The sequence below is a fragment of the Grus americana genome, chromosome 3 (genome assembly GCF_028858705.1).
Source record: "Grus americana isolate bGruAme1 chromosome 3, bGruAme1.mat, whole genome shotgun sequence".
Classification (NCBI taxonomy): Eukaryota; Metazoa; Chordata; class Aves; order Gruiformes; family Gruidae; genus Grus; species Grus americana.
In genome coordinates, this window is record NC_072854.1 from 37,998,908 (window position 1) to 38,070,996 (window position 72,089).

The 72,089-nt window shown below is 41.9% G+C and overlaps 1 protein-coding gene across 2 annotated transcripts; it reads left to right on the plus strand.

Annotated features, from left to right (window-relative positions):
- Positions 1 to 290: 290 nt before the first annotated feature.
- Positions 291 to 37,003, plus strand: TPBG (trophoblast glycoprotein). Of its 2 annotated transcripts, XR_008576699.1 has the most exons (4): positions 336 to 414; positions 6,021 to 6,081; positions 34,486 to 34,577; positions 36,864 to 37,003. XR_008576699.1 is itself a non-coding variant. In XM_054822705.1 (2 exons), exon 2 carries the CDS (start codon positions 994 to 996, stop codon positions 2,119 to 2,121), a length of 1,128 nt encoding a protein of 375 aa, XP_054678680.1. In that variant the 5' UTR covers positions 291 to 414; positions 823 to 993; the 3' UTR covers positions 2,122 to 5,118. The 2 variants fall into 2 exon arrangements, 1 of the variants encoding a protein (XP_054678680.1); XM_054822705.1 differs by lacking the exons at positions 6,021 to 6,081; positions 34,486 to 34,577; positions 36,864 to 37,003 and adding an exon at positions 823 to 5,118 and having other exon boundaries at positions 291 to 414.
- The last annotated feature ends 35,086 nt before the right edge of the window (positions 37,004 to 72,089 follow it).

The following is a 72,089-nucleotide window of genomic DNA, read 5'->3' on the forward strand; positions in this document are numbered from 1 at the left end:
AGCACAGGTACGGCGCTGCCAAGGCAGGGAGGGGGGCAGGGGGCTCTGGCAGCGCTCACCGCCGCCGCCAGCGCTCCCCTCGCGGGAGGGGAGCTCCGCACGGAGTGGTCCCGCTCGGCGGCAAGGTGAGCCTCCGGCAGCACCACCTGGGCCAGGGGGCGACGGGAGCCGGGGCGGGCTGAGGGGACTCGCCCGGCGGCAGCAGAGCGGGGGCGGCGGGCGGAAGCCGGGCGGGGCGCGGGCGGTGGTGGGGCCGCCCCTCGGGGCAGGCGCGGCCGGCGGCTCCCCCCGGCCGGGGCGGCGGTTGGTTTCTCCTGTCAGCGGAGGCAGGGCCAGGCGCGGCGAGGGTGGGCGCGGAGTTGGCGGCGGTGGTGCATCGCTCCGGCGGAGTTTGCTCCGGACGCGGGGCGGGAGGTGAGGCACCGGGACCGGACGGGGCTCGGCTCCGCGCTGGGTTTTGCGGGCGGGAGTTTTCACCGGTCGTGGCGCGGAACGGAGGGGAGAGCCCCGGGGCGGGGGCGGCAGGTGGGGAGCTGCGCGGGCAGGGGGTGTGTGAGGGCGGCGGGTTAGACCCTTCCCTCTCTTCCGTACTCCGCCAGCGGGGCCGCCGGCCGGGTGGGGAGGAGGCGGCGTGAGGTGGAAGCGGGGCAAAACTTGTTCCTCGGCGGGTTCCCCCGCGCTGCCTCGGGGCCGGGGCCGCCCGGGCGAGCCACGTGTCGGGGGCGGGGGGCGAGGCACGGCGCCGGGGGCAGGCGAGTGGGCGCGGGCTAGCGGAGCCGCGCCGCCCCGCCGCTGCCCTCTCCCTTTCCTCCCCTGCCGCAGGTCTCGCTGCGGGAAGCAGAGCGGAGCCAGCCCCGGAGGGAAAGCGCCTGGCCCCGGAGAAGGGGTTGCCCGGAGCGGGCAGCGCCCCGGCGGGAACCGCCCCCCCGCCTCGCCGCCCAGAGCCGAAGGTGCTCGGAGGGGAAAGTTGTGTGCGGAGCAGGGCCGGGCGCGATGCCGGGGTGCGGCGCGCTGTGCCTGGGGCTGCTGCTGCACGTCCTGCTGGGCTGCGGCTCGGCGCAGCAGCCCGGCAGCTGCCCGGCCCTCTGTGAGTGCTTGGAGGCGGCCAAGACGGTGAAGTGCGTGAACAGGAACCTGACGGCCGTGCCGCCCGACCTGCCGTCCTACGTGCGGAACCTCTTCATTACCGGCAACCGCCTGGCCCGCCTGCCGGCCGGCGCCTTCCCCGCCCAGCGCCTGCCCGACCTCCGCGCCCTCAACCTCAGCGGCAACCACCTGCGGGCCGTGGAGGCCGGCGCCCTGGCGGCCCTGCCCGCCCTGCGGCAGCTGGACCTCAGCGGCAACCCCCTGGTCTCCCTCAGCCCGCAGGTCTTCGGGGAGGGCGGCAGCCCGCTGGAGGAGCTGGCCCTCCGTGGGGCCCTGCGCGACCACAGCGTCCTCCTAAGCCTGGCCGCCATGCTGCAGTCCGGGGCCCTGCGCAACCTCAGCCGTCTGGAGCTGGCCGACAACGGGCTGCTGCTGCTGCCCGCCGGCATGTTCACAGCCCTGCCTGCCCTGCGGCAACTGGACCTCAGCAACAACTCCCTGGTGGGCCTGCGAAATGTCTCCTTCCAGGGGCTGGGCCAGCTGCAGAGCCTCAACCTCAGCAACAACTCCCTGGGCGTGCTGAGGAACGGCACTCTAGCCCAGTTCCGTGGCCTGCCTGCCCTCCGGCACATCGGCCTGGGCCGTAATACCTGGGTCTGCGACTGCGCCATCGAGGACCTGGTGGCCTGGCTCAAGGAGAGCGACCAGGTGGAGGGCAAAGAAGCCCTGACCTGCGCCTACCCCGACAAGATGCTGGGCAAAGCCCTGCTGAAGATCAATGGCTCAGACCTGAACTGCTCCATGCCCGTAGACCTGCCTTCCCAGCTACAGACTTCATACGTCTTCCTAGGGATAGTCTTGGCTCTCATTGGAGCCATTTTCCTCCTGGTTTTGTACTTGAACCGAAAAGGAATCAAAAAGTGGATGCACAACATCCGAGATGCCTGTAGGGATCACATGGAGGGCTACCATTACAGATATGAGATCAATGCAGACCCCAGGTTAACAAACCTCAGCTCCAACTCAGATGTCTGACAAAGCGCCATGGATGTGGGGCAGCACACAGTAGCTATGCATGAAAAATAGACTTACGCTTTACCCTCGTGCTTGCTTCCCTTTCCCTGGAGAAATCTCAGATGTGCTTGTAACATGAGGGGGATATTCCTCCCTGTGACGTCAAGTTCAATTTTGTTTTGAGATGCTGGGCAGCTGCGCATGGCGTTGGGCTGTATGTAGGAAACAAGCTGCTACTTCTTTTCTTCCTTACCTGTCTATACTTGTGGGAATTTTTTTTTTCAAGATCTCGAAAGGAAAAAAAGATTCTCTCTGATGCTCCAAAGCCACCAGAGTTTATAAAAAATTACTGATGCAGACACCATTCAACAAAAGCTGCCTCAACTTTTTGGGAAAAAAATATTATGTTCCTCTGTGCCAGTTTTGATCTTGTATATCCAAATTGTGATGACAAGGATTCAATTTCATAGATTACCTTGAGATTTAAAAAAAACAAACAAACTCCTTTTAACAACTCCTCTGTTACAAAGAAGGAAATCAAATAGTGAGCATGCACAAATACTTTATAGTTTTACATGTTAGGAAACTTACGATCTCAGTAAGTCTCTTACTATTTTGTAAAGTTATTTTTGATTGCAGTTTACATGAAAAGAGAGGGTTTTTATACAAACTGCATCTAAACTCCATCTGAACTGTTAAATTCAATAAACAGTCTTACAAGAACTGCTGTGTTGAAGTTTGCTGCTCGATGAGAAATGAATGGACGTTAAGAATGTGGATAGCTTTATAGTTGCTGAAGTAATAGCCCTGCAGTAGTAATCTGAATAAAATTTTATACAAATGTGTAGCTTAGAGACATAAATGTTTGACATTTTTGTGAAATATGCTAGGAGAATTACACCAGTCAACGATGAGAGCAGTTTCACTGGGCACAAAACCCCCGGTCTGCTCTCTCGAAACAACTGCAAAATGTCAAGACAGATGCTAGGGTCCACCTTGCTGGGAAGGTACATGGTGATAGAATTTACCTAAGGTCTTCTCTACTAAATTAAAAAAAAAAAATTCAAATTAAGTTGTGGAGATTGTAGGCTAAAGAAAATTTTACCTGAATGGAATTGTTTATTATAAAAACCCATACTTTCATGTCCTGAACTAAATTAAATGCAGCTCAGTCGTGTAGTCGGCGAGCTTCAGGCTTGTAAATCAATGCAGCACGTAATGAATTAAGTGCTTACTGTTTCATTTTAAGCTCTTGGTACTCGTGAAGTTCTGTAGAGATCTACATTGAGTAACTTGGTGGAACTTTACATTTATCTTAAAGCTTTATATCAGGTGCATTTCAGTATTGTGTGTTATTCATGCTTATTACTTGCTTGGGAATGCATTTTCTTGTAAATAGATAAAGCATGCAAAGAAAAACTTAAAAAATGCGTCATTTAATATGCAACTCTGATGACATTGAAAAGGTTAGCAAGAACCTTCTAATGGTCACCAATAATTAATGCACTTTTTCTAATCCATTTATAGATTCTTAATGAAAAAATACACCAACTGTAAAAATGTGATGTGAATTGGTATCTATCAGTATGTATCTGTGGAGCTTTTTTTCCATGGTTGCCGTTACTTGAAGCTCTTGAGCATCTCTAAATTTTTATGAATTACTGGCAAATGCCCTTCGCTTTCAAAAGTGGCAGTTTTGTCACAGATATACACCTTTGATAAGAGCTCATAAATATCAAATAGTCCTTAAAGTATCAGAAGAAATATAATCTATTTTGGGCATCAGTAGTATTGAAATGCATTTTTCTCTCCTTGCAACTTCAGACAAAGCAAGTAGCACAAGTTGGTTCAGGCTAATTTTCTGTTGCTTTAAATTGGCTTTATTTAATAGCAGTGATTTCTTTTTAATGTAGTTTTATACATTTGCCCTCAGAAGTAAAAAAAAAAAAAGTACAATGAATGTTTTGATAAATCAGTGTATTTTACAATTAATGTAAATTAAGTGATAGCCTATTTCTCCTGCTGTAATTTCAATGTATGAGCAATATGTGGTTAACTACATATGAATTAAGTTTGTGGATTCTTAAAAAGCAGTCTGCTGGTCTGAATGTTAGCTGCCCATATTTTAGGAATAGTGTAAAAACCCCAGTGTGAATAACTATTACTGTGCAACTATGCAAACCGTTCCTACTTGGTATACATAAGATAGTTTATGTTAGAAGCTAGAATTTACAATAGCTATGCAGTGTGCTTTGTTGTATTGGCCATTTCGGAGATTATCAACTTACACTTATTTGTACGGTGCCAAGAGGAGTAGAGTGTCATCCTTGCTTAAGATGCTCCTATAATATAATGGATAAAATATGTACAAACCAAGCCATTTCTTGGGCAATTTCTTGGGTTTTGTTAACAGATACTTTAAAGTAACTACAGTAAAAGCAATTACCCGTGATGTGTTAACGTAGCAGCCGTGCATTTATAGAGCTGTGTAAGGATAGGCGCCGACTTTAATCTCAATCTCTCACCAATGGACTGAGTATTTGTATAGTGAGCAAGCGTAACTGTTGTATTATACCTATTATTGTAAAGATTATTATTATTTTTGTATCATAGAAAGTCATTGTAATAGAATTTTATTAGAGACCTGGTGATGGCTACTTTAGAATAACTTTTGCCATTTGCTTACATGTGTATTTATTAGGATGTAACAGCATGTGTCAGTATTGTGTTGGATAATGTTCTCCTACAGTGTTTGACCAACAGTGAATGCTTTGGTGTTTTGTACGATGCATTTGATCTTAAATCCCTTTCCGTAAACAGTGCTTGAATTTTGTTTTCCTTTCTTATTATGAAATAGTTCCAGTGGTACTCAGAAGACACTTAAACAGTAGCTCCCAAAGTGCTTCAGAACTTAGTTGAAAACATTAAAACATTAGTTTAAGGGTTCTTCTGAAGCACATTTTATAATCTTCTCTGCTTTGACACCTTGAATTTCAATTGATTACCATTTCCAGAGCAGCTTAATTAGCAAGGCTGTTTTATTCATTCATTCTTCAATAAAACATGTGCAGTACTAAATGCCTCTAAAATGTGTTTTGTATACATAAACCCCAAAGTTCTGCATGACATAGTTGTCACTGGTGTTTCATAGAAAACATTTAGACTAGAGTAGCAGGCAAATCTTCAGGGAAGGCTGTGCAGCTAAGAAGCAGAAAGGATAGTTTGTCCAAGGTTCAACTGCTTGCTTAAAACTAATTTTAGTTGTAATAAGCGTAAAACTTTCTTAGAAGAATAGCACAAGGAATTGACATAATTTTACTATTATTTTCCTGAAGTACTCTGGATAAGCACTGTTGCCAGATAAGAAACAGAAAATTCCCCAAAGCTTTCTTTATCCAAGGCAGCTTTATATTAGATCATCCGACTTTTTTTTTAATTCTCAGCAAGCCATAATATTACCAATAATTTTGACATCCAGAAAGTGATTTGAAGTTTTGCACTACTGCTTTAAATCTTTTCCTTCAGGGTAATTTACCTTTTAAGCACTGGTGACGATCCCCAGTGACATAACAGCTAGTAAAGCAGTATTCAGTTGTTGACTGAGATGTTACTGAAGATAGGCATGGCAAAATATTCAAAATATGACTGCGCTAGGATTCCAACTCTCATTATTCTACCAGCATTTTCCCTGTGGTATACTCTGCTCTTTATGCATCTGCATAATTTCTTCTTCGCCTCATTTTCTCAAGAAAGCCATTAAAAGGAGTATCATGAATCTGCACAGGTAGAGAAATCAGTCTGACTGCACCTCTATTTTGAGGTTTAGCGTCTTCATTTCCCTTTAAGCCTTAACATGAAAAAGAGCCTTTGTCAAAGTGGACAGAATGAAAATTTGATATGCACTTTTTCTTTCTCTTTAGCAGCTGAATGTTCAAGAAGAACCATTCATTCTCAGCGTATGATGAAGGAAAATAGCATTTGGTAAGAAAAACATTTCGGTTTCAAGCTTCTGAATGGCATTTATATTCTATAAGAGAAGGTTAAAGGGAGAGGCTTATAAAGGAAACGGAGATATCCCTTCGTAATGGGTCAGCACTGGAAATCACAACGCTAGCAATAGGAACAATTGCTGATTGATTCTGTCTATTATGTTCTGGTCACGTTTTAGGGATACAGCTCTAATTTCTTCCTGTTGCTATAAATAGAAACATTTTGCTAACAAGTGGAGTCACGTCCTGTAATACGTGTAATACAGGTGTTTCGACTGTGAGAGTTTTGTGGGACATAGTAGAAGATTGAATTTAATTCATTGCCTGCTGATTTAATAGTGACAACTAGATCAGGCCCATAACTTAATGCTCCTTTTTTTGCAAATGTGCTGCTTACTAGTTGCAAAGACCTTGGCTTGAAATCAAACAATGAAAGCCCACCAAGGAAGAGAGAAATCAGTCCGTTTGGGGACCGTAACATTTATTAGATATTTCACACGTGCTTAAAAAAAAGAGACATAAACCATGTGGGAGCAGAGGATCCTTTGCTGATACAGAATTCAGCGTCCTCTGCTAGCTTCCTCAGTCAATACAGAGTAGCAGAAAAGTGATGCTTTGTACTGATACAATAAACCTATTGGCACTCCTCTCCCACCTTGAAAAAAACCCCACCAAGCTTTTAGAAGGAAGAATCCAGGTTTGCAGTAAAAGTATGTCCTTAAAAAGGAAGGGCTTTTGCTTTCTCAGAGGTGTTACAATTTATGTGTTGTCACATCCTTGGAAATCCTTGCTATGCTAGAAGTCATCTGTTGCGTAGGCAAGGCTTGAAATCAGGCTTCGCATTCCCAACGTTAGCCGAAATAGAGAAAGGGAACTATTAAGAACATTAGAATGGGACTTTAATCAGTGTATTCATGTTGCAGTTCATTTAATACTGGCAAATAGTTGTATTTTTCAAAGTATTCACTAGATAGCTTTTCCTTTCTGATGATAGACTAACAGAATAATAGATTTGTGTTTTCTAGTAATTATACACGAAAGCATCTGAATAAATTAGCAATGTTTGAATACATACGGTGAGATGTTCAAAATCTCGTGTTCTAGAATGTTTCACTATTCTGGAGATTTTAGATGTGCAAGAAACTGCTGTAACTTTTTCAGATTGAAGTTTTATTTCTTAATTAAAAATTGCTCTTGAGGAAAAATACAATAAACTATTTACCAGATTGCTTATAAGTGTTATATGTTCACCCTATTGATTTAATTACTGTAAATCCTTACAGTAATTAAGCCTTGAGGTCTTGGCTAAAGGTGTAGTTGTATTCTGTATAGCTCAAATTGATGATTATGCTGTGAATTTGCATGATAGAATAGTGAAAAAGCAGCTTCCATCTAGATAGCTTGATTAATTTCTTTAGAAAGAAATTTGGTCAGTGAACATAAAGGATTGTGTTTTAATTGTTCCTGTTATTTTGGACATAATTTGATAGCTTTTGGGGTTTTAATATATGCATGGTTTAATGACTAGATCAAACCGCGTTTTAAAGTCTTCAAATACATATTTACTTAGTGAAATATAGAGGCATTGTTATTACTGACGGTGTGAGTTTTCTTACTGTGAAGGAACTATTAAAGAAAAGTACTGCTGAAACAGAGAATGAAGGGTGAACTCCAGAGAAAAAAGCATTCCTATGGCAAACTCTTTTATTCTTACAACTTATATAATGCAAATATTTTGACTGGAAATTCAAAGGGAAGGATGACATTTCATCTTCTCATAGATAGCCAGTGCAGACATCTGAAATTTTAATAGGATGGAGTCATTTTGGGGGGCTGTCCCAGGACCACAGCTGATAACTTGGTTAATCTTGTGTCTAAGTTGTTTGTTGTTATTGTTTTTTTCACATTCTTAGGACACCTAACATGGAAGGATGTTTGGCTTTACGCGTGACTGATAGATCTGTCCTAGATTTTATTGTAGGACTGATCTGTCTTAGTATCTGTCCACAGTCTACTTCACATGTTCCAGTTGTTCTAGTAGAAATTTTATCTATGGCATAGCCCAGGGTAGCTTTACATGAAATCATGGGCATTTATGCAATAGAGAACTCATTTGTCAAATTGACATTATCAAATATCAGACATTTTAACAGAATGCAGTGTATACTTCATGCTGGCAATGTAAAAGCATCAAGTAATGATAGTGAAATACTAAAATAAGAAATAATGCCATTTATTGCAAGAACGTTGTAAGCAGTCATGAACTGACACGACTTTGGGGCATTTAAGCTTGTTTTGAAGAAGGACGAAGTAATTACTACGTTGACAATTTCCGTCTTCAGGTAGGTGTCTTCATTCTCCTTAACAGCTTATGAACAAACGGTAGCTGAATCCTGCAGGTACACACAGATTTTAATTCATTCAAGTCAGTGGCTTTCCCCAGTGCTTTTATGTTTTCCTGTTTTCAGGGGCGGGTGCTTTTGTTAGCCTGGAGGTGACTAAGCAAAAGCTCTTACATGTCAGAAAACAAGAATTTTTATTTTATATATACAGATATGCATTTTACACACAAATATATATAATGTAAAACTAGGAGATTGAAGAGTAGAGTCCGAGGCACACCAGTCTCTCCAGTGCATTCTGTTGGCTACCTTAGGGGCCTGTTTTTTCCCCACACACTGGAAAGGGGACCTAAGTTCCTAAATGGAGTAGGTGTGCCTCTGAGAAGTGCTCAGGATGTGCAGCCATCAGCCACAAGTTAACAGAAAGTGGTGCTGAATGGTCCAAGATTTTACAAAGCTGCCACAATTTAGGGTTCTGCTTTCAATCTAGCTTAAAGGGGCTTAATTTTCAAAGTTGTTGAACACCTTTTGGAAAATCACACTGTTTTAAGATTAATTGAACTAAATGTGGAAAAAAACAATTTTCAGTGTGAAAAGGCATGTGTCCAGTATATACTTGAGAGAGAATATAAATACTTATAAGAGCTTTTGAAATTCCCCAGTCTTCGCTCTCTCTGTTGTTTCTCAGATTCATTGAGATCTCTGTAACACCTTCTATGCAGAATATCCTTCCTCTTCCCCAGCTCACTTATTTAATCATCCGTAATCCAGATACCTTTTTTCCATCACCTTTCTATTGTGCCCAAGCTTGATTACTTCACATTGGTAAGCAAAGGTAGAATTCCTATGAAACTAGTCATGCATAAAATCAAATCTTGAATGTTTATCACTAAGCAGATTAACTAATCAATCAGGTTTTATCTGTTAAGACTTTCATTCAGGTTTTCTCTTTTACTGTTTTCCCCTTTCTGTTTAGGTTTCCAGCATACCAGAACACTTCTGTGATAGACCAGAGAAACTCTCTGATTCCGATTTCTAGTAATGAAAAGGAGATCTTACTTTGAGATGCTTGTCTAGAAAAAAACCTTGCAGAAACAGTGCTCGAACTTTTCTGACAGGATAGTAAAATGTCACTGAAAATAGCTTTGCTAACACAGTCTTCATTTGTCAGAAACGCTACATATGCAGAAAGAACTAAGATGCTGAATTTGTGATACTGATACATACGCTGTTTAATGAGATCAGGAGATTTCTATTACAATAGCTAATGGTACCCCTGCTCCGATTTTTCCTCCCTGCAGCCCTGCAAACCCCCCAATATGATTGAAGAGATGAGTTTAGGACATGCATTCAGCAGATTGTGGTAATTTGTTTAGATTATTAATCAGATACGAAGGCCCTTATTTTCAGGCACATGAAGAAATATGTTCTAGTACTTGTAATTTTTAACACAGAAACAGACTAGCTGGCATAAGCCTGGTTTCATAACTTATCTGTAAATACAAAAAAAAGCTCTGAATTTGAATTTGTGAGGAACAGATGTCTTTCAGCAAGCTTGAGTGTATATTCGGCAGGATTTCCAATTTAATCCGGGAAATGATGACACTGAAATTTATTGCAAGCAGAGAAATGACTCGTTCTTCATCGTAGTTATGCAGGCTATGCCTTTTCCAGGAAGCAGTACGAGGTGTTTGTTCTCCTGGGTTTCCAGGGAGACAGTCACAATCCAGTAGGGGTTACTGTTGTCCTTAATAAAGCTCTCTAGATTTTGTAGTTTTAGCAATTCTTCTGATCAAAATCACAGAGATAGCAGATAGGATTTTATAAATGACACTGAATAACGTAAATTGATGTTTCCTATTGCAAACACACACGATGCTGCGGTGCACCAGCTTAGAGTGGACGATACGGGTGCTTTCACCAGGTAGAATTGTCATTTTAACTGGCAGGAGAAGACTCAAGATTGACTATTAGTCACTTTAGAGAGCTATACAAACTATCCTTATCATTTAGCAGTTGATATAAAATATAGGATATCCAAAATGTTTTGGATATAGGTGTGAAGCACCTCCTCCACCACAGCAATTCTAGGTTTGTTCATATACGAGTTGTGTAATAGTTCACAGAAAACTCAGAGAAATTTTTGTTTCCTCTCTGGTTTAGAAGAAAAATTGAAGCTAACAACAACTGGTTACTATAAAACAAATTAGTTGGCAAAAATCTTACCTGTCAAAGCGATAATAGTTACTGCTCTCATTATTGATGAGAATTCCAGAAATTTTGGTCACAGAAATATATTGGCCTCACGTATTTCTTCATTATTATACATTCGACGCTGAAAACACAGAAATTGGCAGAGGCAATGTTCAGTACGAGACTGACATATAGTATAGAAATGCTACTGAGGACCCTCCCCATCTTATTTTCCATTATTCTGCCATGCGAAGGGGAGAAGTAGAAAAGGGAAGATCTTTGGCAGAACAAACTCTTTAAGAAAGAAAGGTGGTAGAGCCAAAAATCTCCTGTAATGACAGGGATTTTTTTGCACTCACTGAAGAGCAATGTCGCAACATTAGAGATGCTGAAGTAGAGGAAGGTATGGTTTCTTTCAGAAGTTTCAGGTTCCTTAGGTTTATTCAGTTTTGTTTGGGGTTTTTTGTGGGGTTTTTTGTTTTGTTTTGTTTTGTTTTTTGTTGGGGCCACAGCTAATTCACGTATCAACGCTTAATCTAGCTCACCAGAAAACATCAATGCCAGAATGTGCTATATACTTTCTTTCCATAATTTTTATGCTGCTCTCCGAGCCTTCTGGTAATGCATGAAGTGCTTGTTGTTCTCTCCCTCCCGAGGGAAGCATGTACACTGCCTGAGGGACAGCACCGTCTTGCTTTAAGTTTCTGAGAGAAGTCACAAGCAAGGTGAAGCACCTTGTACTTAAAGCAGAAGGTTTATTAGCTTTGTGATATTCCGTAATTCCTGGATGAATAAGTTCCTTTGGAAAGCCTACTGCTTGAAGAAAGTTTTGTCTGCTGTGCAAAAAACCTTTAGTCTGCTTCAAGAGAAAATGTTCTCCTGTTCTTCTGTCTTCAGGAGAAAATTCTTCTCCTCTTTAATTTAAATGTTCATTTTTTCAAAGGAATATAATATTCTTAAAATTTTCTTTTGCATCAGGAGGTAGAACACAAGCTATGCATAAATTTGGGAGCATGATGAAATCCATAGGAAAATTGTTTAGAAACAGTGAAAAGATAAGGAGTAAAGATCCTACCAATTAAGTAAGTTTTTAAACTACATCACAGTAAATAAACTCCCTCCATAAGCATCCTGTTTAAGTTTACGCCATTGCAGACATCCCCACTGCTCCTAGTAACAGGAACAGCACTCCAAGCAGAAACCCTGGTGTTATGATCTAATCGGCTCTCAGGGCAAAGTGTTGCAATAGCAAACACTTCTCCATTGGGTCCCTTTTGCGAGTTTGCTACCGCATTGATTTTTGTGAGAGGCCAGACCGTGCGCAAAGCTCTCAGACGTAGGTGCCCTAATAGCCTGAGGAGCGGTCTTCTCTCCTCTCCCAAAAACGACTCTCCCAACCTGCCAAAACCTTATCTCCAGATGCAGAAGACAAGAACTCTCTAACCTGAAACTGCCACCAGCCAGCTACGTCTCCCCCTCGTTTCCTTGCAGGTACGGTTGTATTGCACACAGAGGGTTTATTCCTGACTGTAATTTCAGTTTATTAGGGCAGACTGTACAGCCATAGCCCGCATTATCCTGACTGAGCAGTGTCCCACCCTCCAGCTAAAAGGACATGAATTTCATCCTCTTACTTTCCTGGACACACAATATTTGCACCTCGTGGTTGGTTTTAATGTCTCTTCTGCATCTGCCAAAATTTAGCATGTGCTGATCTGAGCTTTGCAGTTTAAGTACATGCGGAATACGAGGTAAACTGGAAATGTGCAGGCAACTTCGTCATGTTGTGAATTGCTCTCACTACCTTTAAAAGAAAAGGGGAAACATCCCAGTACCGTTTTGCTCTTCATATCTTTGCCTCATAATGGCAAATAAATAAAATTCATTTCATGCATTTTCAATATATATATGTACATGTGTATATATATACATGCACGCTTATATAATACATTTTAAAATTGTAAAATTCTTACTGATTTTAGATATGTATGAAAACACATACTCCCTGTATGGACATGCGGTTCTTGCTGGAAACTAATATTTCAGTTTTATCTCATGTGCAGGCTTTTACAAATAATGCTAATTAAAAAATATTTATATTCTGGTCACTGGTTTGAGTTTGGGGTTTTGGTGTTGGTTTTTTTTTTTTTCTTGATAGAAGAAATAGAGTTTAATGTTTTAGAACTAATTATTGCAGTCAAGTTTTGCAATAAACACATTTGATAACAGGAATGATAGCATAGGTTAGCATGGCAATTTTTAGCATCTATTAAGTCTTGTGAGTAGCTTTAGAATTCATAACTTGTAAAACAGTCAGACAGAAGCCTATCCTGGGTGAATAGTTTAGCACAAAATACTCCCTTGGCTCCACTTTGTTTTTATTGCTTCTTTAGCACAAGGAGCCTGCCAATATTTTGACACTTTTTTTTCTCCCCCCCTCTTTAAAATCTGCGTAAATCTGACAGTATGCCTTCAGAGAAAAAGAGCGAGGGACTGGGATATTCTTGAATTTTCTTGTCAAAATAACAGGACAATTATCAAGAGACAAAGCAATTTGGCAACGGGAGAGTAGGTTTATGCTTCGTGAGAGGATGTCGGTGTGGTTAGCGCGTTGTTCAGGTGTCGTGTCCTGCCTCTGTAACACTTCAGGGTCTCCATCTTCAAATGCAGTTGGGGAGCGAGGGCACCTCCATGAAAGGTGACTTCAGAGCCGGGGTTGCTCTTCTCCTGGATTGTCCCTTTGCCGGGCTGTAAGGGAGAGAGGCCTCTGCGTTACGCCAACACCTCGCAACTCTCAAGAGCCGTCAGAGTGAAGGAGGTCGTGTCGCGTGTCCTGTAATGGCTCTTTGCCCTTCCTTCATCTGGGGCCGTCACGCTGTCTGTGGGCTGGCGAAGAAACAATTTTGGATAGTGGCAGGTCTCTCTACACTGCCAGTGCCCTGTTTGTGGCCAGTTATCCTGGCTTTGTGGCTGCTTGGTACAGATAAAGTAACGTAAAGCAGACTGAGTACAGGGGAGCACCAGAGCTCTATCCTTATTCCAAAATCACAAAAATGCCTGACTTACAAAGTGACCTGGGGCACTCCAACAAGGAGAACGGGAGCTTCAGAGGTATTTTCTTGAGCCCTGGGGATAAATCATTCTTGGCAGAGACGATTTAGATTTGCTTGGGGATGCAGAGCTGTAGTGGTGACAAGGAAAATATTCTATGGTGTAATTTTTACTAAGGTATTCACAGGAGCTCTCTTTAGCCCATCAATTGCCTGTTTCTTGGTGGCACAAAGTAGTAACGCATACGGCTGCCTTTAAAAAAAGGAGAAAAAAGGCATGATACTCACCCTGATTTTGTTTGCAACTTTGTTTTTGCTAATGGATACTACCAAGTAGAACTTGTGAATACTGCAAAAATGAGGAGTTTGCGGAGGTCAGATGATAACTTTGACTCATCAATAAAGTATTGTAAAGTAAGAATAGATAGATATTCTACATGCATTAGGAACAATGTTTTTAGAAGCATGCTGTTATCTTTCATTATGAACTTTTTGGGGTAGGGAGTAGCTTTGTTCTCTATTTCCATGTTGTCTGGCACATTGGGTTGCTGTTCTCCTGGCAGGAGCATCCGAATGCTACTGCAAGATAAATAAAGGTAGTGCTGTGCAGACTGATATGCTGCACTTTCTTTGTTAGATCCCCAATAATGCTTACTGCTTTAACAGCACCAATGCTTTTGGGATAGTGTAACAAATCCCCCAAATGCCTGAGCCTCCTCCTCCAGTTCTTAGCATGGAGTAAATAACACCTTCTAGGGACAAAGTACTCGACTTTGTAATAGGGCTCTGCCAAGAAAGAGATTTTTAAATTAGATAAGTGGAGACAGGCCTAAGACGACTTCTTCAGACAGCTAAATACTGCATGGTAAGCTGGGGGAAAGCCCTTGTTTAATGCAGAGATACCAGCGATGGCTTTAAATGCGTTGTTCTGTGTATGGGAAGTCTAGCCGTGGCAATGCAGAACTCTTTGCAAGAGAATTCACTCTGCCAGAGAGGCTGCCTCTTTCAAGAGCAGCAACAACAAAAGGATACCGTCTTTTTTGCCATAATGATTCTTCAAGAAAATATTAAAAAACGAATACAGGACAGAAATCTGATAAAAAATAATTTTAAAAAAATACTATTTAGTGACCAAGAATTAAGTTGTGAAAAGACTGTGGTGAAAGAAGATGAAAGCATCCCAGATGCTTTAGATTGTACCAGACATAGCCTTTCTGCTGGAATCCATGCACCTTTGAACATCCGTCGGCCCCTGCCCAAGGCTCCTTGTCGAGGTCCAGCCGTGCCATCTTTCCTGGGAACACTCAGGTGTGCCCAGTCCCTCAGCCATCACAGCACCTGTGCTCGTAGAGAACTCCCTGTGGAGGAGGACAGCAGTGAAGGGGATCCTGAGCTTTCTTTTAATAAATAAATTGATAAAAAGATCTGTGCAGGAGACTTTGCAGAAACCTCTGAGGGATGCTCTGGCCCAGTAAATCTTAAGGGCTGTGGCTAGTTTGCTTTGAAGTATTTGTATCAAAGTAACGTAAACACTACTGCTTCTCTTTCATTTATTTTCTTTCACATGCTTCCAAATGCGCTAATTTTATGCAAAGATGTCTGTTAGCTGTAACAAATATTTATCCTCTACAGGAGCCGAGCTCTTTTGAGTACACAGCAGCATTTGTAAGCAGGCGTTTGAGCGAGGCAGGTGTGCAGCTGCTCCATTCCTCCCTTTTTTTTTTCCAGCTGGCCACCATGCATTACCCTCCTCGAAAGAGCTGAACTTCCCAAGGTCTGGTTCTGTGTATGGAACTGTAATAGCTCCACTTCAGTGGGAGCTGCCCGTGAAGTATCTGAAGGTAGCTGAGAGTACCTCAGAAAGGTAGATCCAATACTTAAAGCAGGTGATTTCTCTGAGCAAACTATTCATATTCCTGGCCAGGAAAATAAGCCTGTGTTGACAAGCAGAAAGTAATGCATGGTTTTTACAAGTACAAGAGCCTTAACACACAGCAGCAGGAGGCAGAGGATAGTTTTCCCAAGCCTTTTTTATTGTGTCTTGTAAATTTTGAATCGCTCCAAAGGAAAGCAGCTAGACTTGCTTTCTTTGGACACTGCGTCTTGATTATCTTGAAATAGCTCAAGTACATTCTGCTTATGATCATGTTGCACCAATGATACTTTTAAATTTGTGAGGGGGGAGGAAGGCTTAGAGAGAGCAAGTGATTCACATTACTTTCTGTTCTGTGAGAGCAGACCGTAATTTGTCTCATAATTCTTCTGACTCATCACTAGAAAAGATGTTTAATACAATAAGCTGCTAAACCCAATTGTTAATACTTTCTTAGTAAAATGAGATTAGTATACTCCTCTAATGGTGTGATTTATGTCAGATTTTTAGACTTTCATATCATCCAAAGGCCCCAGTTAAATCCTAAGGCTCATCTTGCACTACAGCTAAACATTTTTAAAAATTCCATCACCGAGGTGAATACGATTTGCTCATCAAATTATGACACAAATTTGCTTTCCATATATGTGTTTCAAATTTGTATGTCAGATATATATAATTATGCACACACACCCCTTTAGGAAAGACTGAAATAATTACAGGATGTTGTGACTTAGAGGACCACTGAAGCAGTTTGGGGATTGTTTTACCCATTGGCTCAGGAGACAGGCAAACTGAAATTCAAGCGACTACAACCCTCTGCTTGCCAAGTTGTTCTCTTGGAAAATTCATCCCTGTGACTCAAGTCTTGCCCCAAGTTTACTCCTATAGGCACATCTTTTTTGCTGTCTTGTGGAGGAAGAGGCTGAACACTTAAGCGGGAGGGCTGTGCCGTGGGATCTTGTAGAGCAGAAGAGAAGGGAGGAATGGTTGGAGAAGGCTCACAGTTTTTTAAGGTCATGGGGACATCAGCTTCTTAAAAGCCTCAAGCCAAATGACTTTGCCTGGTCTATATGCAGATCTGCCCGTTAAAGCCATGAAATGAAGTAGTATTTGAACTGTGATGGTGCTTATTCACAGACTGGCTCCATGTCCCCTCTGTCGCTTGGGAAGACATGGCTTGTCCCTTCTGAAGAGTGTCTTCAGGCAAGAATTTCTATTCTTCTTCCTCATGCAGAGGGAAGCAATTGGGTCAGTCCAATAGCTCCAGCGAGCTGCCAGACCATACACTCAGCAGTATGTGGATGTTGGTAATGGGAAGTCTTCACTGAGAACTGCCCCAGCGTTCCTGTAGCCCATATGCGTACTTCATTGCCCTGCACTGTCGGAGCAGCCTCTCAGGGTGTTTCCAGAGCAGAAGTCTAGAACAAATAGCAATTTCAGTTCCAAAATGCTATACAAAAATCTTTCTTAAGTGGTGAAATAGGTAATAGACAGGAGCCATTAGTTCACTTTCTTCTGGATATACCACCCTATGGAAAAATTTGATTTTATGAGTCGCGGCACAGATGCCATTAAGAAGCCAACAACCACCTAGGTAATCAGCTTTCAGTACAGATATTTAGTAACACCTCGAGTTGTCCTTCGTCATGAAAATGATCACACCAGTTCCAAGTTGTTTGCTTCCTCCAGTGAAAAGATGTTTTTAAAAAGCTACGTGAAACAGCACTTCATGGTGTAAAATACAGTTCATGTTTCATTATAGTGTATTCTCACTGAGTTTTTTACTGGTAGCATTTGCAAAGTACTTATTAAATGAACTTGTAAAGGCTGTATTTTTATTTGTATAAATATGAAACTGTTATTACTCATCTGTATGTATTTTTTTACAAGGTTTGTTCATTAAACCAAACCTTATTAAAGAAATTATATCATGAAATGTGATAAATTTCTCCATCCCTTTTCATCAACAGGAGCTGCCTATAGGCTGGTGACCTGAGCCTGTTTACACTAGTGAAAGCTCAATGTTTAATGCAGTAATACAACCACAATATGTAGTTCCACAAGTCCTTTTAAGCTTCTGCATAATTAGCTTCCATGAATTAGTTAATGAATTAGCTTTCATTAATACCTCACCTCTACAGTTACAGAGGTCACCTTCGAATGCAGACAGAGGAGTTTGCAAGCAGTAATTCTAAGAGATGGGAACTGTCCTCATTAATAGCTGTAGATGTTAACTCTGAAGCTTAACAAAGACTATTAAAATTTGAGCAGTAATATCAAATTACTTTTCACCTGTCACTTTCGGAGCAGTGAAAGTTCTCCCTACCATGATCACAGCTGTAACCAGGATATATTAAAAACAATTCAGTTCCTTATTGACTGCCACGGGTTGCAAATATCATGTCTAAAACCTGTTCCAGCCCTCTACAATGTAATTGGGTTTTTTGATAACAAAAATATCAGCACAGAGCCTAATGCGGCAAAAGTGAGAGGGAATGGGATCTGGAGGCTGTGCTGCACAGTTAGGTCTCACATGAGGTGGAGAGCTGCCTTTTGGGATCACATGGAGCCAGGCAAGGGCAGCGCTGGGTTTTCCAAAGGGAATGGTTAGGCTGACACGGGAGATGAGTTCTCTGCCACACATGCTTCCGCTTGTGTGGCGGGCATCAATCATAAACTCAGAGCTCTGTACGCTTGCTTGGAGTTCTCTTTTTGCTCGAGAAAGAGCTGTGGTGTCAGTCCCAGTGTAGGCAGAGGTAGAATGTTAAAAAGAAAAAAAAGTGAATAAAAATAAAAAACCCCAGTTTTCTTCTAATACCTGACCAATGCATAATGTGCTTGGCCATTTTGGTGTAAAACTACTAGCATTTTTGTGTCTGTAAAGAGACAGTGAAAGACAGACCTTCAGGGAGAAAAAGAGATTCACTAGTTTATAAAATTGTTTCTTTTAAAATACAATAACCATAGAAAAAGACCCTTAGGATGGAAATGGGAGTTCTCTGTAAAGGCTCTTCATGCTGATCAGCAGCGACGAGATGTAAAAAAATTACTGGTGACAGAAAGATCACTTCATTTGCAAATATAATAGTCTCTACGAGAGGTGTTCGTACAGCCAAAGACATTACTCTCCTTGCCACTCATTACTGCGTCGTTAGTGTAAGGGACGTTATGATCGTGCAGACAGTAAATGAGGAAGCAGGTAACTAACCTGCAGCACTTTGAGAGTTGCGTATTGAAGACTTGGCCTCCTGGGGAACCAGCATAATACCCTGAAATGCAATATAAAACATTTACAACCTCTCTTTTAAAAGGCTTCCAAAGGGGAAGTTTCAGCTTTTCCATTTTTGTTGCAGAATGCTTCGCTGGAAGAAATACACTGTGAAGAAAGGGGCAAGCAGACAAAGTTCGCAGTAATTATCAGGCTTTGGGGGTTTTTGTTAGCAACTTGGTGATTTCTACAAACTACATATTTCAAAGCAATAAAATATGTAGAAGCAATCATTCCCATTTAAAACAGGAATAGAAGATACATTGTTAAAAATATTTTTTTAAACTTCGTCATATACAGCTGTCTCTGAGTTTCAAACTGAGTAGTGCAACCACCAGACAAAGCCTCGTGTTTCAAGTGTAGAGCCTAGTGATATATAAATAAGCAGTTAGAACATCTGATATACCTTTGTAGCCACAAAAAGATCTGTTTTCATTTATTTGCCAGTAAAATCTACATTTAAACAGTTAAATAACATATACAGTGCATTAATTTCCTCACTTGGTACAGAAATCTGTGACACATGACAGGATGTCCGCTTTATTTACTTTTGCTAGGAAAAGTTAATCAAATCTAGTAACATACTGTGTAAAAATAAAAAAATGCGTGGTAGAAAATGGAATTATTTTCATTTAGTTCCACATCTTAATCTGAGGAGAGAATTTCATATCCAATCCAAATTTATGCTGTTTTACCATCTGAAGACACGTATTTAAAAGGAATAGTTTTAAAGGAGAAATCCCATTTTAATTAGATTTTAATCCACCCACAGAGATGCTGCATTTTATTGATTTGATTAGCTGATGGCCATTCCTCTTGTGTAGTCACAAATGCGAATTTTTGTGAATCATTGGCAATTTCACTACGCGAGTCAAATACGTAGACACACATTGAACAGAGCAGAAACCAAAAATCCTTCCTCTGCCTCCAGCCTGCACTCATTCTTTCTAAGAACAAGTTATCATTACTCTGAGCCACATTTGTGCATCCTACCTCCTCGGGGAGGAGAAAGGTCACAACAAGGAGACGTTCTAACTGCCACTTGTCTCTGCTTCTATACCAGAAATCATTTTTAATGAGCGTGTTCGCTCGTTCCAGGGCAATCCCCACCATATCGCATCGCCCTGAGCCTGAACACGTGGGAGTCTTCAATAAGATTGTGCGCATTGCGAGCAGAGCAAAAATAGGTCTGCGAAAGATCCCATGATAAATTGCTAGCTGGTGTGAGTCACCTTTGAAACATGAACTGGTGTGCTTTGTTATTCTGTTTGCAGCGTTTATATGAGAAAGTTCAGTAAACGTGGCTATAAAAATTTATGACCGGTTTGAATGTGTACGAAAGAAGTGAGTTCATGTGTTTCCTGATGCAGATGGTGATGGAAACTAAGAGCATGTAGTACTCCAAGTACAAAAACCCCCAGAGCTTTATTGAGTGTGACCTGTCACTGTCCCCCCCCTCCACGCATTTCTAACAAGGCAGCGGCATTGGCCGGTGCACTGCACGGTGAACTGCTCCAGCTTAAAAAAAATAACATAGAAGATATTTCTTACATTCATAAATACAAGCTATGTTGCTAGGTGCTGCTGGGAATTTAAGTCCAAAAAATCTCAACAAGAAATTAGAAAGATTTAATTCTGCTCTCCCTATAACATAGGCTGAAGGCCCACAGTTCCCCATCCACCCTTTAATTCTGGGTCCTTTTATACCTAGAAATCCACCTTTAATTTCCCCCCGCAAGTTTGCAGATCCCAGCGCAGGGTTGTTTCAGACAGCATAACAGCGGGAATGCCCGGTCCCAGTCCAGAGGAGCCCTACTGCCAGTGTCGCAGAGAGACTGACTGGTGCTGGTGCAACAGCGGGAGGTTTCCCATACAATGTTCATCTCACTCTTTTGTTACCACACGGAGCCAATTAGCCCTGTAGCATGGATTTTCCTTTTACACCCTGCAACGCTCTTCTATGCTCATCACGGGAGTGAGGCAAACCTGCTGCTGGAGTGTAAGGCCCATGTATTTTGTTTTTCAGGAAAAACAAACAAACAAACAAAAGTAATTTATCTTTGCTGTGAAATAATGTGTGCTTTATTATTGTCTCTTACAATTAGGCCAATGCGGTAGTCTTCAAAAAAAGAGTAAACTTCCCTTCCTGATGGCATCGCTTGTTTCCCAGCAGTGACAGAAATGCCCAAGGAAAGATTTGCTGCGTTGGCTGAGCAGGACATAGTACGGGAAGCCTTAATATTAGGTAGTGCTTCTGCTCTGTCTCTAAATAAATCTATATCAGACACACAAACAAGCATGATTTTACCCTGCCCGTGCTTCTAACTGAAGAAATGGAATTTGGAGATCCTATGTCTCTTCTCCAGAGTCTCCAAACTTGGATGTCACACTGCAGTCCCTTTCAATAAGAAGTGGCATGGCAGTAGAGGAACTTCAACGCAGATTAGGGCAGCCCTGGTCTTCACTTACTGCACTATTTTATTTTATTTTTGTTGGATGATGAGTTCCCTTCCACTGGTTATTTTGAATGTATTTCAATCTCAATCTGTTTTATATAAGGTAAAGCACTATATTCTTCAAAAGAACCAAGAAGAGTAGCAAAGCTAGTCTTGATTGATACTGGGGAGAGAGAAATCGCAAACTCAAGATTCATAATGAGAAATTTATTGCTACCTGATAATGGCTCACTGTCTCCTCACTTAGTCTGAGAATCACAATCTAGCTACCCTTTTCCTTTGGTCTTATGAACAACCTATCGATTGAAACACTAACTGTTTCAAAGAAGATATCAAAGCAAAGATAAAACAGCCATAGGGTAAAAGTTATATTGTAACTAATACAAGACTGAAAAAGCAAGACTAAAAAAAAAAATACTTTGCTGGGAATTCAATAATATGGATTAAAAAACCTTGTTCCTTCTAAGCTTGAAGATATTATTGCATCTGCGATAATTTTCTACAATCTTTAAATCATGCATGTATTAAATTTTAGGGTGGAGATATTAAAGGAGGGTAGACCCAAGGGAATTCTTCAGGTTGCTCCGGGAATTTGAGAGAGAACATCTGAACTCCTCTGGGAGCCTAATGCTCTGTAATAAATGTAACTGCTGAATTATTCATCAAAAGAGTGTATAGTCTCATAAATGGTAAAAAACAGCTGAGGAAGTGACCGGAAGACTATTTTCTAGGAAGCCTGGAGAGTGATGCTCAGAATTTCATTGTCTGAACTATCTATCGGAGATTTGACCAACTTTGGTCTGATTCAGAAGCCTTAGGACAACAGACTCAACTCCGAGTGCTTTCCTGCACTCACGTGAGCTATATCCTCTGTCCTCCATGCTCAGACATGGGTGACGCATAGCAAATACCACCCTGTCTCATTTTTTAGCCAAAGAGTGGCATTTGGAACAAGCAGCCTGCTCCACAGTGCCAGGAGGCGTTGCACCAAGGCAAGGCACAGCTGTTGGACAACCATGAGCAGGGCAATGCTTCCCAGCAGGTTCCTCCAACCCCACTGGACGTGGCTGCCGTGTGGTCCATCAACCCAACGGGGTGAGCTCCTGCCAGTTGACTGACCCGTGGTGGCTTGCCAGAGCACCTGCATGAAGGCAGCGAGAGTCAGGAACCGCTGCTTTGCCCGGACCTGCTGATGGGTAGGATGTTACCCAAAGGGAAGCCACAGCTTCCAGCCTTGAATGTGGCTCCTTGCTTCTTTTTACCCTCCTTCAAGCACTCTCCAGCCCTAACTGAGTACTGCTACCTAGAGAGCCGGGGGTCTAGCTGCAATGTTAAGGGAAATGTCAAATCCTGAACATGATGCCTCTTTCTGCAGGTATTGAGAAATGCCTAAAATCAATACTGTTGTCCTGAAAAACATTTCAACGTTTTTCCTGTGTTTCAAAGATGGGAATAGGAGTACTGGGGCTTGTACTGATATGCAAGAGAAGGGAAGAAATGTGGGATAATGTTATCCAGATCAGTCCCCAGAAGGTAGGGCAGCAGCTATTTTTACTTGCCTTGAGATCGTGAGGAGGGATAAGGTCTTGTTGTTTCTAACATCTAAAAAAACAGAGGGGAGAGGCCAGAGCAGATATGCCAAAGAAAGTACAATATACATATGAGGAACTGCAAGCATTGCTAGAGCTGTGCATAACTAATCTTTTGTGGCAAGTAAATGGTTGGAAAGAGGTGACCATAGCTTATATTTCTTTCTGGAAGGTAATTGCCTATAATACCAGAAGAAATGTATCACAGGAAGTAATGGTGAAGAGCTGTTTTGTTGTCTGATTAATTATTTTAATAATACACAACCTTCGGTAGGTTATTCTGACAATCCAGCACAACTGCGGATAAATTGCACATTGGCAGTCAAAAAACGAAGAGGCAATTTCTAATCTATCAGTCTTTTTGCAGTGATTTTGCCTTCCTTTCTATGCAGGTAGTGCACCGAGAAGGTAGGTGGTGTAACCATGGGATTCCCAGGTTTCGGTGACAGTGGGAGCTAATATATCTTCAACCACTTGTGGCATCTTTGTTACCTGCTGGCTATTCTAGACTTCCCATCATATTAGCAGGGATGGACACCTTCAGAGGGCAGCTCGGAGCATCTGAACTATTGCTCTCTGTGGCTACACCTCCACTGCTGAAGGCTTTTGTCCAAGGGAGCAGGACAAACCAGGGTACGGAGTGGCTGGTGCCCTGACTTGCTAGAGCAGACTGACCATACCCACGCTGCACACTCATTTCACCGACTCTGCTCTGAGTGCTCCTCTAGCACCAAAACCTAAGCTGCTTTCCAATGGAAGGCACCTGAAATATTGCAACACCATGTCCTGTGGCAATCGATCCAAGCACAAGCAGTAGGTGCAAGGCCTGGCCATCCGTGTATCAAGCAGGGACGTAGGCAGAGTGACCAGCAATTGCTCTCTGTGCGTAATGCAGTAACAGGAGAAGAGCCGAGGAGGAAGCAGGTGCTGCCCGTGTCTCAGACCCCTATTTTAGAATAGCACCACCGTGCCCAGCTTTGTTAAATACAGCCCCACTGCAATAAATACAGCCTTATTGCAGAAGTGGTAAAGTGGTATCTCTTCATCATGTAAAGGTGAAATAGTGCTTCTGCTACTGGTTAAGTTTTTGTCCTGTCTGGTTGTCCTTTGGTCCCGCACTACAATGATTTCCATGTAGCAACTGGAAGGTCTGTGCTGCAGTGCACTGCGTGTGTAATGTGGTGCCAATGGTATGTGTTACGCCGCCCAGGTGTGGAAAGGGGATCGACCAGTGTTCCCAGCGCTTGCTGGGATGATGTCACAAGACTGTCATGAATCATTGGAGCCAAACTTGGTGTGATTTACATCCAAACCCTCTGGCCTGGAGTAGACTGTGGGATGAAATGGCCTGTTCATGGGTTTCCTTTTAAAGGGGACTAACTGGTTTGCTTCGGAATTAAGCTCAGAAATAAAAAAAGACACATGCACGCGCACATGCACACACACATGCACACGCGCGCATGCACACGCGCGCATGCACCCTGCTTCAAAAAAAAAACCCCAAAACAAAGAAATGGTTTATATGTAGTGTGGCTGCAAAGGTCCAGGAATGAACTGACAAGCTAAGTGATTTAATAGCTCAGCATTCCTCACATGCCTCTCTATCTTCAGCCCCCGTTTGAAGCCAAAAGGTTGTCCCACAGAGTGACTGATTGAGGAGGGCGTGTTTTGGGCACAGAAACCCAGCTACTGCAGCTTATGAACTCTGAATGCCACCGTTTGTTTCAGTGCTTAGCAAATGACACACACATGACGTACACTAAAAATGAACGATGGTCTCAGGCAGGCAGGGAAGCCTGAAATTCAAGCCCCACGTCCCTCCATATGGAGAAGCAGCACAGGTTTGGTCTGCTTCTGGAAGGGAAGGAAGGGGAAATTTCTCCACCTATTGGGACTCCTGCTGTTCCTTCTAGGACAATTCATCCTGAGTAGGTATCCGAAACACAGGAACATAATTCTCGATTCTGCAAGCTGCGCTAAGGAGCAGTGCTTCTGGTACTAAAACCATGACATGCACTGTCCCAGAGCAGCAGACACCAGTACCACGTCCCAGGATGTGCTGGCTCTGAGTCCCAGTGTGCAGTAGAGAGCATGAAGAGCTCAAGACCTTCGAAGAGACTTGGGAAGGGATGCAAGGTCTCAGGGGATGTGAAAGAATGGGCATGAGGAGGCCTGATGCCATAGCTGGTGGAGAGCTGGGTGCCCTCTCCAGGCTTCCCCACCAATTGTGCAAAACCCATCATGGTGGGTGTTCACCACCGTGCTACAAAGTGAAGTGCACAGCTCTGCCCCTCGCCCACGCTCCAGCCTCTGCCCACTTGGGCAGGGCTGAGCCCTGTGCCCGCAGCTGCCTGCCAGGGGGAAGGTTTGTGGTGTATGAATCCTCAGCGAAGAGACATTTTTCTCCACGTCTGGGTCAAGCACATAAGCTCCAAAACGGGGACATGCTCTCCTTCCCTGTTTTATTATCAGGTAGGTTCCTTCTCAGTATGTAAGCTGTTTCCAAACAGTGCTTTGAAGCCCCTCACCACCTCACTGTACGTAGCCTAAGGTTTCCTCCTGCAGCCAAGCAAGGAGGTGGTTACTCAACTCTGCTTCCAGGACAAGGGTTGGTGGCTCCTTCTCTGTATTCCTAATTGAGGATGAGGTAGAGCTCTTGATTGCCTCAAACCATTTTCTTCTTTCTTATGGCCAGTCAGAAAGAGATATTTTCCCTTCTCTGATGTTCCTATGTGTTTGTGACAGCTTCAGTCCCAGGTCATACTCTTCCAAACACACAGTAGGAAGAAAAATCACCCTCCTGAAGAAACTGCCTACTTTGCACCAGAGTATCAACATTTTAACACCAAGCTATGCAACATCTACTTATGGTTTGCAAATTTAATTCACCAAATGATTCACCAAAGCATGTGTATGGTAATTTATTTTTTTTAGGAACAAAAAATACGTTGATTTCATAGCAAAAATCAAATACAAGAATTAAAAAAAAATTACAAAAATAACGTTCTAATTCAGATTAGCATCCGCATACAAAGTATCTACAGTTTCAATTAAACTTTTTTTTTTCCTTTGACTGAAAAAGATGGTGGTCCATCTGTTATTTTGTTTATTTTTTAATGTAATAGAAGTAAAAGCTATCTTCAATGAAATGAGGTAATGTCCATCAATAATTTACTTTCAACGGCTATAATATTTAAAGGTAATCATCCACTGGGCCATTTATTAGCCCTGACAGAGTGAGTATAGTGTCAGATATCATTGAACTGCCTGGGGGATTAAGGGACCAGCCCTGCAAACTCTGGCATACTTGCCAGTCAAACTAGTCTCCAGGATACAGTTAAACCAGGTCATAACCCTTTGCTTGAAGTAAATGCATTTAAGTCCGTTCTTCCTTTGGATCATTGTCTCTCTGGCTTCAGGGAAAGTGTGAGAGTTAGCTCAGCACTGGAGGAAGAATTTTATATAAATGTAATATACCCCCTTTTTTTTTTTTCTTGATTCATCATTTAACAGGTAACTGGTTGTCTGTATCATTTGTCTATAAAACTGTAATTATAGACTCTGTAAAGTATTGTAAAAGCTAGAAGTAAAAATGAAAATATTAGACTAATGGGCTCTTTCAGTGAGGTTAGGAATTTCAGTAAGCAGATACCTCTCAGCAATTCTTTTAAATCCTTCAGTGATGTGCAGGAAAGAAAAAAAACTTTGCTTCAGAGATTTGAATTATATTTGCTTACATAAAACCCCCAACTTTTCTTCCTTGTATTCTGGTTTAAAGAGAGTCATAAAATCAGATCGTGCTGCTATAGCATCACAATGCATTTTATTCTTTTAATAACTATGATATCCACGACTTTTGATGCATCCAAGAAAGAAAAAACCCAACTCACCAACATTGGTTTTTTTGCCTAACACCTTTTCATATTGCGCTAGCCAATAACATATTATGATTAGAGGCAATGCTGCTAAAGGAGGAGAAAAATGAAAGACTGAATATTAAATCTGATCCACACGTCCAAGTCAATGTTGCTGCCTCATGTAGCAAACACGAGTTTATTGGCATTATCCGCCCCTTTCTCTGATCTGCCATATTGAACCATGCACTAGCTCTCAAGCGTACATTAGTCACATTTAACATACTTTGTCCTGAAAAAGCAAACAGGACAATAATTGGGTTGGGCTGTGTTTGGAGAAGAGCCCTGTTACTGACCGCGCTCGGCCAATGACTCCTTCAAGCTGCCCGTGCCATGGTGTCCGTCTGCATCCCGAGGGCAGCAAACAGCCCGGCGGCAGCAGCACCGTCCCCAACCCAAAGCGCTGACCTGTCCGTGCCCAACACCCGAACAGAAACAGCCGGGAGGAGGAGAACCGGCGTGTGGCTCCTGCCCGGCTGGTGTTTCACGGCCTGCCCTGCTGCTCCCCATCTCGCCATCAGCTCCACCAAGGGACTGGCTTTATCTTCCCTTCGCAGCCACCAGCTCCCTCCCTGGAGGGCGAGAACTTTGGGCAACTCCTGCCAGCAGCATGACAACCGCTTTATAGCCGCATCAATGCTATAAACTGCTGGAGCAGAGCCATGGAAACTTCTTCTAAATGAAAAATGAAACTTTTCCAAGCAAAATGGGAAAAAGTAGTCATGTTCTTTGCTGCAGCAGTGTGTGTAGTGCAAACCGTGACCCACAGCGATGCACTGCACAGGTAGAGTGAGCCTGAATGCCTCTAGCTCAGGTGTAAAGCAGGCTGGATTTTTCTTGCTTAGGCTACGCTTAGCTTAAATTCATCCATTTCATGATTAAAATGTGCATATTTAGTCCTAGAGAATCCCTTCTACCCTGAAAGTAAGATCTCAGTAAGTTTTTCTCCTTGCTGAGTTTCACACTCTTCCCAGAGTAAAGAATCTGATTGCTGTTTTTCCTCTGTATCTAATTTGCATTTATCTCGGAGCTACAACTTCTCATATGCAATAAAGCTTTCTTTACTTCCTCAAAAGCTACGGTTTCCATGGGCTCTGCCGGAGTTGAAAGAAAGTACGGATAGTATCTGAAATTCAAGAAGGAGAGAAAACAGAGTAAGAGAACGTTTGTTTTTATTCTTTTTTTTTTTTTTGGGGGTAGAAAATCAATAATGTCAGATTATGACAGAAAGACCAGTATTATGAACTAATAAAACCCAGCCAGTTATTACATGACAGTTGCTGAAGGCAATTAATGTGCTGGGTACCTTCTCATCATATTTTAAATAAATGAGTCTATTAATCAAATATAAAGAAACTTTTGCACACTGTAACTGATTAAAGCTTTATTAAGTTGCCATCAAGACCAGAAACACCTTAAAATTAATTGCAAAAAAATGCTGAAAATTCATACAACCCCCTAAGTTTTACCTGAAAGGCAAAGTAGCATTTAGCACTATCTGAAACCAGCAGATTCATGTGTTGCAGCGCTTCAGAGGTCCTGTTTCCAGAGGCTGTCTCCCAGGTGGATTCTCAGCTGTCTGATAATGCAGCTGAGTGTTACAGCCTTTTCCTCAGTGGAGGAACTAATTTGGGTATTTCATGGGGGGGAAAGGAGCCAGGGAGAAGGAGTTTGTAGGTATGTAATACCTTTGAGATCTCTAGCCTTTTGGTCAAAAATAGCTGAAATTAGCTGACATATGAACAATTATAAAGCAAGACCTGGAAAACAGATGATGTAAGCCCAGCTTCCTTCAGAAAGTAAGCTATAAAGGCAGAACAGACCAATTCAGCTTTTTTGCCTCCTTTACAAACTTAGAAAAGCAAAGCCAGCAGCTAGGAGGGCTGGTAGAGGGTGGCAGGGAAAAAAAAAAAGTACGCAAATTATGTAAAATTTATAAAACATTATCCCTTCCTGTCACTCTTTAACCCCATCTCTTTTAGCCAAATAGCATTATTTTCAATGACAGAAACAGATTTCAGGACAGAAGAGGAATTCTTTCAATAAAGGCAAAGTTTGAAAGGCCAAAATGCTGCTACTGTGCTTCTGGGTCAGAAGGAGAAACTTCTATAGAAAAACAATGGGTCAAATTTATCTTTGGGGTGGCTGTCAGGTAATTCCACTGCCTCCAACAGAACTATATCGCTCAGGCAGGGATGTTTTCTGATTTTGGGTAAAAGTGCAGAATACAGAGAGAATCGCTGGCTCTGCCTCTGGGTTCCTGCACTAGGAAGCCAATTTAGTCCTAGCTTGAGACCGTGCCTAATTACTCTCAACATTAGTAATCTTTTCAAGTCTTTTGCTGAGATTGGACCTCTATGTATTTCAATTTTTGGTGAGCTGGACATTGTGCCGGTAGTAGGTAGAGAATTACTATGTAGACTTAACAGCTGTTTTCAAACATGTTTCCAAATTTGTAGCTTGGTTCACGTGTCGAGCCGTTATCAGATTGCTGTGCCAAGCCGAATCAGTACAGCATGCTTTAAATATCTAGACTGAGACAGCTACAGCAAGTGATCGGCAAATGGTATGAAGCAGATGTACAGTAGCTATAGAAACCACTGCTTACACAAACCAAATAAGCATGGACCATTACCTACAATTTGGTTCACGTTCCTTCAACTGCGTCATAACATCTGTTGTAAGGAACCTTGTAGGGAGCACTGAGAAAATATGTTGAACACAAATACTGCTGAACGAAGAATAAAGCCATTTCAGACTTAATGGTGCTAAAAGGGTGTTTAAATGTACTAATAAAGAAACTAATGAGGGATGCTGTTGGTGCCAAAGCAAAACACTAGAGAAAATTAGCTACAGTAACCTGCTTGTGAAGCAACACACATTACATCACATTGGCACAGGCTGTAGCAAGACAGTGTCGTAATTGCTTTAAGCATCAATTTAAAAAACCCAGATTGTTAAGAAATTTGCACTATTTTTATTACTTGATGGCATACGACCATCACCCTTGAAGATTTTGGCTTTCCTGCCTGAAAATCTTACTCTCACTTCAAAAGTAGATTGAAATAAGAAGATTTGAAATGAGGATTTCAGCCAACAGCAGCGACCACAACCTTCTTTGTCTCTTTCTGGGCCTCCAAGAGTCCACCAAGAAAATATTTGTCTTGTTTCAAGCAAGAAAAATTGAAACAACATAAAAGGAGATGTAAAAGCAGACACTAGAAGTAATGATGTATTATATATCTATCCTAAGGTACAGATGAAATTCTCACTTGCAGCTCACCCCTTCAGGATCTCTTTGCTTTAATTGTAGACCTGATGGCCTGGAGAGTGCTCTAATGTCATGAAGATACTTTCAGACTCCAAGTCAAGATGCTGAGTTTGAAAGGTAGATAAGTATGTGAGAAAGCAAAGAGAAAAATCATTTGGGAGCCAATACCATGGGTGGTTGTGAGGCTTTCTCCACAGACAGGGCCACAGCCTTTCTCAAGAATGAGTGAGTGGTGGAAATAACCACTGGTCAGCAGCAACACTGGGCCCCTAGTCTGAAAAATGCTTTAATTACTCCCTGGAAAAGAGTGTTGCACCTGCATTTGGCAGAGGGGTTTGGCTGACTCTGTGCCACTAACTGCAGTCAACCAGCTGTTAGCATCTGTGCCCAGCTTTGAAGAGGATCCTTTATAGAGGACTGAAAGGGAAAGCTAGGAGGGATGAGCAGCCATATGCACTCTAAATCCTGCAGTCTTTATGCATCAACCAGCAAACCAAGAAATTAATATCGGAGGATTAACTGGTTTCATATCAAAATATAACAGGTAGACAGCTCCATTGCATTGTCTCTTGCAAATCCCATCCTAAGTCACCCCTTGAAGACAATCATCAAATCTCAAGTGTTTATTCAAAGGCCAATATCAGATTCCAGACTGTGCTGTTTTAGTTTGTAATACTGTCAGGTTTATGATAGATATACTAATTTTCATTCCATTGTCTAGGAGTTCACTCTGGTAATACCTACTTAAAATGTCCACAGGCTCCATTGCACTAGGTGATATATAAATATATAGAAAAGAGACAGTCCTTTTCCTGGAGATGTTGCAGTTTTTAATAAAGAGAAAAGGACTGCAGAAAGGAAGGGCTGTTAGGAATGTTTTACAGATAAAAACCTGACATATAGGGAGATCAAGACTTCAAACCACAGAATCTACAAGTGCACTTAAATGAGTATTTCTGCTCTTTCTAGCTCCAGAAAGTATGTCCTTATGTGTTGGGTTTGCATGGCAAGGTTTTGGTAGCGGGGGGCTACAGGGGTGGCTTCTGTGAGAAGCTGCTAGAAGCTTCCCCTGTGTCTGACAGAGCCAATGCCAGCCGGCTCTAAGACGGGCCCGCCGCTGGCCAAGGCCAAGACAATCAGTGCCTCTGTGATAACATATTTAAGAAGGAAAACAAAAGAGGTAGAAAGAGCTTTTGCAGCTGGAGAGGGGAGTGAGAAGATGTAAGAAACTTGCAGACATCAAGGTCAGTGCAGAAGGAGGGGCAGGAGGTGCTCCAGGCGCCAGAGCAGAGATCCCCCTGCAGCCTGTGGTGAAGACCATGGTGAAGCAGGCTGTCCCCTGCAGCCCATGGAGGAAGGATGAGGGGGTGTAGAGATTCCACCTGCAGCCCGTGGAGGACCCCACGCCGGAGCAGGTGGAGGCACCTGAAGGAGGCTGCGGCCCATGGGAAGCCCGTGCTGGAGCAAGCTCCTGGCAGGACCTGTGGATCTGTGGAGAGAGGAGCCCACGCCGGAGCAGGTTTGCTGGCAGGACTTGTGACCCCGTGGGGGACCCCACGCTGGAGCAGTCTCCTCCTGAAGGTCTGCACCCTGTGGGAGAGACTCATGTTGGGGAAATTCGTGAAGGACTGTAGCCCATGGGAGAGATTCACGTTGGAGAAGTTCATGAAGGACTGTCTCCTGTGAGAGGGACTCCATGCTGGAGCAGGGGAACGATGAGAGGAGTCCTCCCCCTGAGGATGAAGAAGCGGCAGAAACACCGTGAGATGAACTGACCGTAACCCCCATTCCCCGTCCCCCTGTGCCGCTGAGGGGGGGGAAGGTTGAAGCCGGGAGTGAAGTTGAGCCCGGGAAGATGGGAGGGGTGGGGGGAGGTGTTTTAAGAGTTGATTTTATTGCTCATTCCTCTACTCTGTTTTGCTTAGTAATAAATTAGATGAATTCCCTCTCTAAGTTCGGTCTGTTTTGCTCGTGACAACAATTAGTGAGTGATCTCTCCCTGTCCTTATCTCAACCCGCAAGCTTTTCGTTATGCCTTTTCTCCCCTGTTTGGTGAATAAGGGGAGTGAGAGAGCGGCTCTGGTGGGCACCTGGCCCCCAGCCAGGGTCAACCCACCACACCGTAGTATATCTATAGCCCATAATACTAAACTAAGAAGAATAAGAATTTTTGAGGATTTGAAACTAGGAGATCTTTTCAATGACTGTGATAAGGTTTAGGTTTTCCCAGATCATTTCACATTTCCCTGGGAACAGAGATAGGAGTGACCACTCAGTATAACACTCTGCCAGTATGCAAGATGCTAAGAAAAGAAATTATGTCCTTCAAGGGCAGGACTTTGCATTCATTCACCCTTGTTGAACTTCATGATTCTTCTTAGCTCATTTCTCCAGCCTGTTAAGGTCCCTCTGAATGGCTGCACAACCCTAAACTGAGGCAGTTTCTCAAGGTATCAAGCCTGTAACTCCTACTTAGCTTTTAAGTGAGAGCTAAAAGCCTAAGTGCATGCTTTGGTGAATCTGTTGTCAACTTCCTACAGTATTTTCCCAAACAGGTTGACAGGGAACACCATCTCAGTCATTTGATGATGCCCCTGGGATGTGGGAGACCCAGGCACAAGAACCTGCTCTGCTTCACTCATAAGAAATGGCTTTAAGCTTTGATGTAGGCTCCTGCTGGAGCTGTTTCCATTTGTGTAGCTTATTGTCACAGGTCTGCTTTATCCCAAACGAACAAATCAGTCACTCAGTTTTCACTAATTCTTCTATGGCTGTATCGATACCCTTTTAACTTCTATTTTTTTTTTTTCTCAGAAGAGCCATGAGCTTGGCAGTTTACACCCTTTAGACTCAGTCTGACTTTGTAGAAGATTCTTGGCCGAGGCAGGTGATCGTTCCAACATTTATGTTTTGTGTCTGCCTAGAAATGAGAGAGCACCACTGAGTGTATATTCACCTGAGGGGAGAGTCTCTCAAAGTTCTTCTATACCTGCTCTTTGTTCCTTATTTTAGCCCCAAACTCAGCCACAAGAAGCAGGTACAATCTAAATAACTTTTTTTAATAATATAAAGAGAATCAGATAAGCACTGAAAAAGTGTGCAACATAGAAAGGATCTATCTAATTTAAAAAATATCTGCTCTTCTCAGAGGGTGACATTTTTTCAGGAAAACATCATCTAGCATGTCAGCTGGGTTAGAGATACTACCCATTATCACTAGCATGCAATATTTTTGTTCTCCTACCTGACATGGAGTCTGGCAGGGACAAAAAATGGTTAATGGGCAGAGACCAATTCTAGTTAAAAAAATTGCCTGTAAAAAATCAAATAAAAGGGGGAACAAATTTTCATTTCCATGGCAATAGTTCTTTAAAAAAAAAATAAAAATGTGGAAGTGAATATGAAATATATAAAATAAATTAGTTGGCACCACATAGTTCTATATACCAGTTAGTCCTGTGTAGGAAACTGGAAAGTTGGCATATTCATACACAGTGGTAATTAATTATTTCTTATCAGTTCAAATCTAAGTTAAATTTAAATCATTTATCTGGATTTTCTAGGCTCTACTTTATAATCCTTTCTTCCAAGAACCTCATGGTGCTTAATTCACATTGCTTTAGAAGTGGACTTCATAGTAGTGTTCATTATCTGTATTTTAACATCCTTAACAATTCTTTTGCAGAGAAATCTGCAAAAGTTGGTCTACCAAAAAGGATTTCCACAGTATAAAGTTGTTCTTCATGAGACCTACTTGAGACTTTCAAATCTTTGACTTCATTGTCATTGTTTGCATTCTTAATACTTTACATATTATTAGAGCAGCTAGTAACTCAGTGCAACTGTAACAATTAATTTAGAGTTGATTTAAATGAGTTTACAAAGGGAATCACAGACTCCTGTTGCCTCCACTTCTTTTCTTTAAACTAGAAGCTAGCAGCACTGCAGATTTATGCCCTGATCTTATCAATTGCTCCATGCTGTTACCTTCATAGGTCCTGCTGATGACAATGATGTAGAGGTGGATACTCAGGAAAAATACATGAAATGGAAGAATAGATTTCGCATAACTCTATACTTAGCTCAGACTTTTCAGCCTTTTGAAGGAAAACTTGTTAATATTTTTCAGACTATAAATGGTAGAAGAATGAAGCTTCTGAAATCCATTTGTATATTTCTAGAAAATTTTGTAATATCTAATGGTGCATGAGATATGTTAGAACTCAAATAAAAACAATATTAAAAACATACTTGTTTGTGGAAAGAAGTAGCATTACTTTCTGGAGATTCAGACACCCAGTATATCATCCTGAACTCATCTGTTCTGCTTCTCACTAACTTGCATATTTCCCTTGGAAAATTTATGGTTTAAACACATTTACAGGCCAGAAAAGTTAAGCCAGTGTGTTCTGTAACACATACCTTATGTGTTTTCAGTCTGGTTTCCCAGGGGAATGCAGCTTATGGGATCTTGCTGTCTCTGTCTATCCATCTATCGTGTGCCAGCTACAAGCCCATCTGACAGAAAGGTAAGATATGAATGACAAATAATTTCCTACAAATTTCATGAAAGACTGTGGCTGGGCAGATGAGAGTGATCTAAATTAATGTCCCGCGCTGAGGGAAAGATTGGAGAGTGAGTCTAAAAGCAATTGTCAGCAACCTGGTCAGAACAAATTCATCATGTGCATTGGCCTGCTGATGGGTCGGCGCATGGGCAACTCCGACCCACGCACAGCCCCTTGCCTAGCCATGGAGAAAGGGACACGACTGAGACACAGGCGTATCATGAGCGTGGGGTGACGGGCCATCCGGGGTCCCCTCTGTGCCCAAAGGAAGAGAGAAAATGGAGATAACGCAGGGGAAGCCAGGCAATGACCCAGTGGGTTATCGTGGCAGGGGGTTAGGGAACGTGCCAGGTTATTGTTGTGAAGAAATGAAGCAATGCAGAAAACAAATCCCTACGATGGCATCTGCATTAGTTTCACTGGTTCCAAGGCGATTTTTTTGCTTGGAGTAATAATGGGAATTACTCTTGTGTTTGCTGTTTTAATATGACATTCTTGAGTGTGTCAGGGCAGTAGAGGCAGAATCCAAAACTATCGGGTCTATTAGCATGAATTTTGCTGAAGGACTTGAAATGCTGAGATTGGAGCCAATATTAGATTCAAGCCTCTTGAGGGCAAGTAGAGCCACGTTTGAAAATGTATTTCATATGAGGTATTTATTTATTTATTATACTGTAGTTTCTCAGACACTTTTTCTCCCACAGTCACTGTTGAAAAAAATAAAAAAAACAAACAACAAAATTACATTTAGTATTTTGCAGGAAAAGAAATGGGAGCAAGATCTGTAGATAGTGTATCGTTCTGGAACCTTGGTGACTGAAAAGATTTAATACTCCTATTAACAACAGCAAATAAAGAGTGATTGATTATATAAAACCAAATAATTTGTGTTCTGCTAAAGTATATCTTCCATCCAGTCATAATTTGAAGTTATCTAAAAATTAAGAATCCACTACCAGCCCTGCTAATTTGTTTCTCATTGATTACAAATAATTAATGTTCTTAATTTCTCATTTGTATTTAACAAGCCTGAGCTTACAGCCATTAGTTCTTTTTATGCCTTTGTCTGTTAGGATAAAGAACCTTTTAGGGCCAATATTTTGTCTCTACGCTGTAATCATGTCACTTCCAAGTTTTCTTTTGATAAACTAAACAGATTGAGTCTGTAACTACAACTCCTTTGCTCTTAAATCATTTCACGGCCCTCTTCTGACCAGCCTCCAACTTTTCAACATCCTGCAAGAAAACTACAAGCAGCAAAGATGGGACCCATCTCACCAGACAGCAAACCTCTGAACGATTCCCTTTATAATCACTTTCTGCTAGCAAATAGTTCATCTCGACCCAGCTTGCATATCTATTTCTGGATGAGACGAATCTCTTCTTAAGCCAGTGCTGATGAACCCCAGTCTCTTATTCCAATGTTGGGGTCACCAGTACTGTGTACTGAGGTAAAACTACATCCTCCTATGACTCACAACTTTGTTGCTTGCATAGCCAAAGGCTGCCTTAATCCTTTCTGCTCCAGTGCCACTGGAATTGCATGCTGAATTGTCTACTCACTCTGACCCTTAAATCCTCTTCAGACTTGTGTATTCAGGATTCAGTACCCAACCCTGCGACTTTTCTTAGGTCAAGTTATCAGGTTAGTTACTGCCATCTGAAGGTTTTTCTAAAGATTCATCTGTATTTTGGCACTGAGCTACGCAAAAAGTATACGTGTGACTCACAAAACGAGATGCAAAACAAACAGATCGCTGCAACAAAGTCTGGGTCCAGAAGCAGCTAAAGACAGGTTATTCCCAAACATGAGGTAGCATGAGCTCTCCAATACGCCATGCTTTGTCCTTTCATTTCCATCACAGCTTCCAACTGCTTCATTCCTTGAATGAAGACTAAGAGACTTAACCTGTTCCCATTGCTGTCTCCATCCAGCTCTGGAGCAAAATATTAGTATTTCATCTTAGCTCTATAAACTAATATTTTTAAATAGCTTCTGCAGCTCTTGTGGGACTTTCCAAAACCAGAACACTCCCAAGTAGAGGGATGAGAGGTAGAATTTATCTGCCTACATCCCTTACTACACCTGTAACTCATACAGTCAGGTATCTATATTATTTAAGTTCCTCGTATTTACTTGAGAGAGTCCTGGCTTACAGCCATTAAAAAACCCCCAACAATTTCCACTTTTCCTATTGCTATTCCTGTTAAAATATACTCTCTTTTTCTCTCTTTATTATAACCTAGGACTCAACTGAAAGTCGAGACCTTGATTCTTTAGTCTGGGATGCTCATGAGCACTGTTGGTCCATATGCATGGAGCTGCGATACAGCTCTTTATCTGACTTCGGTATATGAATAGTCAAGGAATCCCTTAGGCTACCCTTAAGAAGGTAAGTAAATATCCTTGCCCAAGTTACATGCTTTTCTTCATTGTAGCATGTAAAGAAGAGGACTGTAAAATCAAGTTGTCAAAACAGTATTCAAAAACATACAGTTTATACATATCACAAACATAGGTGTATATTCCTGCTTCTCCTTGATCCAGGCAGTCACAAAGGTTTGTCTTTTTTTCTCTGTAACCTTTACTAAGCCAAGTTGTATAACCTGTCATATACATATACATTTACCATATACATGGTAAATACAGGCAGGCACCTATTTGTGTTGGGGGGCACTTATAAAAAGTATCTCGTTGACTTCAACTTACATAGTTAGATGTACTCTGCTGCAGAATAAACTTCAGTGAGTGTGAGAATGAACATGAGAAGGTGAGAGACCATCTTTGCTGATGTTTGAAAAAAATACAGATTCATCAGGCCTGCAGTATGAAGTATTTTGGTTTTAAGCACTTGGTAGCACTTTTGTAATAGCAAGTCTGTCAGTCTTTTCATTATGAAACTATAAACACTTGATAAAACAAGACCTAGGAGCTCAAATAGTGTACGTAGTGTCAAGCTGGCAAGCCTGGCTAGTTTTTCTCCTGTGGGGAAAGTAAGTAAATAAAAGACTCCATTTTTTTTTTTCCTTTTTTAATCACTCTGAAAGCAGCTGTCTCTCTATAAAAGAATGGAGACATTTATTTTGTTCCCTTATGACAGGCAAACTAATCCTTAAAATTGATAATTCTTTTTTTTTTAATATATGTAATATATAACCATGATGCTGTAGCTTAAATGAAACCTGTGCAACATACTTTTTTTTGCCTGTGCAGTTTTCCTCTTTTATTTAATATTCTTAAATGTTTTTAAAAAACTTGGAGTTTTTTCTCTCTCTCTTTGAGATATTATTTGATATCTGAAAAACACAGGTCATTTCAAAGTGACATCTCCTTGCCTGCTGTCGGTTCTTCTGGTAGCTCTCCTCTAAGTGCTCATGTCCCCTCCTGCTCCACACCATGCTGCTGCCCAGTGCCCAAGGTACCCTCAGGCCCTGGCCCTAGTAATGCTGAGGCCCCGCTAGATGCAATAATGTATGTGCAGAAGCTTAACAACCAATCAATGTGCAACATTTGCATCTGATTAGCACACTCCAGTCAGCACTAATAACATCACTAACAGGAACAACTAGTAGGGATTTTGGGCAGGTCCTGATGAAAAATATGTAGTTCTAAGGAAAAAGCATGGCAAAACCCCTCTTCCTCCTCTTCGTCATCTTCATCCTTGACACTGGCTACACTGGAGACAGTCCCCATGGTGGACGATCATCTGGGACCTCTTCATGGCCAGGTACTGGGGAGTTTTACCTGTTCCTTTTCTCTCTCTCTTCTGTTTTTTAGTTTTCTGAGCTGGTTTTGGCTGGGATAGAGTTACTTTTTCTTCACAGTAGCTAGCATGAGGTTATGTTTTGGATCTGTGACCAAAACAGTGTTGACAACACAGGGATGTTTTTGTTACTGCTGAGCAGTGCTTACACAGAGTCAAAGTCTTTTCTGCTTCTCACCCTACCCCACCAGTGAGGAGGCTGGAGGTGCACAAGGAATTGGGAGGGGACACAGCTGGGACAGCTGACCCCAACTGACCAGAGGCATATCCCAGACCATACGATGTCATGCCAGCATATAAACCTGGGGGAAGAAGGACGGGGGGATGTTCAGAGTGATGGCGTTTGTCTTCCCAAGTAACCGTTACGTGTGATGGAGCCCTGCTTTCCTGGGGGTGGCTGAACACCTGCCTGTCCATGGGAAGTGATGAATGAATTCCTTGTTTTGCTTTGCTTGTGTGTGTGGTTTTTGCTTTACTTATTAAAGTGTCTTTATCTCAGCCCACGAGTTTTCTCACTTTTACTCTTCCAATTCTCTCCCCCATCCCACTGAGGGAGAGTGAGCAAGCAGCTGTGTGGTGTTTAGGTGTTGTCTGGGATTAAACTACAGCATTTTTCCAAAACTTAATTTATACCTTTAAAATCAACATATCCCATCAGCTACAGATGTCGCTGATTAATCATTGTGCATGTGGACCAGGCTCAGCATCCATCGTGCAACTCTCTCTCCCGGTATCCTGTCTTTGATAGCCAACATTAGTGAATGCCAAGAGAAGAGTGTAACAACAAGATAACCCTATAGCAATATTTCTCCAGAATATCTTCCTAGGCCAAATAATTTGTGGTTTAGGAACTTCCCTGAGCCTCAAATTCTTAAGTTGTATGTTGGTTATTAGGAGTCCTTGTTTGACTTTTCTGTCACAGTTGTGTACCATTGCCTTTTGGCTCTATGCAACCTTTTAGCACTTCCGACACACTTTGGCAAGGATTTCCACATCCCTCTGCACTGTGTGGATGACTCCCTTCTGATTTGTCTGAACCTGCACTTTTCTGGCTCCACCTGGTGCCCCTCGTTCTTGTATTAGAAGGGACCATAAACAGTAGTTTCCAGCCTTCTCCTTGCCACTCCATGCTCAGCATGACCTCTTGGCTGTTTCTTTACCAGGGTGCAAAGCCCCAGCCATGCCAGGCTGAAGGTGCACGGCTTGTGGAAGAAGAGTGGGAGTAAGGGAGTTCTGCCCAAGTCACACCATTAACAGGCACAGTTCTGAAGGGCTGGGAGATTCTACAAACAGAACAAGGTTCAGCATTTTAAGCTAGGATTTGAAACATGCAGTCTACCCCAGCATAGTGCAGGACCATAAAAACCAACATGATGCACACTACTATGCACAGGACAGTGAGAAGATGTACATGGACATTTGTATAAACGCATATGGTGGGATTTAAATGCTCATCATCTCCTTTCCCAACTTATTGAGAAACCCACTTTCATTTCCAAGAATAAAGAACATGGGTCTACAAATTAGATTTGGTTAGCAAAGACCTCTATAAGTTGCTTCCAGCTCAGAGGATCAAATTTGGAGAGTAGAAACAGTATTCCAAATATATATATAAATCGCTCACGTCTGACTTGCCAGACAGGCACAATATCATGAGCACTGGTGTGAGCATCTGCACATGTAAATTCTTGACATGTATCTGTAAAGGAGACAAAGTACACAGAACTGTGTCATTTTGATAAGCGGACCTTGCCTAGACAAGAAAGGAAGATTGCCTGTGTCAGAAGACTCACTTGCACACAGCTCCAAATTGAAAATTGTTTTATATTTTCATCTGTAGTCACATAAAGAACTCTAAACAAGCCAAACTCTCCAGCAAGAAAAGAAAAAAGATTTTTTTTAAAAAAAATTAATTATAAATAGACTGTAAAATGTAATTTTTGTCGTGGCATAGTGGCTGAACAATAAAAGGTGATTAACTTTTACATTATAACATCTCATAATTGCATCTCGAACGTTGTAAGTGTGAGACTTGAACAACAGATGAGTTAAAATGCAAGTTTTACTTCTAATTTGGCTTTTGTTGGTTTAAGCCTGCCTTGTAGCAGCCCTTAAATCTATATTTTCTGGTTTAATTAACAGAAGACATAATATAGCACCTTCTACATTATGGCATGGAAATTAGTTTTGCAAACTGCCGTTATAAGTAGTTTTGTTAAGTTTGTACCACATCTCATGAATAAAAATAGCACACACTGCATACTGAGCTCTGCAAACTGGCAAAAGAATAGAAATAGGCAAAGGAACATTTACTGTCATTTAGTCCTGTCAAAGCAAAACGGGTTAAAGCCTTGTCCAAAGAAGGTCAACAGATACTCAGCATCCCATGGCTCTCAGAATCAGGCCCTTACACTTTTGCCAAGTTGATAGATATTTTAATCAAGAGGATTTACACACTGATGAGCAGCTGAATACAAACATTCTCTCTCAGTCTCATTTGTGCAGCAAACAGATCCCAGGAGAATGCATGCATTTAAAAATTAGTGTACTAAGCAGATCCCACGAGCAGCAAGCAAATGGAAAATGTTTGGTTAAGATATGCAGCACTGACTTTTGCTACGAGATGGACTAGAGCTTCCATGTCCGCTCACTTCCTACAGATCTTTAGCTGGCCCCGATTCTCAATCTGAACTATGTATCCAGGCCATCAAAGAAGACATCTCATCCTACATGTCTTAACTGATGTCCAAACCAGCTAGCACCAAGCTACAAATCAACCCCTTCCTTGATATTTCCTCTGTGGACTTCCCAAATGCAGGCAGACAGCTGGAGGACAGATGGCAAAACTGAAAGTGTATCCCACTGTGAAAGTCAGCGCTCAGGTAACACGTTTCCACCTGGAATGAGCACCCAATGGTCACAAGCACCCTGTCTTTTCCTTCCTGGGAGGGTGAATGTAGTGCTCACACTGCTGTGGGGGGAAAGGCATGAGGTTTTGTCCTTTCAGCAAATGGAGGTTACAGCAGGTTGAGAACCACAGAGTAGAAAACAGAAAAGCCATCACAAAAACCTGAGAGCCAACAGTTTATATGAGCAATTGCTTAAGTCACTGAGATGCTCTTCATATGCATTTCTAATGCACTCATTACCATAATAGCACCAAAACAATTTCTTTTCTTCCTTTCTTTTTACTGTTACAGTAATAATTTATTTAAAATAGGAGCTACATCAGCCAATTTCATATAAGATATTACCCCTGCTTACAAATGCTACCTATGTGGGCAAGCAAGATCTGTAATTTAGAAAAGATTGATCTTCAGAGGATCACAGCTCCAACCACAACATTACTACATACAGAAAAACACAACCCAGCTATTTTCTGCAATGAGAAGCTGTACCCTATGGCAGATCAACTCAACATGCACTAACCAAAACTCCAGAGCAAACATTTTCTCAGTTTTCCACCAGGATAAATGTTTCAAACTTGTACTGCATGTCCAGATCACCTCTTTCTTACTCTGTGCAGGAAAAGTATTTTCCTTCCAAGATGGGATACATGCCTAATCAGAAAGGAAGAATATACTTTGTCTTTACAGTATAACTGGGCTCAGGGGAGGATTCCAGTGCTATCTTGCACACTGTTCCTACAGTTACTAAGGAAATCAGGCCTGGCTTAAAATATCATAAAAGCAGTCCACAACTGATTGTTAAAATACACTCAGAGAGACAGAGCATTTCAACTGAGTTGCCTTACGATTCTCTCCTTTGCTCCGTCTACTCAATATTTTCATTTACGTAGAGCTGTAAAACGGCTAATGACAAGTTATAGGAGTGGCAAAAGCTGTGGAAGATCAGACCAAATTTTAAAATGATTTGGTGATGTAGTTGTCCAAAATCAACAAGATTAATTTAGCCTGTCTTTGCCTCAAATGCAATGTGAAGGGTTTATTCCTGGCAAGCTATTACAGAACAAATCAATGGGGATAACAATCAGCTAGACAGCTGTGTGTTGGTGAAAGAGCTGGGTTTATAGGGGTCACAAAACTGGTACGAATGCAGCAATCTAGCGCTGCAGAAGGAAGACAACTTTCATTTTGGGAAGTGTTAGGGAAACGGGGTGTGCAATAAGACTAAGAAGATATTTCTTCTGTCATGCGGAACGCTGGTGAAGTGTTACCCGGAGCACTGCATCCAGACCTGGATTCTGCACTTAAAGATAAGTCAGAGAAAATATACGGAAATGTGAGCAATAAGAGCACTAAGAGGTTTGGAAAAGAAAATCTACAGAGAAAAAAAAAAATCAAAAAGACTAGTGTAGTTCAGCTTGAAAAGTGAGGACTGAGAGAGAAACAGAAATCTCCCATCATCATAAAGATCATTGTAAGTTGTTCTTGCTAACTTTATCATATTTAGGGCAGATACCAGGGAAGACTTCGTAGTGATGAGAGTAGAGAGAGGGTAGTATGGTGACCCTGGGATATTATGAAATCTCCATCGGTACAGGACGCTCAGGTTGTGTCTGTATTAGCGATTCAGCAATACTAGAACACAGGCCTGGGCACTCAGTCATCCTCCCTGCAAAACCGTCAGTTGTTCTGGGTCCATCAGCACTCCCCAAACTCCACTCAGTTCACATGGTCCAGAGACCATTCCCAGCAGACAGGTTCAATGGGAGCATCCTTCAAAGCAAGGTATTAGAGTTTCAATTATATTTCCTTGGGCTATTTGGTCTCAGGATCAGAGAACTGTGCCAGACACATTTAATGTATTAGTACTGCAGTCCACCAGTAAAAGTCTGTAGGAAGGGGTTAGGAAATATTGTAATGCCTTATCTAGCCATACATGCTTGCAGTCCTGTGCTATGTTTACTAATGACCTTTGCTGGAATATGCAGAAAATTTTGGGCTACAGTACAATCCAAATTAAATCCATTCTCCAGGATCCTTATAAAGAGGCAGTGAGGCTGACCTTAAAACAAACAACACAAAGACAAAAAAAAAGCTTTTTTCCCCTTCCCTGAGTGGTTTGTCTTGTAGATAACTCAGTAGAAATAGAAAAAGCAGTCTAATATAAATCAAGTCCAACATCTCAGCTGGAGATAAACAACTTTTACCAACTAGAAGATGCAGAACTCAATTTATTGTTATATGGCATCGCAGGAACAAACATTAGCAAACAGTGCAAGTATATTGCCCTTCCATCATTTAGGAATTCAGAGGAGGCTGGAGGCTCCACACTGCAGCACGGCTCTCAAACAGCCTCTCTGCACCAGCTGTGGGCCTGACTTTATCACGCTTTACAAACAAAGAAAATGTCTATAACACAGTCACTGCTCCAACTGTGCCGTGATTGATAACAGCTTAGCTGCAGTAGCAAGGAGCTCAGTGTGGGCTACAGAACCTCCCGAAAGGGGTGGCTTGCCCGGTCTGCATAAGCACAGTGTTGACCCAGCCGGATTCCTGCTGTTGTAGGAGGCGGTTAACCTAATCCTAGCTCAGGTAGGTCTTTGCTGCAATTCCAGTGTAGATATGGCCAAAGAAGTGTCTCACATGGCTAGCTAAGCTGCTGGAAAACAGTCTCTGTGATTCCTACAGGGCTTTGTTCATGAAGGCTCTGCATCAGGAGGCACCTTTCATATATACACCAGGAAATATTTCAAAACGAAGTCAATGTTTTGTTGGAAACTCCTCACTACTACCACCCTTCGCACACACACCAATGATGTCCTACTTCATTTCTCCCATCGCATCTTGGCATTGTATTTTTCTGGGAGATAGTAGAAAGGGTGAGAAGATGTAGCCCCTCAGGTGTGAGGAAGGTGTCACCAAGTGACCAAGAAAGTGGTTGATAGGGTTATGAATCTGTCCACTAATAATGAGCAAAAAAAAAAAATCTTCAACTTGCTGTTTGAAAAGAAGCAGAATGCTGAGTGGCAAGGGCCAGCACATCAAAATGGGGAAAGTTAGTATTTTCCTGCTGTGAACTTCCCTCCCCTGCTCATTGCCATAGTCATAGTGAGGCTCAGTACAGGCACATTCAATTAAGATATCTAGTTTGACTGATAAAAAAGAACAGATGAAGGCGCTAGCTTTAGTGGAGGGAAAAACAGACGATGAAGAGCCCCAAATTCTTGAAATCTAGCAGTAGCAGGAGAGTAATAAAGATAGTTCAGTAAAATGTATTTTCTGAACCCAGGATACAGTTTAAAAATAAAGAGGAGAGAATTTGAGTTACTCAGAGCAAGGTAGCTTTAAAATAAATCTAGGTATTCAAACCTGCTTTTGAGGAGGAAGACAACTTTAAGGAATGCTTGAATGACCTTACCCACTGTCAAGCCTCAGTCTATTCCCTTGCAATCCCACACCATTTGGTCTAAGTCACTTGAGAGAAAAAAGCTGGTGGGTGTATAATTTTTGTTTCCTATTCCTCCTGGGCGGTCTGCTGCATAGCTTGAAATCTGTATTTTTGTAGCAAATAATGAAATAAATTGACCCCCTTGAGCCCCAGCGTATAGGAGGAACATTCAGTACACTGCAGGACTGTAAGTCACCTCTGAGTCATCACATCTAGACCCCTGCTATCTCCAGCAATCACGCCACATAAACTGATTCATAAATCTATCTTGTTCCATATTAAAAATGCTGTGGATGTTTGCCCAATTTCTAAGCCTTTTTAAGCTCCGTTCTGAAGGATGGAAACTTTCTTCAAACTTGCATCTTAAATTTGTTCACAGCCATCTCTACCCTTCAGTTTTGTGGCATGGAGACCCTTTATCTTAGCTCTTTGCTCTGTACAGCACTAACCCCCAGCTCCAGTCTGCACGAAAACAGCCTTTCTAGCCCATCCAAACTTTGCTTTGCCAGAGTGAGCAAGCCAAGCTCTTTCCAGTCTCCCCCAAGATGACAGAAAGCCTCTGACCCTCTGAGTGACCTTCCCCTGCACCTACAGCAGCTGGAATCCACTTTTTTGTTGCCTTTGTAAACTGGGTGACCAGAGTTGCAGTCAGTTTTCCAGAGAGATTGTAACAGCAGCTTGTACAATGGGTTAATACTTGCTTATCTGCAGTAGAAATATTTAATCTGGTAGGTTTTATTTGTATTTGCTTTCTTCATTACAGCATCTCATTGAGTGTGATTGACCATCATGTGCATGTTTCTTCTTTCCTAACGATAAATCTCTAGTTTATAATGGTAGTTATTGCTATTAGTCCCTATTAAATTTTCTCCCACTTCCGTAATTCCAGTCTAAAGATCCAGCCAAGTTCTTTTATTTGATATTCAAATCCTCATTTGCAGTGATGGTACTGCTAACCTTTTCATTAGCAGCAGTTTTTATTACCACACAATTTCCTTTTTCTGCTGAATTCATTGATAAAAACACTAAATACTCAAACTTAATCAAATATGATGTATTTTTAAATCCAAGATATAATATTGAATCTTCATGTTTAAAACCAGATATTCTACATAGTTACAGTACAATCCAGAATACCTTAAACTGTCTTACTCTATTTTTCACTTGCCCCTGCATCTGATTATTTTAATAAATATCTTTCTTTCTGATACATGGAGGGTTTGTGAATGACAGCAGCATGTAAACCTTCATTTTGAAAAAAAAATAGGGAAGTTCATGAACTTCACAAACCTTTCTACCCTAGATTGATTTGGGGATATTTTTAGCCTGCTATATTGAACTGTTCAGTAGCAACAGAGATAGTTTTATTGGGGTTTTATTTATAAATATAGGACCAAGTATAGCCTTTATCATAAGCAAGCTGCTATCTTAATAAAAAAAATGAGTTAAAGCTTGCTTATGGTCTGAGCTTTGCTTTTATGCCTGAGGTTAGGTACCTAGACCCATATTTCGATCCCTAAATAAGTGTGGCCTGAAGCACCGTATAACTCCATCCGCCGTTGATTTGACTGCAGGTCCCAGTTATTAGGTTTCCTGTCCTTTCACAGAACAGGAAGATTTCATCTTGGTGAGAGCTGAAGATTGCCAATGTTTTCATGCTCTGTGGCTCCTTGCAAAACATTTTATCACTCTTTGCTTTTCATTCTCTTTTGGAGATGGGTTAGGCAAGAGGGTGACAGCGTTTTGATGCCCAGTGCCGTGAGACAGGCAGCCAGCTGCGGGCTGTTCCGAGGCTGGATGATTCATGTCCACCGAACAGAAAAAGGCTAGAGACAGTGCGTTGCCCTCAAAAATAAGCCTCTATTGGCAGACCCCGAACTGGTGCAGAATGAGAAACACCAAAGTGCTTGCTCATGCTTCTGCCTTCTCTAAGGTCATAAAGGTTTGCTGATGATTTTTAATTAGTTTCAGTTTCGTGCTTAAGAGCTGATGTGTGCTAGGCTTTGAGAGGTCTGTATTTTAAAACATTTCCCCACTGTCCCCAGAAAGCACTCTGAGACAACCCTTTTCAAGCAGGACTGTAAACATGGAGACCTCATCCCATAAGATTAGCTTCCAGCCAAACCAGAAGCTAGCCTGGGACTTCTGAGCTAACAAGAAGCCTCCATGAGTTTCTCGTGCTAATTTGCTCCTTCTGTTTTGAGCAGCATTTTAATATTGAGCTCAGCCAGAGCTAAGTGGGTGGTAGGAACAGCAACATGTTCTTTCTGCTCTTTGCTTCAAGGTGCCCCGAATCTGCTGACTAAAAATTTCCTTGCGAGGTACTTTGGGTTTCACTCTAAACTAAGCAGCAAAGTTTAGGAGCATGTAGAAAGCAAAAGTGGCAGCAGAGTTCAATGGGTTGAATATGGAAGTAAACTTTATATCAACTATTGTATGCATCACTGAAGGGGTGTCCAGAGCCAGGTGGAGTCAAAAGGGAAAATAGTGAAATAGTGTAAATGGCAGGAAAGGGAAAAGAGAGGCTGGAAGAGGTACACAGTGAAACCCTGGAAGACTAGTGCTCTTTATTATGAAGAGACAAGTGACTCTCAAAAGAAGAGTCTCCACAGCCATAATCCAAGTCCACCTTTAGCCTCCCCTGTCCATGCGAGATTAAGCTAGCAATCGTGAGCAAACAGACAGCAAGCCAGTAGGAACCCTCCTGCAAAGCACTGGAATAAAATTGGTTAGTTTTGAAGGTAAGTACCTGGTGTGGTTTAAACCCCAGCCAGCAGCTAAGCAACACACAGCCACTCGCTCACTCCCCCCGCAGTGGGGTGGGGGAGAGAATCAGAAGAGTAAAAGTGAGATAAATCGTGGTTTCAGATAAGAACATTTTCATAGTTGAAATAAAATAAAATAAAATACTAATAATAAATTTTAATGAAAAGGAAAATAACAAAAAGAGAAATAAAACCCAAGAAAGACAAGTGATGCAAGTGAAGAAGAATTGATTACCATCAACCAACTGATGCCCAGCGAGTCCCCATATGGTGGCCCCCCCGAGCCAGCTTTTCCCCCAGGTTTATATGCTGAGCATGACATCATATGGTATGGGATATCCCTTTGGCCAGTTGGGGTCAGCTGTCCCAGCTGTGTCCCCTCCCAACTCCTTGTGCACCCCCAGCCTCCTTGCTGGTGGGGTGGGGTGAGAAGCAGCAAAGGCCTTGGCTCTGTGTGAGTGCTGCTTGGCAGTAACGAAAACATCCCTGTGTTATCAACACTGTTTCCAGCACAAACCCAAAACACAGCCCCATACCAGTTCCTATGAAGAAAATTAACTCTATCCCAGCCAAAACCAGCACAATACCTCAAACAACGCACCCGATGCAGCGTGGTGACACTGCAAAAGGTGTGCAGGTTGTGATAGCCGATACAAGCAGCAAGGACTGCCCCCGGGCACGCAGTAACTCAGCAGAGCCCTGAAGACCTCTGGGAGCTGTGCATTGCAGCCATATGAAGGACGGAAGGAAATGAAAGGCAAGAAAACCTTACATGCCATTTCACATTACGCTTGTCCTGCGGAGCCTGCCCTGAGCACACCACATCCACGCCTCGGCGTTAAAAAAGAACAGGGGCAGGAAGTGTTAGGGGAAGGTTGTATTTCTCAGTAAAAAGAGGAAAAAGTCACAGAAATTAGAAGCTGACAAGCAGACTCTCTGCAGTGTGGTTCAAAGTATATTTTTCAGTATCCAACATGTCCAAATGTTGACAATCTATTATTGGCCATGGGCAGCATTCTCAGCTGCTCAGAGCCTAATTTTCACCAGCAAATCTCACCTCCGCTAGCTGCTTTCAGTGGTGTCTGCTTTAGGAGGAATAAAAAGCTCTGCAGAGAAGCATTGTTTTAGCTTTCTGCTATTCTCACAGGAATGTCCTTTTTCTTTCTCAATTACAAAATAAGTAGCTTTATGAATCTTTTAACTAAAACTAACTTTAGAAGAGAGGAAAATATATACACACGCACAGAGACAAGTATGTATATATTTCATTTGTCTTGGTTTGGGGTTTTCAGTCTTGCATATTAGGATATATTATGGCTGACTAATAGACTAAAACTCAGAATATTGAACAGAAATAATTCTGTACGTCAAAGGTATGAGCCTATAAACTTAATTACAGAAACAGTGTAGGTTTGTATGAGCAGTAAAACACGAACAAAACAATAACATGCTGAAAAGCAAAAAAATTCTCCAGCAAAATCATGATGTCAGACTTTCTCATTGAGCATATCTGTGTACCACATCTTGTTCTCCTTTATTCAGGCTGAATTTATAACTGCTTGCTTACAAAGTAATGCAAACACCAAGTGAATTAGGGCATCAAGATTTTACTGTATGATTGTATGGTGTTATGACAAATCTAAAACTAAAAGCACCCTATCTGGTGCTTTTCTTTTTTATGTTTTTGGTTCTTTGGCTTCTCCCTGGTCTGCCGAACTGCGATGCCATGTATTCGGTGCTGCTGCAACACTCTCTTGGATGGCTTCCCACTGCCGGGTCCCCGACACGTCCCGTTCTGCCCCAGCTCTGACCTGCAAGGACACAGCTCAGCTGAGCCACGGCGCTGGTCCCTCAGCGCTGCGGCCACACAGCCCCTTTGCTTTCGAATCAGAGCTGATGTGCTAGCGCTGTCTCTAAAAAGCAAAGTGCGAGCATCTCGCATGCTGTCACTTCTCTTCCCACCTTCCCAAAGCTGGAGTTTACTTGGGCACTGGAGAAGCACCAGCACTGGAGACCTCGGTCTTGGCTGAGCCTCTGTGTGCTGCTGTAATACAAATATTGACAGGTAGTACACTCAAAAGCTATGCTAACAGCTCTGCATTGTTCACTGGCTATGTAGGCTTGATGCTTTGCTATAGAACAAGCACATGTCATTTATGTATGCTATATAGTACACAGATCTATAAAAACCACACAGGTTACTGGGCAGGCCCTGGGGATTCACTGTTTCAGGAGGCGAGTAGGATCTAATCCAGAAATAAAACTCAGGAAATAATAGTACGAAATCAAAGTCACGTAGCCATGTGTCACCTTACAGGAGAGGTTTGGACATGAGAGAAACTAAGATGTATCAGGAGCTTATCATAAATATTTATATAGTGTTACAGAAATACCAGGTGTCTTATGATGAGCAAAGTGTGCCAAACAAATAGGAGCCTCTGAAGACCTAACCTCCAAATGGTGTAAACCAGAACAACACAAACTCTGGAGCTGGGATACGGCACCTGTGTCCCTGAAGTGGAAGTCAGCACATCAGGCAGGATAAGTCCGTGTACTAGAATTATGCTAGAAAATAATTGGATTTACCATATCGGCGCCTTGCCCAGTGTCTGCTGGAAAGCCAGGCTTTGGGATCCAGAGCACCAAGCCAGGAACAAGATCAGCTTCATAAAGAGATGAGGTTGCACTCGTTTTTGTTCAGCATTTTCCAGGTGAAGATTTAAAGCAGCTTCATGTAAGAGGAGACAATGAGAAACAAAACGTCTCTGAACCATGCTGGAGATTTACCTCTCATTACATCCTATCTCCTCTGTCCCTAGGTAAACTGAATTTAATGCTTCCTCCCAAGCAAGACAATCTGTTATGAAGACATTAAGAGTCTAAATAATCATCTTTTTTCTCTTTTTTTTTCTTATGAAGGAAGATTATAAAAAATATTCTGTCAGAACAAGCAGAATGATAGCAAACCTAGCAATTCATCAGCATGCTGACCTGTTAAATGGAACCAGCCTGAGAAGTAGATACTTTAGAAACCCAGGAATTAGTTTGCCCTTATAGTTTTATGCCATGCCATAGCAGACATCTCTCAAACTAAGTTAAAAAGCTGTAGAAATTTTGTTGGTGGAAGTTTTGATAGGATTTAAAGCTGACTGTAGCTCACCCATGAGTCTGGGGTATTAATCTTTTGTTTTGGTTTTCAATACACAAAAATTAGCTCAGTTTATTTTATTGCCTGTTTTTTTAACCTGTTTCATCTGCAGAGTGATAAAAACCAGCTTGTTTTGTATATGCTGTGATGTGCAAGTGTGATACACTGCTGTGCGACTGCCCTGAGATAATGTGCCGCTAACTGGGTGCCTCTGTGTCACTGTCATACCTTGTTACTCACCAGCTGCAGCAACTGTGCCTAATACTAAATTTGTCTGTATTCTTGTATAATTTCAATAACATACAAACAGTTTTTCATAACCTCCTTACACTACTACAAAGGGCCATTTATTGATTTGGTAAATATATTCTAGAGCCTTAGATGAAATAACACTAATAACTTTAAACAGCAGTTGGGTCTTAATGCTAAAGAGTAGATGCCTTTACATAACAGATATTTAGCTTTTCCAGTTGTGTTGGGTTTGCGTGGCAGGGTTTTGGTAGCGGGGGGGCTACAGGGGTGGCTTCTGTGAGAAGCTGCTAGAAGCTCCCCCTGTGTCTGATAGAGCCAATGCCAGCCGGCTCTAAGACGGGCCCGCCGCTGGCCAAGGCCAAGCCAATCGGCGCCTCTGTGATAACGTGTTTAAGAAGCAGAAAAACACTTAGAGAGGGAGAGCTTTTGCAGCCGGAGAGAGGAGTGAGAAGATGTAAGAAACTCTGCAGACACCAAGGTCAGTGCAGAAGGAGGGGGAGGAGGTGCTCCAGGCACCGGAGCAGAGATCCCCCTGCAGCCCGTGGTGAAGACCATGGTGAAGCAGGCTGTCCCCCTGCAGCCCATGGAGGAAGGATGAGGGGGTGTAGAGATTCCACCTGCAGCCCGTGGAGGACCCCACGCCGGAGCAGGTGGAGGCACCTGAAGGAGGCTGTGGCCCATGGGAAGCCCACACTGGAGCAAGTTCCTGGCCGGACCAGTGGACCCGTGAAGAGGGGAGCCCACGCCAGGGCAGGTTTGCTGGCAGGACTTGTGACCCCGTGTGGGACCCCACGCTGGAGCAGTTTGCTCCTGAAGGTCTGCACCCCGTGAGAGGGACTCCATGCTGGAGCAGGGGAACGATGAGAGGAGTCCTCCCCCTGAGGATGAAGAAGCGGCAGAAACACCGTGAGATGAACTGACCGTAACCCCCACTCCCCGTCCCCCTGTGCTGCTGACGGGGGGGAAGGTTGAAGCCGGGAGTGAAGTTGAGCCCGGGAAGATGAGAGGGGTGGGGGGAGGTGTTTTAAGAGTTGATTTTATCTTCTCATTCCTCTACTCTGTTTTGCCTAGTAATAAATTAGATGAATTCCCTCTCTAAGTTTGGTCTGTTTTGCTCGTGACAACAATTAGTGAGTGATCTCTCCCTGTCCTTATCTCGACCTGCAAGCATTTCGTTATGCCTTTTCTCCCCTGTCTAGTGAATGAGGGGAGTGAGAGAGCGGCTCTGGTGGGCACCTGGCCTCCAGCCAGGGTCAACCCACCACACCAGTAAAATTAGTTCAGCTATTTTCTTTTCTCTATGCTGGGTACACCTTTCCCATCGCTTTGTCACCATGGTGAGTAGATGTGATGTGATGCTATCCAACTTTTCCACTTCAGGTATGTCTAGGCTTCAACATGAGGTAAACTATGAGAGTATCTAAGTGGAAAAGCTGGGTAGTTTATTGTCCTGGTTTCAGCTGAGATAGATAGAGTTAATTTTCTTTCTAGTAGCAGGTATAATGCTGTGGTTTGGATTTAGTAGGAGAATAACGCTGATAACGCACTGATGTTTTTAGTTGTTGCTGTGTAGTTGTCATGTCTACACTAAGTCAAGGACTTTTCAGCTTCTCATGCCCTGCCAGGTGCACAAGATGCTGTGAGAGCACAGCCAGGACAGCTGACCCAGACTGGCCAAAGGGATATTCCCTACCATATAACGTCATGCTCCGGATATAACTGGGGAAGCTAGACAGGAGGCAGATTCACTGCTCAGAAATAGACTGGGCATCAGATTGTTTTGTTTTCCTTTCACATGTGGTGAGCAATTGTATTTGTGCATCACTTGTATTATTGTTATTATTCCTATTATTGTTGTTATTATTGTTATTATTGTTGTTATTGTTATTGTTATTATTGTTATTTTTTTCATTTGTATTCCTATTAAACTGTCTTTATCTCAACCCACGAGTTTGTTTTTCCATTCTTCTCCCCATCCCCTTGTGGGGGGTTGTGGGTGACTGAGTGACTGAGTGGTGCATAATTACCAGGTGGGGTTAAACCACGACATTTATCCATTCAGTCACCAGGGAGAGAGTCTGTGGTGCAGTGTGGACAGACCCCATACCAATTCAGCTAAGGGTCATTTCATTAGCCACATTAGCCGTAAGAAATTCACGAGAATGTGCTCGTTTCTTTACATGACTTAACTCAGGTATCTGTAAGTCATGGAGCCCTTCTTAGACCATGTGTGGGATCTATCTCACTTAGGTCTCCGAAAGTTAGTTGTCAAACTCTCAGCTATTATTTACCCTGCCTCCTGTTATAGGCAGCTGGGAGAAGCAGGCAAATCCAGGGAGAAATTCATCTCATCAGGAGACAGGTAGTTAAAGTAGGTCAGGGAGAATGCATGTGTGGGTTGCTCTCCAACGAATGTAGTGGAAGCCTAGAGCAATCAGTGGAGAATTATTCAACTAAACCTTAAATATCTGTACTGAGATGGAAATAAACTCACCCAATATTTTTCTGTCAACGATAACTGTCTGCTACAAGAAAAGTTGTGCTCTTGGTCATAGTTTCATGATTTGGCTTGTAAAACATGCCCTGCTCCAGGGTCTCCTATCTCCCCAGACACTCTTCAGAGTGTTATGGTGTGTAAGTAGGTCAGCACTCTTATTAACATTATACCACTCCAGTGATAAACCTTTTGTTTCTGCAAAAACAATGTCCAAGTGCTACTTCTCTAGCATCTGTTTGGCCATGATAGCATGAGCATAGCTTGCAGTATAATATTTGTCCTTTTTAAATAGATCCATTAATTTATTCCCTGTTCAGGAAACCTTTGTACAGATTCACTGCTGGAAGAAAATAATAGTTGCGTAGAGGACAAATGCTTCTAAAAGGGCAGATTGTTTCCATCCACATGCTGCTACAATACCTGTGCTTCTTTTCTACTATGTAACGTAAGCATTATATAAAGTAAATGTAAACTGTGAAGATTAATGGGACTTTTTGATGCTGTTTCTATAATATTTTTTCCAAATGAGTCTGTCTTTTTATGTTTGGTAAATTAATTTAAGTAGAAGGGTGAGACAAAAACAATTTGGAGTCTTGAAGGATCAACGTATACGAGGCAAATAATTTTACACTGACTTCTGTATCTAACTGCTCCATATGTTTGTATACAGTGATCCTAATATTATGTTTTTTTCTTTATTTCCCACCCTTACTTGAAGACAATGGCAAATGCCCTTATTGTAGCTAAGTACAAGAACTTGGTTACTACAATAATGGTGCTCTACTCAACATTTTTCAAGATATGAAGCAGCAATATGTAGCCCATCCACTAAAGAAAACTTGATATTGTAATTATAAATCTTCTGTCTTATTTTAACCTTACAGTACATTAAAAGATCAGCTACATTTTCTTCTTTGCAAAATAAATTCTGAGAACAGGTATTTTTTTTGGCAACAACTTGAAACTTCTTCTTCCAAAGATCTCAGTCAGAGTTACAAGAGTCAATCACTTATGGAAATATTTGGGAAAAAATACAGATTTATTTGTATTAGTGAGCTGTGTTGTAAGATGCAAAAATTATTTTAGTCTAATGCATTTTCATATATATCCACCCTGTGGATTATATGTGGGTTTATGTCTCTGTTTCTTTGTTTAAGCATGGTATACACATGGTCATGGTCAGTTAATTCCTATATAGCATTTGGAATATATCAGTTGATATATATTTGATTGCTATTATATTAAAATCATATTAATTATATTTTCAAAAGTTCCTTAGATCAGTACTTACTGTGACACTGTAGATTTCTAAACTGGTTTTTTAAAAAGTATCTCTGGTGAATTGAAAAGAAATCAAAGCTATAGCAGTTACATTTTTATTATTTGCCATTGATGAAAAACCCTCTTTCAGCACTTGCAGGCAACATGCACCACTGAAGAAAAAGTGTATCTTACATCTAAAATCCTTAAACAGATTAATGAAACAAAAAAAGAAAACAGAAAATTATTCCATATATCCTGTCTTCATGTATGTATCTACAGAGTGCCTGTAACAGCACAAGATAGAACATTTTTTGGATAGAGAAATGATTACAAAAATAAAGGATCTTATTAATAGCTACCTTCCCCTTCATCATCATTCATAGCTCAGTTAATCTTTGTATTCATCTAAGTTAGAGTGAAAGTTCTTTAACTTGGGAAACAAATTTATTTTATGTTTTATAAATTTCTGCTATACTGATTTACCTAATATCACAGTGTGCAGTTTTTCACTTGGTTTGAGCTTGGCCAATAGAATAGTTCAAGTCATTTTGAAAAGTTATATTTTCAAGAACAGTGTTTTTCCTGAGCTTAATGGCAAGGGAGCACAGCTTGCTGTCTTCACTTCAACAGGACCAGCTGGCCATTTTCTCTTATATTAAGTGAATTGTAGGCATATCGCAGACAAGAAGACTGCACACAGCAGTTATCACCAATTCCCTGCCGCGTGTCAGTATACATTTCTAGATTTTGCTCAATCAACAACATTACTCCCTCAGGTTGTTGGTTTTTTAAACTCAGATTTGAAAAGCCTGTGTTGATCTGGCAAAATTTGGCACCCTTAGCTAACTTGGAAGCTTGAGCGTCATTAACTGAAAGTTTGAAGGTAGATGTGACTTTTTCTTTATTTTTTAATATTAAGTATACTAATTTCATGTTCTTAATTTTAAAAGACAAAGAATATGTTAACATTTCTCTGTCTCATGATATCAGTGGCAGTATCTCAGCAAAATAAATTTTGAAATGTATTTGAAGAATTTCTCTAGGCTTTTTGAGAATTTAGATATCAGTCCAAACCTAGTAGATCACGTTTTCAAGTATGTTAGACACCAGCTAAGTGCAATTAACAAGACTGGATAAGATTTGATTTTCAGTGATACCTTTACATCTCCAAGGACGTGTTATGGTAATACAGATATGAAGGTGACTAGATATTCACCTGACCAAGAAAGTACTCCTCACAGAAATGCAATTGGTAATTATTGTTCTATAATAAGGATTAATTTGGACCTAAGTATTTTTCCCATATATTGCTCTCTTTAAAATGGAAGAGTCTGAAATTGCTGAAATTATTTATCATGCAAAGGCAATATGGCTTTTGTGCTGTTTTATTTATTGTGTCTCTTGGACATAAAGAAAGAGTTAGATTTGAAAGATCATCATGATATATATATAACAACCTGTTTTCAAATTCATGAGTGCAGTAGTTTTCATGCCTATGAAATTCCAACTAGATACCAAAGTGCCTGGACATCACTGGAAAGTGAGAATCAATGCTCACTTTCTTCAATCTGCTTTCGTATGTCCGTGTCTTGTAAAGATAGCTCCACAGGGCAGGAGTGGCATTATGTGTTAACAGCCAGAGCAAAGGGCTCTGCAAATAGACCCTGAACAGGCATATAATTACCGACAAGCTGCGTCTTTGAACTCTCTGCTTCATACCATGCCCAAATTTCAAGCTCCTGATTGTTGGAGCAGAAGCCTGGGATGCCCAGGCAGCCAGGAACTCTATTAACCAAATCGTTTCCACCACAGTCCAATGTATGGCCAAGCTCTCTCTTGCAGCATTTCCCTGTGGCTCTGACAAGACATGACTCTCCTCCCTTCTCCCTGCACTAAGATAAGCCACGTTTTTTATTTCACATCAGCAAAGGTTTATTTCCAGGAGGTTTTTGTTTAAATACTTCACTTAACAACTGTTGATAGCCATTGAGTTTAAACATGAAAACCAAAGCTAAGGCTGATGTAAGATTTTCTTGGCAATACAATACCCAAATCCATGGATAGATACCGCCAAAGTTCTCCACACATAAAATCATCCATAATGTTGTTCTAACAACACCCACAGTTCACAGTACCCACCTTCTAGAGAAATCCTAATTCCAGTAAAGCCTTATTATTATTGTCTAAATAAATTCTTTCTCTACAGCAGAAAAGTTTTTCAGATGTCTTCTGCACATTGTCTTTAAATCATCCAGACCTTCCTTCACCTTCCCAGTCTGATCTTAAGCTTAAAATGATTGATGGTGTTGTTCTGATGACAAATACCACAGTAATGAACCAGGGCATGGAAATTTTTCAAGTTGAAAACCAGAAAAGAATCATTAGATCCATGATAAATCAATGATTTGAACAAAAACACAATCATGAATGAAAAGAAAGAAACAGAAGACAGTCCATCAGTCTTAGTGACTGACAGCAGAAGTAGGATATAGTTACAAACTATGTATTATTAATTTTTTTTATTTTGTTATCTTATGAGAATGCAGTGTACTTAAGCAATGTGTCATTATCTTTCAGCGATATATCGTAGTAAATCATCATGCAGGGGAGGAATCCATCAGCAAACAGGAGATGGGAAACAGCAGCTAGTGAATATATTCTCAATGTTTCCGATCAAATGTGATAGAAAACTCATGTGAGTAACGGAACTGGCCAAATAAGGATATTTGTTCATATTTGAAGTAGCTGTTGTCCAGCTCGACCATCATTCTTATTTGCGAGCATTCACAAAAGCAAATGTTTGTCTGAACAGATATTTGGAGTATGTCTGGTCTTCATACAAATACTCTTCTTCATGCACGAGCAACAGTAATGTTTGTTATTTGCTATTTAACATCTGCACTTCTGTTTAAACTGCTCCAGTTCTCTGACTGAGGGGCAAAAGCAGATTCTGGATGATACAGGTGGCCAGAGATGATGGTGAAGACACAGAGATTGTGTCCAATCACTTGTCTCCTCTAGGGAAAGGGGCACAAGGAATATTTTCTGCAAATGGAAATAGAATTGTATTTTTCTATCAGTCATAAAACCTGTGATATAAAGTTAGGTTAATAAAATGAAGGACAGATCAGAAGCTGAAGGATAAATCAATAACTCACGCACATCTATTACACTGCTGTCAAGTTCTTACACCAAGAGAGGGTTATATTGGATTTTCAAAGGCAAATGAGCTTCTTACTCTCTGCAGCCAAGGCTAACGTTCCCTCTGGCAGGGCTATTGGCCAGGATTGGATACTGAGCTCTTAGCTCCATCAAGGAGACCTCCATCACTTGAGCTGAGGGACTAACTTCCTTGCTTATCGATGATGATGACAGCAGGAGCATTAAAGGCTGTAGCAGAAATTCAGTGCTGATTCTTGCTGGGGCAATTGAAGCTGACACTGCACCCAGCTGTTCTCTCCTCCCTCCAGCAAATCTTTCTGCTCCATTACAGTTGGAGTACAGGGTATACATCCTCAGTTCAGTCACCAGAGCTTACAGCCTGGTAGTTTAACATGGACTACTTCTTCAGATGTTTCAGCTAAGGTACCAGACTGAAGTGGGGCACCCAAGGCTCGAGTGCATGTGCCCTTCTACCCTTGCTGCAAGAGGAACAGTCTGCAGCCAAGGGGCACAGTAGGTGACAGCTGCTGTAATGGCTTATCTCCACGGTTTACTTCAGCAGGGGACATGTGACAGCCTCTGCTCTCATCTCACTTCTTGCTCCTTTTGATTCTCTGGTGCCTGGGATCATGGAATTAAGTGAAGTAATGAAAAATGCTTCCATGGCAAACCAGAGTATGCAGAAGGCGAGAGGACATAGTAGTTGAGCAAAGGATGGCTAAAAGCTCCCATTTTGATACAGTCAGTCTTAAAATACGTTTAAGCAGCCATCTGCAATATGGAACAGATATATTGATGCAACAAGCAGAACATGTAATATTAACACACCTGAAAAAAACAGCCGAGAACTGACAGGGAATGTAGCAAACAGTGCTGGTCATTCCCGTTTCAGAAAGAGGATCTCGACCTGGGAAAGGCACAAAGAGCAGCTACTGCCGTATGAGGAACTGGGGAAAGTCTTCATATGAGAAAACCCTAAAACTGCTCGCCTTGCTTACACTAGAAGAACGAAGGCTGAGAGAACCGGGGTCTGCTGTGTGTAAATACATGGGTGTGAACGTCAAGGAGGCAGGAGGGCTGTTAAGGTGAAAGAACAAGTACAAACGGATCACAAAGAAATGGAGCCTGAAAATTTAAAGATTCTCGGGAACTGCTAGCACTTTAGGCATCAGCAGTGTGCTCAGTCTCTCTACCTGATATGTCAGGTGGCGTGTTGTTGCTTGTGCTACAGATATCAGTGTGCAGCTGGGTGCTGGAGGGAGTTCTGGGGTCCAGAATCAACCCGGTGCACTGAGAAATTTAAGACTATGGTGAAGAACTAAACAGTGAGGTGGCAATTTTGACTCTGACATTATTGCTGAATTAGGATCCCCCAATAAGAATCAATGTAATCACCCCAGACTTTCATCAATGGAAAAAGAACTAAATTCTGCAGGTGTACAGTTGCAATCATTCTGATTACTATCATGCAAGAGCTATATGCAAGTGTCAAGAAACAAATATATCATATGCCAAATTATGTTCTCTGTAGCACTTCAGTGGCTTCAGTGGACAAGCCCAGTGTACAACAAAATAGTGTTTGTTCTTGATTTTGGTCTTGAATAAGAAGTTATTTATAGCTACCAAAAGGGAATTTAAAATTGATTTTTAGTCCTTTAGTCTTAGAAATTCCTCACAAACAGCATTTTGGAAAACTGCTTGTCTTGCAGCCATTCCTTTATGAAGAATTTGATTCCAGTTTTTAACTTATCCCATGTATCTATAAGTTGGAGTCACTTGGAACCTGTGCTCTGCAGCAGTCACCTGTTATTTTAATGGCCTACTTTTCAAATGCAAACCTAAAACTTGAAAAGAGCTGAATTTTCTCATAATAGGCTTTGTTTTCCCAAATGGTATTATGATGGATAGAAATTAACAATACCTTATTGAGCGCAGACATTGAAATTTACATTTTCACTTATAGAAAGATTTGCTGAAGAATCGTAGTTCAAGGAGGGAGAAAGCTTGCTGTACTGAACTTGTGAGTAACTAAGATACAGTAAGCCAATGAAACCATGCTCCAGAATTGGCTAAATTGAGGACTGAAGTTCATATACTGATAAACTACAATATTAATACATTGGGGTGATACATTAATATACTCCACAACCTAAGAAAAAAACTCTGCCAATTTATATTAGTTCACTGGTGTGTTTAAAGTGGCTCTAAAGATGACAAAATATGGCAGAATTACATAGCTTATTTGACAGCACTGTGTTTTGCAACATTGTTCTCCAAGACAATTCTGTTTTGTTACTTTTGAACAGGTCCCAGAGCCAAAAGGTCCAAGTTGTGCTGCTGACATCACAGCTGTCTTTGACAGGAAACCGTGTCGTTTTACTTCTCATGAATATCTCTTTGTACGCGGCCACCTTTTCCCCACCCTCAAAGAGTGGCTGCCAGCCTTATTCCATGAATATACTCCTCTTGATACCTACATACATAATTGTTGGCTATTCAGAGACATTAGAAAGAAACAGGCAAATTGCTGCAGAATGAAAAAATGATTTCAAGAGAAATGGCGGATCCATAAAACCAGGCTTAACCTATAGCTGGATATTTTTGATATTGCTGTTATCCAGGCAAAATGCTGTTCAATAAGCTTCCTGCCTGTGCAGTAACTTGTAGGGCTGTGTACTAAGAAAAGCAGTAAAAACTATTCGAAAATCTTATGTAGGCACTGAATCTTTTAAAACTGCCTTTCTGGGCAGCAAGGTAATACTGTACTGTCAAGTTGTATTATTCCTTTGCTTTAAAAAGAAAGTAGGAAGTCAGAAGTAATCCCAGGACTGCAGGTGACTTTTTCAACTGGCATCTGCACTAAATTCTTTCCACATCTCTTACCAGATGTGCAAAGGTAAGCAGCATCTCAGGAGAGAACATTTGTAAGAGTTCATTTATTAATTTATAAAAGTATTCTCCAGGCAAAAAGAAAAACACCCACCCAAAAAAACAAAATAAAACTTCATTTTGTGGAATACATTTTACAATTCTTTTAAGAGATATTTTTCACATCTGTTTTAGAAGCTTGTGGGTTCAGTATTAGCAAGCAATGCTCTGCAAGTCTCTGCACGGTAGTTCCGTACACCGAGTGCCAGTGAAATAAAGACTAGGTTCTGCTCTATCTGTTTGTAAAGGGGATACACATTTTACACCATTTAAAATTATTTCCCACTTATATTTTCCAGTGTGTTTACCATCATATTTCCTTTTTTTGATCACAAAGGAACACTTTCTATCTGAGGGCCAGACCCCAAGCTGAGCGAGCCACACAATGGCAAATATTGGCAGGTGCTGACATCTGAAGTGCCACTGCTGGAGCAGTTATTTCACCAACACAGGTGAAACTTAACACCTTGTGCTTGGTGCTATAGTTCAGGAACCTTTCAATTATTTTAATTTCTGTGTGTGAGGGCTGCTTTGGAAACAGTTCACTCTGGTTTGATCTCACCGGCACACCCGCTATCACTGGCCTGGAGCATATTCTGCAGCCCACCCCTGCTCTCCAATATCCCCGAGGCAGTTTTCCTTTGCTTGGCTCAGAAAAAGTCTTCTCCCCTTCTTCACCCATCAGCCATTTCAGCAGTCCCCACTACACCTCCATTCCTCAAGTTATTCCCCTCCTCCTGAGGATCTCCCAAAGCAGCAGATATTGAAAAAACAGTGAAGCTGTGTGTGCGACCTTGCTTAAGATCTCTGCCCTCTGGGTTTTCCCCTCTGAAAACTGAACCTTTCATAATCTCGTGAAGGTTAATTAATATTTGTACAGTACCTTAACTAGCACAATGTGAGTGCCAAGTAGTATTAAATAGTGAGCAATCCTGCCCTGGTGAGGCACAAAGTAAACATCTGTTAGATCTTTTCCAGATATGAAATGTTAAGTCTCTCTCTTATCTAGTGAATAGGAGTGCCCTCTTAAAACTCCTGTTTCTCCTAGGAGAAAACCCAAATGTCTCAGCTAGCTACCAGCACTGAGGCCAGGAAGGATCTCCAAATAAAGAAGAGTCAGTAATTAAAAGCCTCTTCATCCTTCCCCTCGCAGTGAGTTGGCAGGGGAAGTGGAGCAAGTGCTTCTCAAGCCTGACCCCAGGTTGTGTGGTGGCACAGTGGACTCAACGCCCAAGCAGCTGAGCCTGAAACTCATGCTTGGAGCAAGAAGTGCTGGATGTGAAACATGCTGGGGACTGAGCTGGGGCTTGCCTGGGACATACCCCACAGCATGAATAGGAGACCTACCAAATTACATTTCCTTGCAATCCTTCCACTACCTCCCCAGCAGAGAAACCATGTGTCTCACGTTAGAGCCAACTCATAACAGCTTCATTTACATGCTGCCTGTTTCTGCAGGTACCTGACTTCAACTCCCTGCCCAGCAGCCACTTAATCCTGCAGGCATCTGACATCTGCAAATGCAACATTGACGTTTACCTGTTTCCCCAAGCACCTCTGGAGTTGACACCAGAATTACTTCAGCCTTATCTTATGACTGCGTGGCGCTGGCAAAGGGGCAAGCAACCCGTCACTAGCTCCATCCTCTGTGGTTGGTTTCAGCATCCAAATCCATGGGTGGTTGGAGGGCTATGAATCTTTATTAGGAATTGCTACAGCACTGCAGCCTGCTGTAAGGGAATTGTGCTCCCAAAAGGAGCACGAGTTCAGGCTTGCCTCTTCCTTCCATATTTCCTACTTATTAGCTTTGGCATTCTGCTTCAAGCAGGCTGGCCTCTTTCCATCCAGTTGTGAGCAGCCTTGCTCTTCCCCTGAATTTCGTAGAAACCCTGGACACCTGCAGTGGTGGAATAAAGCTGAATGGCACTGTGCTGCCATAAGACATTGTTGTGATTGAGCTAGAACATTTTCTGCTTCTGTGCTAGCATTTACACAGCTAGCCTGTATCACACCCACAGCCTGTTTGGATAACCCACCCCCAGAGCCGTGCAATGCCTAGGAGGTGAGCCGGGTTAGAAGACCTTGTGCTGTGGTACCCCAGCTCGAAGCCGTGCAGCTTTGTTCAGCCTGGTAGTAACTTGCAGGCAGCAGTAGGAAACTGCAGACACGTGTTAGTGGCTGTCTGGCTACCACAACCACTGAGCATCAAAGGATTTTTTACTAGGAAGGCAGCACTGACGGTGGCAGTTGTGTTTGCTCAAACGCTTGGAGAAAGCTGGCACTAGTTTTGGAGAGGAGCCCAAATCTTTTTAATGGCTTGCAACTTGCAATATTTCTGATCCATGGATGAAAGAACATCCTTTACAGGAGTAATTGTTACCAATTTCTTTTCCAAGAGAGGTGTTTGTTACAGTAGAGTCTGTCAAAAACCCAGGACCTTTCAACCTCTGCAGCTTTGAGCCTCATTATCAAGGGGAGAATTGCTGAAGTGCCTCCTCAAGAACTGAGGCACACCAGCCTACGTTTCTCCCAAGAATTATATTCAATCATCTCTGCCCTTCTTTCAGTTTTAAACTTGGCTGTTGGCCTGGACTACTTCTCCTTCCTTCTTCCTCTCACATTTTCTAAATCCTCAGTCCAAACAGATTTAAGCAAACCTTGTGCTTTGAAGGAAAAGCAACTGGCTTCAAATCAACTTTGAGGTCACCGTGCGGCCGGCTAGAGACCGAGCTGCCTGTCAGACACGGCGTAAGGGCTTTGCATGATCCCTTTTATTTCATGAGCTCTATCAGGTGGCATTGGGGCTTGCCAAGGCTGGTGCTTTGTACACATTTGTGGCACTGAGACTTGCAGCTGGAGGCTGTCAGCTCAGAGCTTTAACGGGAGCACAGGGTCACAGCCCAGTCTTGGCTGTGATCTTGTAGCAGGGATGGTCCCAAGGGACCTGGCCCCACGGGCAGGTTGAGCCATCCCGTTCTTGCCCTGGACCTGTCTCTCTGCCTTTGAGTGCACGGGGAGCCTCTCAGACCATCAGAAGTGCAGCCATGCTGGTACAGGCCTGCATGTTTGCTTAGTGGATGAAATTACATCATTACATTATCTCTTCTCATTTTCAAGCTTCTCAGATATAAATATCTGCTGAACACAGTATTGTGCTTGCTGTTCTTCCTTTGCTATTCTTTCCTAGTAAGATCTGCAAAAAATCCCTTTTGTGTACATTTTTTGCCAATCGTTACACAGTGTCAATCATTCTTAATACACATCTGTCTTTTCTTTTATTCCTCCACCTTCACCCATGCTCCCAGGAGAGCCGTATGTATTCAACAGACAACCAGCAGAGCAGCACATGACAAAGCATCCTTACACAGCATATAGACCACCAGAGAAAATAAGAGAATAGATTTACTCTTGCCTCTGCCTTTAAACAAGAATTTGCCTAGAATAAATGAGTGTTCATTTAGCCGCACTGCCAAGAAGATGTAAGACATCTGCAGTGCACCCAGTCTTTCCCTGCTTTACCAAGGGTGAACATCCATTTCTGATTCTAGGTGATAAAGATCGTAGCCCTTGACGAGGTTTATCCTGACTCATTTGCTAGTTTCTGTTGTTTGCATACAAATAGTGAAAAGCACTTGACTCAAAGCACACATGACAGTTCTCTTCAAAATAAACTTTTGCATCTGTCCTTTCCCCTATGGCACCTTTTCTTAGGATTTACCCTTTTCCCCTGAATCAGACAGCACTGCACGTTTTTGAGCTCCTAGTTGTTTCAATGACCCACATTGTAGTGTAGTACAGGGACACTTACTAATCCAGAGATTTTTCTAATGGCAAAGATTTTTTTTTTTATCCTACACATACACATAGGCATACAAGAAAATATAGTGAAAAGAATGATGGTCCCAATAGATCCACAAACTGCATGGACAAGCAGCCAGTAGAAAAACAAGCAAACAAACAAAACCAGAGTAAGTTTTTGGTCTATAATATACTTTCATTTGTAAATGTTGACGTGATTGACTAGGTTTCAACTATTTTGTCTGATAGAATAAGATCTGGCAAGGGTCTTTCTCTGAGTTACAGCAGGGTCTGACCCTATTCACTTACTATGCAAACTGAGAACTAATGTTTTGCCCACTTTATGGTGCTCTAGATAGAAGATTTTGGCCACTGTATAAAAACATTCCTTGTGTATACATAAGTTCATATTTGACTTTGCACACAGAAACCTGAACCTGATGGAGGTCTTCATATGCAAAAGAGTTAACAGTATTTCATGGGCTAGAACAAATCCACACGTGCACAAAAAAACAGATAGGTCCCATTTGAAAAAAAGGAGACCTCTAGGAATCCTGCTTTTAAGGGTAATTTTATTCTCATCTGTTAAAAGTCACTGAGACTGGAAGAGGGCATGTTCATCTGGAAATCATCTTGCTGGCAATCTCTGCTATAAAGACAAAACCCAGTGTGATTTACATTAAATTTAATTCCCTGTTGAACAGCAAGACGTGTTCTTTGGACTTTGCTGCAGGAGCCTGATGGACACTTAATGTGGCACTGACCTCGATTCACCTGTTTTCCACCTCCACCTCCTTTTCAGTGAAGCACGACCTGTGTTAAACTGTACTACCCACACAGTGCCTTATTTGGGGCTCTTTCCTATATGTTACCGTGTAACGTAATCCATAGCTAGGCATGCGTAAGTAACGTCATTGCAATCACCGATGATGATACAAAGATTTTGTGCCAGATACAAAGAGGGTTTTTTTCTGAATCAGCTGAGACATTTCTGGTAATGAATGGTGGTACTGATATCCTGACCTCACATTTCTGGGCTTATAGTTTATGGCACATCGACCTTCTTAAGGAATTGTTAAATGCTGTCAGGCAGCTGCTCCTGCTCTCATACAAGAAATGGCCACTCTCTTTCCTTTCTTGTTGTCATGGGAGTGGAAATTTTTTTTATTCTGTCTGGATTTATGTTCCCTCCCCTCACACTAATCTCTCTAAAAGTGCCTGACTTTAACATCGATATAATTATGTCAACAGGGAATCCACAAAGTCAGAAAAAAGCCTCCAGTCTCCATGGGGAAAGCAGGATTCATTTTAGGACATATTTGTCTCTGTTTTATGGAAAACCAGATTTGACTGATAACATCTTTTCCTTGGTCACGGAAACCAAAGTGCACACTGAAGGAGCAGGGCAGAGAAAAGCGAAACAAATGTTGATTTCAACAGTAAGGCGTTCAGCTGGGTGAACTGAGCAGGCAGCAGGAACTTGCATCCAGGGAGTGAACAGCATCATCCAACATTTAATGTCATCCCGAACTACAGAACAACCTTTTTTGCCCAGCTGAGACCAAGGGAAGAAAACAGCTGGGTTTCATCCCTCTTGTGGTCCTGGGCTGTAGGCTTTCCATCCTCACCTCTCCTGCTACGGGACGGACTGAAAAGCTGCGGTGGCGAAGCAGAGAGCACTTGGTGCCAGCCTGATGGGCACTCATGGCCAGCATGGAGCAACATGTTAATTGTGATTTCCTGGGTCCAGAGTCACGTTTCGTGCACGCCCCACCGCTCCCAGTAACTACGGCTGGAGCAGTGCATGGGAAACATCAGGGTAGACCCAGTGACCACACTCTCACCTGAAATCCCCATAATACTTTTGTCAATGAATGAACATTATTTATGAACCTACAAAATGTGAGTTCAGTGGTCACGGGAGTGCTGGGGGACACCCAGCATTATCCCTGAATTATTAACTTATTTTTTAGGAGTTTTTCAGACTCTGATTCAGCCATCAGATTTCTTTCTTGGTTGAAAGTTAAGCTTATGTAATGAAGAGTGGATGAATTAGGGCTCCAGGACACCCAGCATCACCACCACTGAACCCTAACCCACTGATAGGAAATCAACTGAAATCAACCGGAAACATGAACATTTCACTATGGAAATGTAGACAGTACACCATACAGCAAACTTAATAATGTGTATTCTTTGAAGTTAAAGGCTCTAAAGATATCTGTTGGAATTTTAAAAGAGTGTTGTGTAATATGTATAAGCACATCTTCTACTTTCAGGTCCTGGATAATTATTTAAGATTGAATACCTAGAATAGGAGGGCACAGAAAGGAAAACCAGCTGCTACCAAGAAGATATTCTTCAAATATATTTTAAAATTTATTTTACTGAGATACTGCCACTGATAACAGAAGATAGAAAAATGTTAACATTTTCTTTGTCTTTTTAAATTAAGAAGTTGATATTAATATGCTCTAAATGTAAATATAAAGAAAAAGTCACATCTAGCTTCAAAAGTTCAGTTAAAAATGCTTAAGCTGCCAAGTTAGCTAATGCTGCCAAAGTTTGCCAAATCAACACAGGCTTTTCAAATCTGCCTCACCCTCCAAACAAAAGGCAAGTGGTCAGAGATCTTGTAAATAGAAACTATTTCTTTTTTTTTTTTGGGGGGGGGTGGGAATTTTCCTATTTAGGAATTCCTCAGGTTGATAGGGAGATTATTTTTAAGTGCTTTACCAATGGGAATTGTTGAAAGGTAACTTTTCTGAGGGCTTTTTCTACACACAAATGAAAGACAGATAATAATCTTTGGCAAGGTCTTAAAACAAAATGGGATTATGGCACCTAAGCATTAGGCAAACATCTCCTTTAAAATTGCTTTTGAAGAAACCCTAACCTTCTTTATCTTTTCTTCCTGCAGCACCTCAGCTCTCATCATGGACAGAGTTGCATTTTTATCAGAGAGGGGAAGGGTTATGAATGATTACTTGGAATTTTCCAGAAATAAAGTTTTATCAGATTGATTAGAAATGCCACAGCTACTGGTACAATCATTTCTGTTATCATCCTGCTTACTGAACTTCCAGGCCAAAATCCTGCAGAAGTAAGATTATGATCAAAATCAGAGGATAAATCTGTGCCAGCTTTTTTATCATTTCAGAATTACTTTGTTCCTCAGCTGAAAGAATGAGTTCTTTCTATTTCGTTTTATGTTTTTGTTCGTTTTGTTTTGTTTCAAAAAAACATCCAGGAGAGAAGCAAGGTGTTTCCTCCAACATCTCTTACCCCTGCAGAACTGACCTTGCCATTTGTGGTCTACAAATGAGCAAAATCAAGTAGCTCTTCCTCTGCAGCATATCAGAAAACTCCTGGCAGATAGTGAAGACCTTTGTACCCTTTATGGCAGTAATGCCACACCATGGTCAGCCCCTGAGGTTGTTAGAAAAATGATAGTTTCTCCTTGCCCTTTCCGTGACTTTTGGCCTCTGCTTTGTTTCTCATTCCACTTTACATTTTTGCCCATTACCACAAGAAACCCCACTGACTGAAAAATTGTGTCAACAGGGTGTAGACTATTGCAATGTCTGTTAACAAGCCAGGACGTATATATAATAAACGTGTTTATGCTCACAGGTGGTGTAGATTGTAAAAAAATTTAATGTTCAACTTTTCTATTGGATAATATAATGCAAGAGCTATTTTTACATAAAGGAATTGAAAGCCAAATTCTGTTTTGCATTGTTATTGGTAAAAAAAGCCCTTTGCAATGTAATTGAATTCAGTGGCATAGCTTTGGTTTTATACACCGATGAAACCAAGCACAACTGATTGCAATCATTCAAGCTCCATCTATAAATACATCTCCACCAATTTCTTTCAACTATATGGTCTAAATATTTAGACCATATATTTAACTCATTGAAGTTAGCTTTGGTCTCCAGCAGGGCTGGGACTTTCATTTGGGTCTCCCTGAGGTCCTAATTTCTTCCTCCCTCTGTATTGTCCTCCCACACCTTTCTCCATGGGGTGATCTCAAGGAAAATCTCCCACTTACTTTTTTTTCTCTCTTCTATGACCACATTTTTCATTATATATAGTCATAGCAGATTATCAAGTGGTGTAAAGTGATGACTAAAAGTTCCTCACATTGGAAGTTTTTTTTTCTTCCATGAAGAAATTGCTTTTCTTCATCACAGCATCCAAGGATATAGAATGCGTCCTTTGAACCATTTCTAGGAAAGTGCCTTAAGCACAAACAGCAAAGAGACGGGTAAGCAGCAAAAATCACAGCATTGCTTCCAAACCTCTGGTAAGAAATGATTCACGCCCATCTAAAGCTCACTTGTTACCACCTGTCTCTCTGATGGGGCTTTTCTACTTTATTATGTGTGATATAAAGGCTTGAATCAATATAAAGACTCAACTGCTGAGCTACTTTAAAAGTGCTTTCTCTGTTCATGTCTCTCGACACAATACTGGCACGCAGCAATGAGAGGAGCACAACATCTATCCTGTGTGACACAAATTACACCTTTACTGTCACAGTAGCTCCTGCATGACATAAATTACACATATACTCATTTAGGCTCAACCCTGAGTTTGTATGCAAGCCCGGAGTTGCCGCTTGCTCACACGGTCTCCCCTCTGGCTTGTATATCAGCCTTCGTATCCTATATGGACCCAACTGATTCAAGCTGGCTCTGCCTCAGCCCCCAGCAAGCTCCTCTGTGCCCTGATGCCTTGGACCACCAAATTCTTACTGGCATCCGTCGGTATCAGGTTGCAAAGCTGCTCTCCCATTCCTAGCACTGCGTCAGATATTTTGAAGATCTGCCTACAACTGCAAGGTGAGTGAAGGATTACCCAACAACTGATGTGATTTTGCAAAGGGGAAAAAAAGTAATCCAGGTGTCAGACAGCAGAGCTGAAATCTGGCTGAGAAACATATTTAACAAGGTAGTTGAATAGTGAAAAAAGAATTTAAAAAAAAAAAAAAAGCCAACATAAGGCAGCTCAGGAACCTATATCCATCTTGATGGCAGCAAGTCATTTTTATGAATGTTCTTGTGAGGTCTTTGGCATACAAGCCACTGAGGAACCGCTGGTGGCTTACAGTCCCCTGACTTCTCCCAGTCTCTGGAGAGACATCCCAGCACCAAGCGCTGCTGCCTCACAGTCTAGGCATCCTGAGGAAGGACTTTCTGGCCTGATATCCAGCCTGTGAAGGTCCAGGGCTCTTTAAACCCACCTTGACAGATTCCATGAAGGAAGCCCCCTGGACTGGCCCTGCCATGACCAGAAGCTACACCCTGCTGAGGAAGCATCTGTGTTTCTGCCGAGCCAACCAGCATGGTTGGCTACAGCCACACTCAGTAGATACCTCCGTGATTGTTTCCATCTCCCCCACGTATAGTAGCAGCACCTGTCTCTAAGAAAGTCTGGCACCCAGATCTGATGGGTATCATTTCTAAAGAAGCTGTAGAAATCCTAGGAGCTCAAGTCTTGATAAGACTGTTTATTGTGGCTCAGTGCATACCCTGCAGAAGCCAGCACCTTCCCATGCCTCTCCCCTCCATGCACTCTGTGCAGGTCCATCTTGGCTCCATCCCTCTCTCCAAGTGCCAACCCTAGGAGACATTCCTGGGCCTGCCAGCTCCCTAATCTATACAGAGTTCTCCACCAAAGCAAGATCTGCAAGCCAGTAACTAGTCATCGTTTAGGGTTTGAGGAGAGCTGCGTGTGAATGTGCTTCTACTCATTCTCCAGGGTAGCAAAGGCTGGTCATGTTCCCACACATCAAGGACCAGGCACTAGGACAGCCACGGGCAGCCTGACTCAAACCTTTCTGCTAGTCTTTCTCTGGGCTTTTCAAACCCTCTGGCCCCTGCTGTTTGCTCGCAGCCCAGCAGACTGAGAGCTGTAAGGCGAGCTTAGGTGCTCCCTGAATTGAATCTCAGCCAAGAGGAACTCCAGATGGTCCCAGACCAACTTGGCTGGTGGCTGAGTGATTAAAAGTACCACATTAAAGATCTGCCCTCTCTTCTGGATCTCTCTATGGCATAGCATCACATGAAATGGGTCTTTTGCAAATGTGGCCAAAGAAGAATTCATACCCTCAAATACCTGCTCTTGTTTCTCTTTTCTAGGGAGAGACCTGAATAAGCAGGAGTTTCTCGATTCCCTCATCACTTGCTACAGACTGGAAATAGACATACCAGTAACAGGTGGTCTCATGCAGCAGAGTCTGATCAGTACCTCTCCCTGCCTCCATCCCTTGCTTGATGCTACTGTCTCCCACCCGTTTCTCCAACAGCTTCACTAGCAGCCAGGACAAGGACTGAATAGGTAGGCTGGATGAGGAGGAGCTCCACCATGGAAAACACCTCTCCTGTGAGACTGGAGGATTCCCTCAGGGAGATGAGAGCACTGCTACTCTCCTGCAGGGAGTTTCTTCTCTAACATCAATCCCCAGAAGAGGCTTTTCGACTCAGTTGCGCACACACACACACCCCCTCCCCTTTATTAATTAGTAAATTGGGCAGTGAAACTTAGTGGAAATACATCCTGCTACCCTCCATGTGCCCTGGAGCAGTACTCTGAGAACCGCTGTGCTGAGCATTGCAAGAGTGCCTGGCCTTTAAGAGTTGCCAGGCTGGCGGTAGTACAATGCCATGCTGTTCACCAGCTCACCTGTGGGTAGCTTTATTCATAGGTAGGATGTAAAAATAATACAGTACACTCATATAAGGACACGGGAGAGCACAACAGTGAAGCAAGGCGACAAAAATATAAAACAAGGAAAGACATTGCCAAAATTAAAGACATAAAAAAATGTAATGACATTCCTTAGTTTCAGTATCTTAAATGTGTTGGGAGGCTCACTAACTGTTTTTTATGGCTTGCCCCAGGCAAACACCTCTCAGAGAGTCTTTTAGAGCAACAAGCTTATTTCCTTGTGTTAAGATGGAGAGCAGATACAGAGCGGGTGTTCTGGGCAAGTTGTGGCTTCCCTTGCATACAGTGGAGCAATGTCTCCAGCCTTTGTCTTCCTTTAGGTGTGGCAATCATCTCTTGTGACAGCGCTCTGCAATGTTATGTGGTGCTAAGGGTGGACACCAGCCATTTATTTCTTAAATGATTTTAATATACATTTTGTTTTGTACTCGAATTAACACATTTCTGGTTTTCTTGTTTTAAGTTTTGTAAAACTAAATTCGTGGCAAGGTCATTAATTAAATGCAGCTCTTCATAATATAACCAAAATTAGTCTACTCTTAACATGTAGTAGCTTAAACACAATGCTTATGCATGACAAAATTGAGGTATAGAGTGTTTGAATTAGTTGACAATTAGCTCTAAAGAAAAATTAGCTCTAAAGAAAAATTGTCTATGACTAAAGAAACCATATTGGCTTGATGCTCTCTGTCCCATACAGACCCAGGATGTATCTGATGTGATCTCTTATTTTGGTTAAAGTGGTTTCAGGGGTTCAGTATTCTATCCTAAATTGGTGTCTCCCCTTTCAGGGAAGGCGCGATGCTA

What these genes read in the sequence shown, in the direction of transcription:
- TPBG (XM_054822705.1), top strand. Translation starts at nt 994, where the DNA reads ATGCCGGGGTGCGGCGCGCTGTGCCTGGGGCTGCTGCTGCACGTCCTG.